Below are 72089 nucleotides of genomic sequence, written 5' to 3'. Positions count from 1 at the left end.
GTGAGGCCAAATTTGGAGTATTGTGTAGAATTCTGGTCACCGAATTATAGAAAAGATGTCAACAAAATAGAGAGAGTACAGAGGAGATTTACTAGAATGTTACCTGGGTTTCAGCACCTAAGTTACAGAGAAAGGTTGAACAAGTTAGATCTTTATACTTTGGAGCGTAGAAGGTAGAGGGGAGACTTGATAGAGGTATTTAAAATAATGAGGGGGATAGATAGAGTTGACGTGGATAGGCTTTTTCCATTGAGAGTAGGGGAGATTCAAACAAGAGGACGTAAGTTGAGAGTTAGGGAGCAAAAGTTTAAGGGTAACACGAGGGGGAATTTCTTTACTCAGAGAGTGGTAGCTGTGTGGAACGAGCTTCCAGTAGAAGTGGTAGAGGCAGGTTTGATTTTGTCATTTTTTTAAAAATTGGATAGGTATATGGACAGGAAAGGAATGGAGGGTTATGGGCTGAGTGCAGGTCGGTGGGACTAGGTGAGAGTAAGCGTTCAGCACGGACTAGAAGAGCCGAGATGATTTGTTTCCGTGCTGTAATTGTTATATGGTTATATCAGTCAGCATGGACGAGTTGGGCCAAAGGGCCGTTTCTCCACCATATTATCTCTGTGCCACAGCCCCCTCCCTCCACGACTGGTCGCAAGATCCAGGCTGTTACAGCTTTCATGGCCCCGCTTTCCTCCAGCTTTTTAGGTCAGGTAATGGTGTTGGGAAAATTACTGGGGAGAAAATGACTCAATTCATCTCCTTCAGGATGGGCCATTACACCGAGAAGTAAGGTTCCCTACAATGAAGGGCCTCTGTACCCTCAGCCAGCACTCCTTCGACCAATCAGCCACCATCTCCCTATGAGAGGAAACGCTGGGCGTTCATGCCTGCATTGTACGCACAACCTGTATCAAATTGAGTGCGTTCATGCCTGCATTGTACGCACAACCTGCATCAAATTGAGTGCGTTCATGCCTGCATTGTACGCACAACCTGCATCAAATTGAGTGCGTTCATGCCTGCATTGTACGCACAACCTGCATCAAATTGAGTGCGTTCATGCCTGCATTGTACGCACAACCTGCATCAAATTGAGTGCGTTCATGCCTGCATTGTACGCACAACCTGCATCAAATTGAGTGCGTTCATGCCTGCATTGTACGCACAACCTTCTGAATCAGATTGCGTATCAAAACAGGAAACAAAGCTCTCACCCTGAAGGCGCTCTTTGCACCCTTTTCTCTGAGACTAGAGCTATTAATGCGAATACGTCATGATTCAATGTTTCTTACCCTAAACAGTTCATCTCATCAACAATTCTTGTCCGACCCCCCCCCCCACACCCACACCCCTCCTCTATCTATGACTGTAACCCACATTGTAGTGCTGTTTACATTGTAAATGCATGCTTCTATTTATATATTTCTGCTTTATATCCATGCTTTAACCTGTAATTTAATGTTATATATTTCTTTATTCTTTGATGTTGTTCAATTGTGTTGAATTTTATCACATCCTGTCCAACACACCAAAAATTCCTAATACATACAAGTCTATATAGCAAATAAAGCTAGTCCCTCGTAACTGAGAGTTCATTACAGGGAAGTGAAGGTGAAGGGGCTGCCAGTCAAGCAGCTATCACCTCAACTACAATCCAACTCCCCCGTTGTCACCAGACAAGAAGATCTCAGATTCCTCTTTGAGTAAGAAAGGATTCTTTTTAACACTGAGAACAGTCGTCGGGTCAGTCATCATTTCTAGTCTCAGACAATACATGTCTGAAGTATTGATGTTGATCAGCTTCTGATGAGGTAATGGACTATTAAGATTCTTGGTTTAAGCCATAGTTGGCTTGTCCTTGCAATAAATTTGGTGTTCTCACTCAATCCCAGTTACTGAGGAACTTTGGTTCCCAATTCTTTATTTTCCTTCATGTTAAGCTTGACTCTATTTGATCGCGTCTGTATCATGGCCGATTGGACTAGCTGGTGGGCCATTGCTTTTCACAAAGCCCCTCCTTGAAGTACCCTGACAGTAGGACAATAAAGAATGTTTAATTGTAGTCTTTTCTTGGTGAGAGATTGATCAGCAATCTTTCTCCAGGTGCTTAAAAGAGCAGCTCATATTAACTGTATTTTCATTCCCAGTTTCAAAAACGCCTGATGTTTCGGCTCAGTGATTTTGTGCTAATTTTGCATTAAGGGACAGATTTGCTGTAATTTTGGGTGTAACTTCCATCCCTCTTCTTTCCGACTCCCTTTAATTAAAAAATAACAAAGAACTTGAAATAGGTTGCAATGAAGTCTGAGAGGGGATCTCTTGTGTGCGGACTGAGATCATGAATGCTGTTATCCTGCTGATCAGTTGCTAACGTCTCACTACCATACGCTGTCAGTATTCGTGCAGGGTTCCAAGACGGCAGTGCTTCGCAGGAAAGCAGGAAATTCATTACAGCTTTGCTTAGAAGTCCGAGGGAAAGCTGTTTATAGTTTTCATCATCCCATGTAGAAAATGTAATTTAGAACTTTAAATGAAGCAATGACACACAAGTGTGGGTGTTGAATTAATAATCTCTTTTCATCCTTTAATAATTAAAATACAGTAGAAAGGGTAAACATTTTTGTCTTTTTATTAATATTGTTGGATACAAAAATTTGGATTTATGTAAATTTTGGAAAGTAACATCAATTAGTAGAGAAGTGTTATTTTTATCTGGTATTTTAAACCATAGGCAATTCTCACCCTTTATGTTTTGAAAAGTCATAATCCAGTACCATTGTTATTTTTAACTTTAATAAAACACATTCATAACATGATAAAGTGATTACAGTGCAAAAGGGATGGTGTGGCCCAAAGGCTCTGCCGTGAATTGGTCAGTCCTAACTAGTCCTCCTCTTCCCTGCAACCCGAACATCCTCTCCAATCCCCTTTGATTCAGATTGAGAATTAGTTTGATTCATGTTTATTTATCACACCTACATCGAAATGTTCAGTGATATGCATTGAAACAGCCGAGGGATGTTTAACTTGTACAACACAGAACATAGCAAGTGATGAAGCAACAGCAGCAAAACAAACGCTTTTCCTCCCTCCCACCCACATCCCCTCTGGCCTCCAGCCTCCAGTGGACGAGGGTTTGCAGGCATTGACCAGTGCACTTGCAGAGATTCACAGATCTAGGGCTCCAGCCATCAGGCCTTCACCTGTGGACATCCAATCAATGTTTGGGCATCGATCTTCAGTATCAACCTATGAACAGCTCGTAATGAAGAATGAGGGCTCTGGATGGGGACGCACGCTCTAGGCCTTGAGCTCCAGACTCACTGATGAAAACAAGGCTTCCAACTCCAGTCTCACATACTCACCCTGATCAACTCTGCTCCAACACCCCACAGGGACTGAGGTTCCAATCTCAAACACGTCTGTGGAAGAGAGCCTGCCCTTGCATTTCTCATGTAATGTCTGCCCTTTGCAACGTATCTGTGGTTCTGGAACCATCTGGTAATTGGAACACTTCCTCTCTCGATCTGCACCACCTATCAAATCCTCTCTCATCGTCAGCCTCTCTAGACTAAACTCCTGCCTGGAGACACAAGGGACTACAGGAGCTAGAATTTGGAGTAACATACAATTCTCTGGAGGAACTCAGTGGGTCAGGTTGCATCTGTGGGAGGAAAGGAAAAGGTTGACATGTTGAGGTGTGAGAGGAGACAGCTGGTATAAAGGGAAGAGAGGGAGTGTCGAGGCAGGGGCCAGTCAGTGGTTAGAGGATCGAGGGCAGGGGAAGGATGATGGGCAGAGGAAGCTGGGTAGGGTTGGGAGACAGAGGTAGGTGGGTAATAGGTAGAGGTAGATGAATACAGGTGGTTGGAGCAAGGTTTTGAGAGGTTGGTGTCGGTGAAGACAGAAATGAGTGTTTATTTTAATTTATTCACTTACGGGATGTGCAAGTCACCAGCTAAGCCAGCATTTATTGCCCATCCCTAGTTGCCCTTGAGAAGCTGGTGATGAGCTGCCTTCTTGAACTGCGGCAGTCCCTGAGGTGTAGGTACACCCCCATGCTGTTAGGGAGAGAATTCCATGATTTTGACCCAGCGACAATGAAGGAATGGCGATATGTCTCCAAGTCAGGATGGTGAGTGATTTGGAGGGGGATTTCCAAATGGCGTGACTGGTGTACTGGGTTGGGAGCTGGCCCCTTCCATTAGTACTGTTCTCAATGGAAGACGAGCTGGATGGCGTTCGTCTGCGAGATGCGGTACTGCTACATGCTTACCGGTTCTTGTTGTTGGCTCCAAGGCAACGTCCCATGCACCATCAATCGACAAGTCAAGTCACTCAGGGACTGTGTACTTCTCTGCCATTGTACAGAGACACACACACGCACACACACGCACGCACGCGCGCGCACACACACGCACACACAATAACTTGGTCACACGCGACATTGTTTTTACAAAGCCATGTTGACTTTACCCCATTAATCTGACTTTTCCTCAGAGTCCTTCGATAACATCTGTAAAAACAGGTTCTAACATGGTCCCAGTGTTAAGCTAACAGACATGCAGGCTCCTGTTGTTAATCTCCCTCCCTTTTTAGATAACAGAGATTTGCATTTTCCATTTAGTATTCAAATGGTAGATCTTCCACACCTGGGGAATTTCAGAGAATTCTAAACAATGTGCCTGCTGTCTCACTAGCCATTTCTTTGGAGACCCAACACTTCTGGAATTGTTAATTGTATCTGAGAAAGGATTAACTTCTCTGCCGATTAATCCTGACTGACAGCACCTCAGCCACATGACCTCATATAAGCAGCAAGCACAAAAACATAAATTATATACAATTTTTACAAGAAAGAACAAAACTAGAGCCAGCATTGAAACAAAATCTTTTTTAGTGCAAAGTGATTGAAATGGTCATGGTGTTGCTAAACTGTGGTGATTAAGGTTTTCCAGTTTGTTCAAGAACTAAATGGTTAAAGGGAAGTGTTGTGTTCTTTGTATTAATATGTACCATGGGTTAACAATAAAGAATCATATTCTGGAAGAATTAGAACTTTTAGTTACAGCAACAAAACCAAACCATGTCTTTACCAAGCCAGGTTCCAGATCATTCTGTCATTTCTGCGCATGCTCAGAGCTCTTTCCAGTTACGTCATCACACGTGACATCACCACAGGAAGCAGCTGTTTTTGAACGTGGTAACGTGGTACTTCAGGCTTCTGTACCTCCCATAGGAAACAGGAGTAGAATTGGGCCATTCAGCCCATTGAATCTGCTTTGCCATTCCATCATGACTGATTTACTATCCCTCTTAACTCCATTCTCCTGCTTTCTCCCTATAACCTTTGACCTCCTTACTAATCAAGAACCTATCAACCTCTGCTTTAAATATACCTAAAGATTTGCCAGCCACAGCCAATTGCGGCAATGAATTCCACAGGTTCACTATCTTCTGTGAGAGGATGGCATAGCTTGGATGGTGGGGAACTTTGATGATGGCCATTGCCTTTTTGAGGCAGAGAGTTAATCATGTAGATAGTAGCGATGGTGGGTACAATAAACGGGTGAGATTAGCTGAGTAAGTATGGCATTTCCTGGTCCTCTGTTGCTGAGATTTGCTTCTCCTCGAAACTCGGGTGAAGTGCCTGGTCTAACCACCGACCTCTGAGGGGATGGTGCGGGCAGAGGAATGTAGGGCCTTTCTTTCAGGATTGTCTCTCCCTTTCCGGGTCCCTGACTTCACAAAGCTCCATGCACCAGTCACAATTCATGGCAGCCCTGTCTGTGGTGTGCTCCGTGGCCAGGACACAGTGAAGCTTGTTCAAAGTAAATTTATTACTAAAGTACATATATATATGCCACCATGTACTACCCTGAGATTTATTTTCTTGCTGCATTTACAGTAAAATAAAGAAATACACTTTATGAAAACAGTAATAAACAAAGACTGACAAACAACCAACATGCAAAAGACAAATCGTGCAAATAATTTTAAATATATAAATAAATAATACTGAGAACATGTGCTGTCGAGTTCTCGAAAGAGAGTCCTTTTGCTGTCCACAAAGTGTTGCCCAACGGCGTTCCTGGCCATTGGATCTCACTATCCCAGTCTGCCAGAGCTGTCTTCATGTGCCAGGTCAGGGAATCACTGTCTCATTGGGCTACGAGGCCCACCGGCTACCCTCAGCTGCCGTAGTCATCAGGACGTGGCCTCTGTCAGGTGCAAATGGCTACTTGGAGCCACAGTTGAGGGCTGAGTGTCCAATGGGGACCAAAGGTGAGTGAGCTGCCCCAGAATGGACAAGATGAGCCCTTTCACCAGAGGTGTTCCCTCTCCCTGGATACCATATCCACGCCTTAAGATGTTCTGTGCCGTCTTATAAGTGACACAGACCTTTGCTGTTGTGGTGACTTAGTTTAACTTTTGAGCATTTTGTACAGCGATGATTGTCGTCAAGAGCCTGGGTGTGATTATGGGCAAGCAAGGGCAGCATAATTATCTCTCTACCACCACCTTCAAAGGAAGGTGATGCTTCCCGGCTGTGAAGGAGCACATTTATAGGATCGTTGGTGTGTTGCCTGTAGCTCAGTACCTGGGCACTAGGCTCTGGGCTGCTTGCGCTGTCTAGTCGAATGCCCTGAGATACAGCACAGTTACCGACCGCAGTGTTGCAGCATGTTTGGCAAGTCTTACTTTCTGCAAAGGACGGTGGGGGTGGGAGAGGAGGGGAGGCTGTGAAAATGAGGAACTGCAAACTGCAGACACAGCACCCTGAGGCACTGGTGTTAATTACAGGGGACTTCAACCATGTGACTTTGGACAAGACACTACCTGCTTTCTCCCAGTATGTGGATTGCTACACCAGGGGTAATAGGACTATTGACCTACTGTATGCAAACATAGAGGAGGCATACAGTGCATCCCCGCTGCCTGCACTGGGGAAAGCTGATCACAACCTGGTTTTGTTACAGCCCAGATATAAATCAATTGTGATGAGGCATCCCACTACCACACGCTCTTTTAGGAAGTGGACTCCTGAAGCTGAACAGGCCCTGAGAGAATGCTTTGGTACTACTAACTGGGATGTACTGCAAGGGGGGCTCTGTGGGGGCGTTGGGGAGGTCACTGAATGCACAACGGACTATATTAACTTTTGTGTGGATGTCGTTGTCCCTGTTAGAACTGTTCGCTGCTATCCCAATAATAAGCCCTGGATCACTAGTCACATCAAAGGCCTCCTAAACCAGAAGAAGAGGGCCTTTAAAGATGGTGATCGGTTGGAGCTTAAAAGAGTTCAGAAGGAACTCAGAGTACAGATAAGGGGGACAAAGGAGCAGTATAGGAGGAAGCTAGAACAAAAGCTGCAGAACAAAAGCATGAAGGAGGTGTGGGATGGGATGAAGATCATCACCGGATGCGGTGCAAAGCGGGGGGCAAACATAAGAGGAGATGTGGAGAAAGCGAACCAGCTGAACAACTTCTTCAATAGGTTCGACAGCACAATCTCATCCTCACCGCAGAACTCCACACCAGGCTTGTCTTTCTACTCGTCCTCCCTCTTACTTCCCTCACAGGAAAATAGCCACTCACAGGAGACCTTGCCCACGCCCAGGATTACGGCTGCACAGGTGGAAGGTCAACTGAGGAAGATCTGTACCAGCAAGGCGGCTGGATCTGATGGAGTTTCCCCACGATTACTGAGGGCCTGTGCGACTGAGCTGGGAGAACCACTACAGCGCATCTTCAACATGAGCCTGGAGCAGAGAAGAGTACCCAGACAGTGGAAAACATCCTGTATTGTCCCGGTACCGAAGAAACCACAACCAAAGGAGTTGAATGACTTCAGACCTGTTGCCTTGACGTCGCACGTGATGAAGACCATGGAGCGGCTGATAATACAGAATCTGAGGCCACAAACCAGGCATGCCCGGGATCCTCTTCAGTTTGCGTATAAGGAGAAGGTGGGAGTGGAGGATGCTATCACGTATTTGCTGCACAAATCCCTCTCTCACCTGGATGGGGTCAGTGGTGCTGTGAGGATTACATTCCTGGACTTCTCTAGTGCCTTTAACACCATCCAGCTCAAGATCTTAAGGCACAACCTATCGGAGATGGGAGTAGACTCTCACATGGTGGATTGGATAGTGGACTACTTGACAGATAGACCTCAGTATGTGCGGTTGGGACACTGTAGGTCTGACACGGTGGTCAGCAGCACAGGAGCGCCGCAGGGGACCGTGCTCTCTCCGGTCCTGTTCACCCTGTACACATCAGACTTCCAATATAACTCGGAGTCCTGCCATGTGCAGAAGTTCGCTGACGACACGGCCATAGTGGGGTGTGTCAGGAATGGACAGGAGGAAGAGTATAGGAAACTGATACAGGACTTTGTGATATGGTGCAACTCAAACTACCTGCGTCTCAATATCACCAAGACCAAGGAGATGGTGGTGGACTTTAGGAGATCTAGGCCTCATATGGAGCCAGTGATCATTAATGGAGAATGTGTGGAGCAGGTTAAGACCTACAAGTATCTGGGAGTGCAGTTAGACGAGAAGCTAGACTGGACTGCCAACACAGATGCCTTGTGCAGGAAGGCACAGAGTCGACTGTACTTCCTTAGAAGGTTGGCGTCATTCAATGTCTGTAGTGAGATGCTGAAGATGTTCTATAGGTCAGTTGTGGAGAGCGCCCTCTTCTTTGTGGTGGCGTGTTGGGGAGGCAGCATTAAGAAGAGGGACGCCTCACGTCTTAATAAGCTGGTAAGGAAGGCGGGCTCTGTCGTGGGCAAAGTACTGGAGAGTTTAACATCGGTAGCTGAGCGAAGGGCGCTGAGTAGGCTACGGTCAATTATGGAAAACCCTGAACATCCTCTACATAGCATCATCCAGAGACAGAGAAGCAGTTTCAGCGACAGGTTACTATCAATGCAATGCTCCTCAGACAGGATGAAGAGGTCAATACTCCCCAATGCCATTCGGCTTTACAATTCAACCGCCAGGAGTAAGATATGTTAAAGTGCCGGGGTTAGGACTCAATGTATTTAAGTAAACTACTTAAGAACTTTTTAAAAGCTATTTATTAATGCTTTTTGAGAGGGTGATTTTAGATGCATATCATATTTTTACTGAGTTAAGTATTGTATGTAATTAGTTTTGCTACAATAAGTGTATGGGACATTGGAAAAAATGTTGAATTTCCCCATGGGGATGAATAAAGTATCTATCTATCTATCTATCTATCTATCTCTCTATCTATCTCTCTATCTATCTCTCTATCTATCTATCTATCTATCTATCTATCTATCTATCTATCTATCTGTTGTATTCTGCTAACCCCAGCCCCAGCCAGTGCAGAGGAAGCACTTTAGTAAAGTGTGAAAGCACATTAGGACAATTAAAACAAAAACGTCCCCCAGGCAGTCAGCCCCCCCTCCTCCCCACATACCTCTATCCATTACCCTCATCAGTAACACTTTAAACCACTGTTTATAACACTATTTACATTGTAAATACATGCTGCTGTTTATGCACGTTTTATTTCAATCTCTAACTTTCACTTTTTTATTTATATTTTTAGAACAGAATCAGGTTTATATATAATAATTTATAATATAAATATAATAAATTATAGTTGAAGTGTAATAAGAACAAGAAGTGTTACTAAAATATTGAGGGTAGCCTTCAGGCTCCTGACTTTCCTCTCTGATGGGAGGAATGAGAAGAGAGCGTGTCCTGGGTGACTGAGGCCCTTAATGATGAATTTGCCAATAACTGTCGTGTCTTCAGCAAATTCTTCCATATAAATCTTATTCTCCATGATTGTTGAATGTTGTTGCACATTACCACAGCAAGTCGGAATACATATTTGATGAATGCCATGGTCCTTGAGCCAGACTCTGCTCGACCGGGCTTCTGGATCAGTTCCAGAGTTGTGGCGCATGAAAACAAACCCGAAAGAAGCTACATTCAAATTCGTTCATTCCCCACCCACCAAGTCAACCAACTCTAAGTCTGAGACAGACAAGTCAAGAGAGGAATTAAAAATTTTATAGAAACATAGAGGGAAGGGGAAGAGCCAGATACTAGAGAGTACCCCAGTGGCTGTACCCCTTGACAATAAGTACTCCTGTTTGAGTACTGTTGGGGGGGGGAGGGGGGACAGCCTACCTGGGGGAAGTGACAGTGGCCGTGCCTCTGGCACAGAGTCTGGCCCTGTGGCTCAGAAGGGTAGGGAAAGGAAGAGAAAGGCAGTAGTGATAGGGGACTCTATAGTCAGGGGGTCAAACAGGTGATTCTGTGGACACAGGAAAGAAACTCGGATGGTAGTTTGCCTCCCAGGTGCCAGGGTCTGGGATGTTTCAGATTACGTCCAAGATATCCTGCAGTGGGAGGGAGAACAGCCAGAGGTCGTAGTACATATTGGTACCAATGACATAGGTAGGAAAAGGGAAGAGGTCCTGAAAACAGACTACAGGGAGTTAGGAAGGAAGTTGGGAAGCAGGATCACAAAGGTAGTAATCTCGGGATTACTGCCTGTGTCACGTGACAGTGAGAATAGGAATAGGATGAGGTGGAGGATAAATGCGTGGCTGAGGGATTGGAACAGGGGGCAGGGATTCAGATTTCTGGATCATTGGGACTTCTTTTGGGGCAGATGTGACCTCTACAAAAAGGACAGGTTGCACTTGAATCCCAGGGAGACCAATATCCTGGCGGGGAGGTTTGCTAAGGCTACTGGGGAGAGTTTAAACTAGAATTGTTGAGGGGTGGGAACCGAACTGAAGAGACTGGGGAAGGGGCGGTTGGCTCACAAATTGAGAAAGTTAAGAGACAGTGTGTGAGGGAGGATAGGTAGGTGATAGAGAAGGGACGCGCTCAGACCGAAGGCTTGAGATGTGTCTATTTTAACACAAGGTGTTATGAACAAAGAAGATGAGCTTTGAGTGTGGATCAGTACCTGGAGCTATGATGTGGTGGCCATTACAGAGACTTGGATGGCTCAGGGACAGGAATGGTTACGTCAAGTGCTGGGTTTTAGATTTTTCAGAAAGAACAGGGAGGGAGGCAAAAGAGGTGGGGGTGTGGCACTGTTAATCAGAGATAGTGTCACAGGTGCAGAAAAGGTGGACATCATGGAGGAATTGTCCATGAGGGAGGTCAGAAACAGGAAGGGGTCAATAACTTGGTGTTTTTTATAGGCCACCCAATAGAAACAGGGATATCAAGGAGCAGATAGGGAAACAGATCCTGGAAAGGTGTAATAGTAACAGAGTTGTGATGGGAGATTTTAATTTCCCAAATATCGATTGGCATCTCCCTAGAGCAAGGGGTTTAGATGGGGTGGAGTTGGTTAGGTGTGTTCAGGAAGGTTTCTTGACACAATATGTAGATAAGCCTACAAGAGGAGAGATAGTATTTGATTTGGTATTGGGAAATGAACCTGGTCAGGTGTCAGATCTCTCAGTGGGAGAGCATTTTGGAGATAGTGATCATAATTCTAGCTCCTTTACAATAGCATTGGAGAGAGATAGGAAGAGGAAACTGGAAGCTTAAATTGGGAACAGATGTTCTCAGGGAAAAGTACGGAAGAAATGTGGCAAATGTTCAGGGGATATTTGTGTGGATTTCTGCATAGTTATGTTCCAATGAGACAGGGAAGTTATGGTAGGGTACAGGAACCATGGTGTACAATGGCTCTAATAAATCTAGTCAAGAAGAAAAGAAAAGCTTACAAAAGGTTCAGAGAGCTAGATAATATTAAAGATATAGAAGATTATAAGGCTAACAGGAAGGAGCTTAAAAAGGAAATTAGGAGAGCCAGAAGGGGCCATGAGAAGGACTTGGTGAGCAGGATTAAGGAAAACCCCACGGCATTCTACAAGTATGTGAAGAGCAAGAGGATAAGATGTGAAAGAATAGGACCAATCAAGTGTGACAGTGGGAAATTGTGTATGGAACTGGAGGAAATAGCAGAGGTACTTAATGAATACTTTACTTCACTATTCACTATGGAAAAGGATCTTGGTGATTGTAGTGATTACTTGCAGCAGAATGAAAAGCTTGAGCATGTAGATATTAAGAAAGAGGATGTGCTGGAGCTTTTGGAAAGCATCAAGTGGGATAAGTCGCCGGGACTAGAAAAGATGTACCCCAGGCTACTGTGGGAGGCAAGGGAGGAGATTGCTGAGCCTCTGGCGATGATCTTTGCATCATCAATGTGGACGGGAGAGGTTCCAGAGGATTGGAGGGTTGCGGATGTTGTTCCTTTATTCAAGAAAGGGAGTAGAGAAAGCCCAGGAAATTATAGACCAGTGAGTCTTACTTCAGTGGTTGGTAAGTTGATGGAGAAAATCCCGAGAGGCAGGATTTATGAACATTTAGAGAGGTATAATATGATTAGGAATAGTCAGCATGGCTTTGTCAAGGGCAGGTTGTGCCTTATGAGCCTGTTTGAATTTTTTGAGGATGTGACTAAATACATTGATGAAGGAAGAGCAGTAGATGTAGTGTACATGGATTTCAGCAAGGCATTTGATAAGGTACCCCATGCAAGGCTTATTGAGAAAGTAAGGAGGCATAGGATCCAAGGGGGCATTGCTTTGTAGATCCAGAACTAGCTTGCCCACAGAAGGCAAAGAATGGTTGTAGACAGGTCATATTATGCATGGAGGTCAGTCACCAGTGGGGTGCCTCTGTGATCTGTTCTGGAACCCTTACTCTTCGTGATTTTTATAAATGACCTGGATGAGGAAGTGGAGGGATGGGTTTGTAAATTTGCTGATGACACAAAGGTTGAGGGTGTTGTGGATAGCATGGAGGGCTGTCAGAAGTTACAGCGAGATATCAATAGGATGCAAAACTAGGCTGAGAAGTGGCAGATGGAGTTCAACCCAGATAAGTGTGAAGTGGTTCATTTTGGTAGGTCAAATATGATGGCAGAATATAGTATTAATGGTAAGGCTCTTGGCAGTGTGGAGGATCAGGGGGATCTTGGGGTCTGAGTCCATAGGACGCTCAAAGCAGCTGTGCAGATTGACTCTGTGTTTAAGAAGGCATACGGTGCATTGGCCTTCATTAATCGTGGAACTGAGTTTAGGAGCCAAAAGGTAATGTTGCAGCTATATAGGACCCTGGTCAGACCCCACTTGGAGTACTGTGCTCAGTTCTGGTTGCCTCACTACAGGAAGGATGTGGAAACCATAGAAAGGGTACAGAGGAGATTTACAAGGATTTTGCTTGGATTGGGGAGCATGTCTTATGAAAACAGGTTGAGTGAACTCGGCCTTTTCTCCTTGGAGCAACGAAGGATGCGAGGTGACCTGATAGAGGTGTATAAGAAGATGAGAGGCATTAATCGTGTGGATAGTCAGAGGCTTTTTCCCAGGGCTGGAATGGCTAGCATGAGAGGGCACAGTTTTAAGGTGCTGGGGAGTAGGTACAGAGGAGACGTCAGGGGTAAGTTTTTTACGCAGAGAGTGGTGAGTGCGTGGAATGGGCTGCCGGCAACGGTGGTGGAGGCGGATACGATAGGGTCTTTTAAGAGACACCTGGACAGGTACATGGAGCTTAGTAAAATAGAGGGCTATGGGTAACCCTAGTAATTTCTAAGGTAGGGATATGTATGGCATAACTTTGTGGGCCGAAGGGCCTGTATTGTGCTGTAGGTTTTTTAAAATATATTTTATTGTTTTATGTGAACAGAAAAAACTAACAAAAAAATTATAGCATATCCACAAAAATCACAACCATAGCAAGATCAAATTAAATGCTGAGCAGCGAAAGAGAAAAAAAAATAAAGGCAAAAGTAAACATACACAGCAGAGGTGCACCGCACCAACAAAACCTCAGTCCTCACCCCGTAAGAAAGTCCAATACAGGGCCCCATATCCTTTCAAAGATGTCCCCTCTGTCCTCATTACATAGTCTCAGTCTCTCCAAATGTAAAGTATTTGCCAGTTCTCTCAGCCACAGATCATACATAGGCACAGAGTCCATTTTCTACATTTGCAGGATTAACTTCTTAGCAATCACCATTCCAAACAATACAGCCATTTTTTCATACTTATTGGCTGAAGATAGGGAGCTTGTTGCTCTAAGGACGGCTATGAGCAGGTCTGGTTCCCACCGCTTCCCATAAGCCTCAGAGAAACAGTGAAAAATACTTTTCCAGTATGCATAAAGCTTACAACGTGACCAGAATGAATGTGACAAGTTACTGTTCTCAGATTTACATCTATTACAAACTGGTGAAACATCAGGGTAGAAGCTGTGCAACTTTTCTTTGGAATAATGGAGTCTATGTATTGTTTTAAACTGTACGTGACTGACATTGACCGAACAATCATGTATACTCTTTAAACACTCATCCCAGACCTCCTCTGTCAGTTCTATACCCAATTCATCCACCCATGCCTGTTTAAGACCTGCAGTATTCACCTGAGCTCCATTATGTAGGATCTGATAAGAACAGGATACCGCACTACGAGTAACTGGATCAAATTTATTTATTGCCTCCAAGGACTCATGTTTGTCTAAAACCTCCAAGTTAGGTATATATTTCCTAACATAATTTCAAATTTGTAGATATCTAAAAAAACTAGTTGCAGGGATATTGTAAACTGCTTGTAACTGTGCAAATGAGGCAAAGTTTCCATTTACATGTAGGTCACCTACTCTACAGATACCACTCTGTTTCCAGGATGAAAAAACAGTATCATTCAGGCCAGGCAAAAAGGAGTGGTTGTCACAAATCGGAGTGTCAATATAAGTTTTTGGGGCTTTAATGTGTAGTTGAATCTGCTTCCAAATTCTTATAGTGTTGCCAACCACAAAGCTGTTACTAAAATGTGACAATAAATTAACTGCAGTGGGGCTATTAAGGAGAGCTGGTAAGGAAGTCTTCTTACAGAGCACTCACTCTCTGAGTAACCATGCTGGGCACGAGTCTGAGGTAGAGGTGCCTTTCTTCCACCATGCAAGAATGGATAGGTGGGCAGCCCAGTAATACTTTTTAATGTCTGGTAGGGCAAAACCACCTGCTTCCTTGGGCTTTGACAAGTGTTTTTTAGTAATTCTAATGGCTCTATAATTCCAAATGAAGGGTATAATAATTGAATCCAATTGCTTAAAATATGACAGAGGAATAAAACATGGAATTGACTGGAAAAGATGAAGAAATCGTGACAGTACAATCATCTTGATTGCGTTAATCCTCCCCACCAATGAAATTGGAAGGGTTTTCCAAAGTCAATATTGCATTTAACCTGTTCAACTTTGTTTCACCAATTCACTTGCAAAAGATCATCTGGGTTTTTTTGTAATAGTCACACCAAGATGGGAAAAATTATCATGTTATTTTAAAGGGAATGGACTGTACATACGCTGTATTAACCACTGCAGTGACTGGCATTAGTTCACTCTTATTCCAGAAACATGAAAACTACCAACATTATTAATTAGAGTCAGACGGGCGGGTATTGACGTTTGTGGGCTGGAGATCGTCAGCGTATAACGAAAGGTGATGTTTATGTCCATGCATATCAATGGGAAATACCAAAGGGTCCTGTCTGATGCTAACAGCCAGTGGCTCAATGATAACTGCAAACAAAAACGGAGAAAGGGGGCAGCCTTGACGAGTCCCACGATGAATTGCAAAAGGGGAAGAAATATTCTGATTAATGATAATTGAAGCAGATGGGTGTGAATAAATTATCTCAATCCATTTAATGAAGGATGATCCAAATCCAAATCTCTTAAGTGCAAACATCATATATGACCATTCCACTTGGTCAAATGCACGTTGCGCATCTAATGAGATGACTACAGCCCCTTCTGCATGCTTTGTATATAAAATATTGAAGAGATGGTGCAGATTAAAATACATACGTCTACCTGGCATAAAGCCAGTTTGGTCTGGATGAATCATAGAACAAATGCGTTCTTTTAACCTATTGGCCAGGACTTTCCGGAGAATTTTGGTTTCAATGGGCAGCAGCAAAATGGGGTAATATGATGAAACCACCTCGGGATCACGGCCTAGTTTTGGAATCAGAGAAACATTGGCTTTACATAAAGTAAGTGGCAATCTGGAAGCTGTCCTGGAGTGATTCAACATTCGTAAGAGCAGAGCTGACAACTTTGGACCAAATACTTTGAAGAATTCCATGCTAAAGCCATCCGGACCCGCTCCCTTATTATTGGGGAGGGAGGAGATGACCTTCTTAATCTCATCTAGGCTAATATCAGCATCAAGTGCATTTACTGAATCTGTTGACAGCATGGGCAGATTCAGATTATCAAAAAATGCTTTCATAGCTTCAGTGTCCGGACCACCTTGTGATTGGTAAACACTAGCACAGAACTTCGCAAACACTTATTAATTTTTCCAGGTCCGTCAATAAAAAGCCATCTTTCGCCTTTATATGATGTATGGTGCTAGAGGCCTGCATCTGACGGGCAAATAGCTTATGGGGCTTTTCACCAAGCTCAAAATACCTCTGTCTGACTTGTGTCAGTAGGTTTGAAACACTCTTGGACATTATAGAATTATACTCATACCGTAAGGCAGTAATCTTATTAAGTAATTCTGCTTCCTGGTTTATTTTATAAGAGGCTTCCAGATTTGCCAACTCATCATCTACTTCAGTTAACCTTTTCTTGAATCTTCTTTTTTCCTGCTGTCTCATATATTATTATGCAACCTCTAATTCACATTCAGATTCAGATTCAGATTATTGTCATTTAGAAACCACAAATGCAATGCAGTTAAAAAATGAGACAACATTCCTCCAGAATGATATCACAAAAGCATATGACAAAACAGACTACACCAGAAAATCCACATAACGTTTGGCAATCCCCAATCCAGAGTCCGGAGAGGCTGCTGCGTATTAATATCGCGCTACCGTCTTAGCGCGTTCCCCGGAAAGGAGCTCCAAATCCACCAGACAAAAACAAGACCAAAAACTAAAGCTACAAGACCTGCACAAAACCACATAATTACAACATATAGTTACAACAGTGCAAACAATAGCATAATTGATAAAAAAAAACAGACTATGGGCACAGTAAAAATAGTCCAAGATGTTAAAGGACTATATGTTCAAAAGAAATCACCACAGTTTCCACAAGTCCCGACAGACTTGCCATCCCACGCCGGCGGCAGAAGGGAGTACCCCCGCTATGGACTTCCACGGCACCGCCCGACTCAGCCTCACAGACGCAGCACACAATGGAAGCTCCGTTGAAACCAGCCTCGCAGACGCAGCACACGCCGAAAGCGACCTGAGTCCGTTGAACCTCCGAGCCTCCGACCATCCCCTCCGGCACAGCTTCTCCGAGCACCATCCACTGCCGAGCGTATTAAGACGGCCCCGTCAACGGCCATCAGCAACACGACCCCAAGGACTGGGGGCCTGTTCTTCCCAGCAGAGACCCGGACCTCACAGCAGCAGCAGCAACGAAGAAGGTCTTCCTGGAGATTTCCAGATGTTCCGCCGTGCTCCCACATCTGTTTTCAATCGATTATGATTGCGCACAGCACCCCACTTCACAAATAACAGATAATCAGTTCCGGAGTGGCCGCTTCAAGCTGCGTCGCGCCGCCATCTTGGATCACCTTCATGGCCTCCCAAAGAGTGGAATCATCAACATCACCCACATCATTGGTGCTTAAGTATAGATCTATCTTATCTGAAAGATAAGAACAAAAATCCTTATCCTTTAGCAAAGCATTATTTAACCGCCAACTATATTCACCTCTTTTGTGGTTCAGTTTGAGTATAAGGGAGAGAGGAGCATGATCCGAGGTAAGTATATTACGGTAAGTGCAACCGCCTACCAACAAGACCAATGTTGAATCTAACAGAAAATAATCAATCCTAGAGTAGGATTTGTGTACTGCAGAAAAATATGAAAAATCTTTCTTTGTGGGATTAAGAAGCCTGCAAATATCAGTCAGTCAGACATACTTTATTGATCCCCAGGGAAATTGGGTTTCATTACAGTTGCACCAATAATAGAGTAGAAATATAGCAAAATAAAACCAGAAATAATTAAATAATAATAAATTAATCATGCCAAGTGGAAATAAGTCCAGGACCAGCCTATTGGCTCAGGGTGTCTGACACTCCGAGGGAGGAGTTGTAAAGTTTGATGGCCATAGGCAGGAATGACTTCCTATGACGCTCCGTGTTGCATCTCGGTGGAATGAGTCTCTGGCTGAATGTACTCCTGTGCCTAACCAGTACATTATGGAGTGGATGGGAGTCATTGTCCAAGATGGCATGCAACTTGGACAGCATCCTCTTTTCAGACACCACCGTCAGAGAGTCCAGTTCCACCCCCACAACATCACTGGCCTTACAAATGAGTTTGTTGATTCTGTTGGTGTCTGCTACCCTCAGCCTGCTGCCCCAGCACCCAACAGCAAACATGACAGCACTAGCCACCACAGACTCGTAGAACATCCTCAGCATCGTCCGGCAGATGTTAAAGGACCTCAGTCTCCTCAGGAAATAGAGACGGCTCGGACCCTTCTTGTAGACAGCCTCAGTGTTCTTTGACCAGTCCAGTTTATTGTCCATTCGTATCCCCAGGTACTTGTAATCCTCCACCATGTCCACACTGACCCCTTGGATGGAAACAGGGGTCACCAGTACCTTAGCCCTCCTCAGGTCCACCACCAGCTCCTTAGTCTTTTTCACATTAAGCTGCAGATGATTCTGCTCGCACCATGTGACAAAGTTTCCCACCGTAGCCCTGTACTCAGCCTCATCATCCAACTATGGCAGAGTCAACAGAAAACATCTGAAGATGGCAAGACTCTGTGCAGTAGTTGAAGTCCGAGGTGTAGATGGTGAAGAGAAAGGGAGAGGAGACAGGACAGTCCCCTGTGTACTATAACATATCCACTATGTTATACGATTGCATGAGATTATTAAGTGTTATACTGTTCTTAAATGAACAAACTTGGGGACATTGTCTATCTAGGAGGGAGTCTAAGATGCAATTAAAGTCTCCACCCACAATTATGTTGGAGTCAGACAGATTAGGCATGGCCTTAAAGAGGTTCTGAAAAAAATTGGATCATCAAAGTTGGGCCCGTACACATTTACTAGTGTCAATGGTATGGAGTTTAATATTCCACTCACTATTACATATCTCCCCTCAATAGTTTGTGTGTGAATAAACGGTATGTTTTTTTTATTAGGATTGCAACACCTCTAGTTTTTGTATTAAAATTCGACTGGTAGACCTGAGATGCCCAGGCGGGACAAAGCACTTTCGCCGCTGTTTTCTTAATGTGCGTTTCTTGAAGAAAGCAAATATCAGTCTTAAGTGTACGAAGATGTGCATACACCTTCCCTCTCTTCCAGCTAACAAGTTTAATCTCACCACTGCTGTGCATATGCAAATTAGATGTCATGTCTGCTGCTTAACAAAAAAATATGCTGTATGGTCGCGGCGTAACACAAACTGTAACTCGAACAAATAGATGTGCTGTAACAACCCTTGAGAAACACAAAAAACCCTTCCAAAAATAAAAGCACACCAGGAGTAGTACTTCCATACCCCTAACCAAGAGTCAAAGCGACATCCACGAGCCAACACACAGCCCGGAATAGTGAGATAACTATCCATTACTCACTAAACGCGGGAGAAACGCCTCCACAAATACACCATGAAATATAAAAATAAACAATAGCGATCAGTGTGAGCTTACTTTTCCGTTCCTCATGCGCTGAACATAACGAACAGTCTCCAAATGAAGCCACTAGCGATCAACAACGAAACCAGTAACCCAGCGATAATCTGCTTTGAGGTTGATACGGTGTCAGAATGCCAGTCTTTAACTTCTCGGCTCAGGAACTCCTCAGCTATGGCTGCAGTGCTGAATGTACGGGTGACCATAAACCTCGTCGGGTACCAGAATCCACACCTAATTTTCCTGGCTTTGAATTTCTCCTTAATGATCTGGAAATCCTGGTGTTTCCTCATGGTAGCCGAGGTTAAATCCGGATACATGAACAGCAGGCGCCCGACATATAAGAGCGGAGCTCTCTCCCTAGACAGCCATAGCACGAGCTCTTTAAGCTGGTAGTGGTGTAGCCTAGCAATAATAACTCTTGGCCTGCCATTTTTAGCCGGTGCTAGGCTCCAGTGGGCACAGTCCACTTCAATCGGCTGGTGGAAATGTTCTTCCCCCAGCAACCTCGGAGGCAACGTGGTGACAAATTACACCAGCTTATTGTTTTCGTCTTTCTCCTGAACCCCGATAATGCGAACGTTTTGACGGCGAGACCGAGCTTCAAGGTCATCCACCTTAGCCTGTAGCTCACACAAAATGCTGGTGGAACGCAGCAGGCCAGCCAGCATCTACAGGGAGAAGTACAGTCGACGTTTCGGGCTGAAACCCTTCGTCAGGACTAACTGAAAGAAGAGATAGTAAGAGATTTGAAAGTAGGAAGGGGAGAGGGAGATCCGAAATGATAGGAGAAGACAGGAGGGGAAGGGATGAAGCTAAGAGCTAGAAAGGTTATTGGCAAAAGGGATACAGAGCTGGAAAAGGGAAAGGATCATGGGACAGGAGGCCTAGAGAGAAAGAAAGGGGAGGGGAGGACCAGAGGGATATGGAGAACAGGCAAAGAGTGATTGTGAGAGGGGCAGAGAGAGAGAGAAAAAAAGGAAGGGCAAATAAATAAATAAATAAATATGTCAGGGATGGGGTAAGAAGGGGAGGAGGGGCATTAACGGAAGTTAGCGGTCATTGTTCATGCCATCAGTTTGGAGGCTACCCAGACGGAATATCAGGTGTTGTTCCTCCAACCTGAGTGTGGCTTCATCTTGACAATAGAGGAGACCATGGATAGACATATCAGAATGGGAATGGGACGTGGAATTAAAATGTGTGGCCACTGGGAGATCCTGCTTTCTCTGGGAGACCGTTTCGCTCAACACCAAATCATTTAAATTGCCTATTCCCATCAACCTGCACGACAAACAGAGCCCTCCAGCCCCCTCCCATCCATGTACCTATCCAAAGTCCTCCAGCCCCCTCCCATCCATGTACCTATCCAAAGCCCTCCACCCCCTCCCATCCATGTACCTATCCAAAGCCCTCCAAACCCCTCCCATCCATGTACATATCCAAAGCCCTCCAACCCCCTCCCATCCATGTACCTATCCAAAGCCCTCCAACCCACACCCATCCATGTACATATCCAAAGCCCTCCAACCCCCTCCCATCCATGTACCTATCCAAAGCCCTCCAACCCCCTCCCATCCATGTACCTATCCAAAGCCCTCCAACCCCCTCCCATCCATGTACCTATCCAAAGCCCTCCAACCCCTCCCATCCATGTACCTATCCAAAGCCCTCCAACCCCCTCCCATCCATGTACCTATCCAAAGCCCTCCAACCCCCTCCCATCCATGTACCTATCCAAAGCCCTCCAACACCCTCCAATCCATGTACCTATACAAAGCCCTCCAGCCCCCTCCCATCCATGTACTTATCCAAAGCCCTCCAACCCCCTCCCATCCATGTACCTATCCAAATTCCTCCAGCCCCCTCCCATCCATGTACTTATCCAAAGCCCTCCAACCCCCTCCCATCCATGTACCTATCCAAAGCCCTCCAACCCCCTCCCATCCATGTACCTATCCAAAGCCCTCCATACCCCTCCCATCCATGTACCTATCCAAAGCCCTCCAGCCCCCTCCCATCCATGTACCTATCCAAAGCCCTCCAGCCCCCTCCCATCCATGTACCTATCCAAAGCCCTCCACCCCCTCCCATCCATGTACTTATCCAAAGCCCTCCAACCCCCTCCCATCCATGTACCTATCCAAAGCCCTCCAGCCCCCTCCCATCCATGTACCTATCCAAAGCCCTCCATACCCCTCCCATCCATGTACGTATCCAAAGCCCTCCAACCCCCTCCCATCCATGTACCTATCCAAAGCCCTCCAGCCCCCTCCCATCCATGTACTTATCCAAAGCCCTCCAACCCCCTCCCATCCATGTACCTATCCAAAGCCCTCCAGCCCCCTCCCATCCATGTACCTATCCAAAGCCCTCCATACCCCTCCCATCCATGTACCTATCCAAAGCCCTCCAGCCCCCTCCCATCCATGTACCTATCCAAAGCCCTCCAACCCCCTCCCATCCATGTACCTATCCAAAGCCCTCCAGCCCCCTCCCATCGATGTACCTATCCAAAGCCCTCCATACCCCTCCCATCCATGAACCTATACAAAGCCCTCCAACCCCCTCCCATCCATGTACTTATCCAAAGCTCTCCATACCCCTCCCATCCATGTACCTATCCAAAGCCCTCCAGCCCCCTCCCATCCATGTACCTATCCAAAGCCCTCCAACCCCCTCCCATCCATGTACCTATCCAAAGCCCTCCAGCCCCCTCCCATCCATGTACCTATACATAGCCCTCCAGCCCCCTCCCATCCATGTACCTATCCAAAGCCCTCCACCCCTCCCATCCATGTACCTATCCAAAGCCCTCCACCCCCTCCCATCCATGTACCTATCCAAAGCCCTCCACCCCTCCCATCCATGTACCTATCCAAAGCCCTCCAGCCCCCTCCCATCCATGTACCTATCCAAAGCCCTCCAACCCCCTCCCATCCATGTACCTAGCCAAAGCCCTCCACCCCCCTCCCATCTATGTACCTATCCAAAGCCCTCCAACCCCCTACCATCCATGTAACTATCCAAAGCCCTCCAACCCCCTCCCATCCATGTACCTATCCAAAGCCCTCCAACCCCCTCCCATCCATGTACCTATACAAAGCCCTCCAACCCCCTCCCATCCATGTACCTATCCAAAGCCCTCCAGCCCCCTCCCATCCATGTACCTATCCAAAGCCCTCCAGCCCCCTCCCATCCATGTACCTATCCAAAGCCCTCCAGCCCCCTCCCATCCATGTACCTAGCCAAAGCCCTCCAGCCCCCTCCCATCCATGTACCTATCCAAAGCCCTCCAACACCCTCCAATCCATGTACCTATCCAAAGCCCTCCAACCCCCTCCCATCCATGTACCTATCCAAAGCCCTCCAACCCCCTCCCATCCATGTACCTATCCAAAGCCCTCCAGCCCCCTCCCATCCATGTACCTATCCAAAGCCCTCCAGCCCCCTCCCATCCATGTACCTATCCAAAGCCCTCCAGCCCCCTCCCATCCATGTACCTAGCCAAAGCCCTCCAGCCCCCTCCCATCCATGTACCTATCCAAAGCCCTCCAACACCCTCCAATCCATGTACCTATCCAAAGCCCTCCAACCCCCTCCCATCCATGTACCTATCCAAAGCCCTCCAACCCCCTCCCATCCATGTACCTATCCAAAACCCTCCAGCCCCCTCCCATCCATGTACCTATCCAAAGCCCTCCAACCCCCTCCCATCCATGTACCTATCCAAAGCCCTCCAACCCCTCCCATCCATGTTCCTATCCAAAGCCCTCCAACCCCCTCCCATCCATGTACCTATCCAAAGCCCTTCATCCCCCTCCCATCCATGTACCTATCCAAAGCCCTCCAACCCCCTCCCATCCATGTACCTATCCAAAGACCTCCAACCCCCTCCCATCCATGTACCTATCCAAAGCCCTCCAACCCCCTCCCATCCATGTACCTATCCAAAGCCCTCCACCCCCTCCCATCCAACCTATTCAAAGCCCTCCAACCACTCCCATCCATGTACCTATCCAAAGCCCTCCATACCCCTCCCATCCATGTACCTATCCAAAGCCCTCCAACCCCCTACCATCCATGTACCTATCCAAAGCCCTCCAACCCCCTCCCATCCACCTATCCAAAGCCCTCCACCCCCTCCCATCCATGTACCTATCCAAAGCCCTCCAACCCCTCCCATCCATGTACCTATCCAAAGCCCACCACCCCCTCCCATCCATGTACCTATCCAAAGCCCTCCAACCCCCTCCCATCCATGTACCTATCCAAAGCCCTCCAACTCCCTCCCATCCATGTACCTATCCAAAGCCCTCCAACCCCCTCCCATCCATGTACCTATCCAAAGCCCTCCAACCCCTCCCATCCATGTACCTATCCAAAGCCCTCCAACCCCCTCCCATCCATATACCTATCCAAAGCCCTCCAACCCCCTCCCATCCATGTACCTATCCAAAGCCCTCCAACCCCCTCCCATCCACCTATCCAAAGCCCTCCACCCCCTCCCATCCATGTACCTATCCAAAGCCCTCCAACCCCCTACCATCCATGTACCTATCCAAAGACCTCCAACCCCCTCCCATCCATGTACCTAACCAAAGCCCTCCAACCCCCTCCCATCCATGTACCTATCCAAAGCCCTCCACCCCCTCCCATCCATGAACCTATTCAAAGCCCTCCAACCCCTCCCATCCATGTACCTATCCAAAGCCCTCCATACCCCTCCCATCCATGTACCTATACAAAGCCCTCCAACCCCCTCCCATCCATGAACCTATCCAAAGCCCTCCAACCCCCTCCCATCCATGTACCTATACAAAGCCCTCCAACCCCCTCCCATCCATGTACCTATCCAAAGCCCTCCAGCCCCCTCCCATCCATGTACCTATCCAAAGCCCTCCAGCCCCCTCCCATCCATGTACCTATCCAAAGCCCTCCAGCCCCCTCCCATCCATGTACCTATCCAAAGCCCTCCAGCCCCCTCCCATCCATGTACCTAGCCAAAGCCCTCCAGCCCCCTCCCATCCATGTACCTATCCAAAGCCCTCCAACACCCTCCAATCCATGTACCTATCCAAAGCCCTCCAACCCCCTCCCATCCATGTACCTATCCAAAGCCCTCCAACCCCCTCCCATCCATGTACCTATCCAAAGCCCTCCAGCCCCCTCCCATCCATGTACCTATCCAAAGCCCTCCAGCCCCCTCCCATCCATGTACCTATCCAAAGCCCTCCAGCCCCCTCCCATCCATGTACCTAGCCAAAGCCCTCCAGCCCCCTCCCATCCATGTACCTATCCAAAGCCCTCCAACACCCTCCAATCCATGTACCTATCCAAAGCCCTCCAACCCCCTCCCATCCATGTACCTATCCAAAGCCCTCCAACCCCCTCCCATCCATGTACCTATCCAAAACCCTCCAGCCCCCTCCCATCCATGTACCTATCCAAAGCCCTCCAACCCCCTCCCATCCATGTACCTATCCAAAGCCCTCCAACCCCTCCCATCCATGTTCCTATCCAAAGCCCTCCAACCCCCTCCCATCCATGTACCTATCCAAAGCCCTTCATCCCCCTCCCATCCATGTACCTATCCAAAGCCCTCCAACCCCCTCCCATCCATGTACCTATCCAAAGACCTCCAACCCCCTCCCATCCATGTACCTATCCAAAGCCCTCCAACCCCCTCCCATCCATGTACCTATCCAAAGCCCTCCACCCCCTCCCATCCAACCTATTCAAAGCCCTCCAACCACTCCCATCCATGTACCTATCCAAAGCCCTCCATACCCCTCCCATCCATGTACCTATCCAAAGCCCTCCAACCCCCTACCATCCATGTACCTATCCAAAGCCCTCCAACCCCCTCCCATCCACCTATCCAAAGCCCTCCACCCCCTCCCATCCATGTACCTATCCAAAGCCCTCCAACCCCTCCCATCCATGTACCTATCCAAAGCCCACCACCCCCTCCCATCCATGTACCTATCCAAAGCCCTCCAACCCCCTCCCATCCATGTACCTATCCAAAGCCCTCCAACTCCCTCCCATCCATGTACCTATCCAAAGCCCTCCAACCCCCTCCCATCCATGTACCTATCCAAAGCCCTCCAACCCCTCCCATCCATGTACCTATCCAAAGCCCTCCAACCCCCTCCCATCCATATACCTATCCAAAGCCCTCCAACCCCCTCCCATCCATGTACCTATCCAAAGCCCTCCAACCCCCTCCCATCCACCTATCCAAAGCCCTCCACCCCCTCCCATCCATGTACCTATCCAAAGCCCTCCAACCCCCTACCATCCATGTACCTATCCAAAGACCTCCAACCCCCTCCCATCCATGTACCTAACCAAAGCCCTCCAACCCCCTCCCATCCATGTACCTATCCAAAGCCCTCCACCCCCTCCCATCCATGAACCTATTCAAAGCCCTCCAACCCCTCCCATCCATGTACCTATCCAAAGCCCTCCATACCCCTCCCATCCATGTACCTATACAAAGCCCTCCAACCCCCTCCCATCCATGAACCTATCCAAAGCCCTCCAACCCCCTCCCATCCATGTACCTATACAAAGCCCTCCAACCCCCTCCCATCCATGTACCTATCCAAAGCCCTCCAGCCCCCTCCCATCCATGTACCTATCCAAAGCCCTCCAGCCCCCTCCCATCCATGTACCTATCCAAAGCCCTCCAGCCCCCTCCCATCCATGTACCTATCCAAATCCCTCCAGCCCCCTCCCATCCATGTACCTATCCAAAGCCCTCCAACACCCTCCAATCCATGTACCTATCCAAAGCCCTCCAACCCCCTCCCATCCATGTACCTATCCAAAGCCCTCCACCCCCTCCCATCCATGTACCTATCCAAAACCCTCCAGCCCCCTCCCATCCATGTACCTATCCAAAGCCCTCCAACCCCCTCCCATCCATGTACCTATCCAAAGCCCTCCAACCCCTCCCATCCATGTTCCTATCCAAAGCCCTCCAACCCCCTCCCATCCATGTACCTATCCAAAGCCCTTCATCCCCCTCCCATCCATGTACCTATCCAAAGCCCTCCAACCCCCTCCCATCCATGTACCTATCCAAAGCCCTCCAACCCCCTCCCATCCATGTACCTATCCAAAGCCCTCCAACCCCCTCCCATCCACCTATCCAAATCCCTCCACCCCCTCCCATCCATGTACCTATCCAAAGCCCTCCAACCCCCTACCATCCATGTACCTATCCAAAGACCTCCAACCCCCTCCCATCCATGTACCTATCCAAAGCCCTCCAACCCCCTCCCATCCATGTACCTATCCAAAGCCCTCCACCCCCTCCCATCCATGAACCTATTCAAAGCCCTCCAACCCCTCCCATCCATGTACCTATCCAAAGCCCTCCATACCCCTCCCATCCATGTACCTATCCAAAGCCCTCCAACCCCCTACCATCCATGTACCTATCCAAAGCCCTCCAACCCCCTCCCATCCACCTATCCAAAGCCCACCACCCCCTCCCATCCATGTACCTATCCAAAGCCCTCCAACCCCCTCCCATCCATGTACCTATCCAAAGCCCTCCAACTCCCTCCCATCCATGTACCTATCCAAAGCTCTCCAACCCCCTCCCATCCATGTACCTATCCAAAGCCCTCCAACCCCTCCCATCCATGTACCTATCCAAAGCCCTCCAACCCCCTCCCATCCATATACCTATCCAAAGCCCTCCAACCCCCTCCCATCCATGTACCTATCCAAAGATCTCCAACCCCCTCCCATCCATGTACCTATCCAAAGCCCTCCACCCCCTCCCATCCATGTACCTATCTAAACTTCCCTTCAGCATTGAAATGCATGTACCACTTGTGCTGGCAGCCAATTCAACACTCTCATGACATCTGAGTGAAGATGTTTCTCCTCATGTCCCCCTTAATCTTTTCACATTTCACCTTTCACTCTTAACCCATGACTTCTAGTTGCAGTCCCATCCAGCCTCAATGCAAAAAGCCTGCTTGCATTTACCCTCTCTATACCCCTCATAATTTTGTATACCTCTATCAAATCTCCTTCGATCTTCTACATCCTAAGATATAAAGTCCTAACCTGTTCAGTCTTTCCTAATAACTCGGGTCCTCCAGACCAGACAACATCCGTCTAAATGTTTTCTGCACTCTTTCAACTTACTTACATCTTTCTGTAGGTAGGCCACCAAAACTGCACAGAATACCCCAAATTAGACCTCACTGATGTCTTATGCAACTCCAACATAACGTCCCATCTTCTGTACTCAATACACGAATTTATGAAGGCCAACTTGCCAAAAGTTTCTTTACGACCCTGTCATTCTGTGCCATCACTTTTAGTGAAGACAGTGAACCTGTATTCCCAGATCCCTTTGTTCTACCACACTCTTCAGTGCCCTGTTGTAATGTGTAAGACCCACCCTGCCTGGTCCTGCCAAAGTGCAACACTTCACACTCAATTCCATCTGCTATTTTTCAGTCCATTTTTCCAGCTGATCCAGATCCCACGATAAGCTCTGATAGTCTTCTTCAGTGTCCACTACCCCCCCAATCCTGGTGTCATCTGCAAATTTGCTGATCCGGTTAACATTATCATTGATATAGATAACAAACAAGAATGCAACGAGCGCTGATCCCTGCAGCATCTTCTCTCCAATCTTCCCTAAAATATGAGCTTTTATCTTGTTTAGCAGCCTCATGTCAAAGGTCTTCTGAAAATCTAAGTAAACAACATCCACTGACCCTCCTTTGTCTATGAGTCCTGACGAAGGGTCTCGGCCTGAAACATTGACTGCTCATTTCCACGGATACTGCCCGACCTGCTGAGTCCCTCCAGCCTGTTGTACGTGTCTCCTTTGTCTATCCTGCCTGTCATCTCCTCAAAGAATTCCAACAAATTAGTCAGGTAAAATTCCCCCTTCATGAAGCCATGCTGACTTTAACCTATTTTATGTGCCTTTAGGAACCCCAAAGTTACATACTGAATAATGGACGAATATTTTCCCAACCACTGAAGTCAGGGTGCTTTTTGCCTCCCTCCTTTCTCAAAGAGTGGATTTTCCAGTCTTACCAGAATCTAGTGAAAATCACCACTAATGCCTCCGCAATCTCTTCAGAACCTGGGGTTTTCTCACTCTGGTCCAGGTGACTCACCTACCTTCAGACTTTCAGCTTCCCAAGCACCTTCTCCTTGGCAACAGCAACTACACTCACTTCTGCCCCCTGACACTCTCCAATTTCTGTCATACTGTTGGTGTCTTCCACAGTGAAAGCTGAAACAAAACACTTCCTGAGTCCATTCACCAATTCCATTGTACAACACCCAATCCGGAACTGCCTCTTCCCTCGTGAGCTCAACCACAAGCTGTTCTAAAAAGCCATTTGGTAGGTATTCTACAAATTCCTTCTCTTTGGATTCAGCACTGATCTGATTTTACCAAACTATCTGCATTTTGAAATCCCCAAAACCGATCCTCAATTCCTCCTGGGCCGCAGCCTTTTGTCCCAACATCTCCACTGGCCCTGGATACTTGGTGTGTCTGAGCTTCCGTGGCAGGTTGTAAGGGCTGCTCTCACTGGGCCACTCACCACGCTGCTGCGAATCAGATAGACTTGTATCTGACACAGCTTGTGCGTGTGGACTCACTTCTGTATGACTCGCCGGCTCATGTTACATGTGTTTTTGGGCTCCAGTTACTCTTTTGCAGAGTTTGATCAGGGTATTCTGGTGCTGAGTGGCTTTGCGGCCTGCAGTTAACGAACGACACAGCACTGGACTGAACTGATTCTGGTTTGATGATTAATTTTCTGTGTGTCATTTGCTTCCTAGTTGCCTTTTGTGCGATTTCTTTTTTTTCACATGTAGGGTGTTTAAACAGGTTCCATGATTTTTTTTTTTGTTTCGTTGCTGTCTGTGGGAAGACGAATCTCAGGGTTGTATACTGCATACATACTTTGATAATAAATGTGCTTTGAATCTTTGACAAGTCTCTTATCCAGCGGGTACAGGTCTCTGGCCCCTAGGGTGGGGGCCCTGTTACACTCTCAGACTCTGCCGGGGAATCTGAGTGCCCCCAGACGCGGCCCCTGAGCACCATGGGCAACAATCATACTATTGAGCGTGCACATTCCAGCCAATGACTGTTTTGTTGTGGTTGTATTTAGCTGCCATGTTTCAGTCATGTCGAATCTCATCCAAAGCACAGCAGTGACATTAACGCTGCTCCAGTCCTCACTCCGGGAAAGGAGTGGCTCTTTACCCTAGCTAACGTTGGCTGTTGTAACACTCCATTTAATATAACGCTGCTTCTTTACTCTCACAGGAATGAAAAGTCGATGTAGCAATTCTACAAACACAGGATAATGCTCTAGAGCAGCCTTTCTCAACCTTTTTGCCCTGGGGGAACCCTTGAAATAATTTTCAGGTCTCAGGGAACCCTGCATTTTAAAAAAAACATTATTAGATCTACAGCTCCCAGTACGTTAGTGTGATCAGTAAGCTGTAGATATAATAATCCAAAAATAATTGTCAATACTTTTTTGAGTAGAGAATGAATTTTTAGCTAACTTTTCTTGAAAAAAAGGGAGTTAAGCTTAGCTTACCTTTCTTGAAATTAATCCTTTTTCTTTCACAAATTTTAAAAACTCATAAGGTAAGCATAATAAATTTCTGTTCAATTGATTTTAGTTCATGTTATTTCCAACATGAAAATTTATTGACATCGTTGAATAGTAAAGTTACTAAAAACCATAAGCCAAAACAATATGAAAAAAATATAGCCTAGACACAATTTTATACAAGGTTTTAAAAACACATTTTCTTACTAAGTGACAAGATCAAGCCCAAACATAGGCCTAGCATGTGAAACCTGTACATGTTCTTTGCTGCACAAATACTCAATTCTGGGTCAATCTTGAGATAAGCAGATACAGATTTCACCTTCAACTGAAACGAGATGATTTCTATCCTCACTCTTGATGCTTGTTAAACAAGAAAAAGCTTGCTCACACATGTAAGAAGTTGAAAACTGCAGCAAAATGTCCTTGCTTTCCAATGAATGATGGGATACTCTACTTTCACAGAAATCCAGAACTTGTCCAGGGGCAGGTCAGGAAATCTCATCTTGAGAGAATGAACAGACTGCAGCTCGCAAAGTTCTTCTCCTCTCAAAGTCAAGTTCTCAGGCTGAGCCGAAGATTCAGAGACGGGGTGCCTCGACAAGTCACACACTTGTGTTGAATTTTGTTCTGCAGTTCCTCCAGGTGGTTTTAAAAAGAATCGAGAATTACTGATATCCTTCTCACTCTCGGGTCCAAGCAGCAGAGGAAACATCTGAAGATTTCCTTTTTCAGCATGATTTTTTCAAAGATTCAGTTTCTTTTTAAATCCAAGAAGTTTGTTGCTTGAAATCAAACAATTTTCTTCAAGGCCTTGCAGAGACTTGTTCACCTGGTTCAAATGATGAAAAATGTCTGCTAAGTAGGCTGGTTTCTGCAGCCATTCTTCATCTTCAACGTACTCAGAAAAATCTGGCCCACTATTTTCTTGAAAGTACTCCTGCAATTCACCGTTCAGCACAAACACCCTGCTGGGAACTCTGTCAGGAACGGGGCCGGATGGACCCAAACGCAGGACGCAGACACTGCAATTACTCCTGCAATTCACCGTTCAGCACAAACACCCTGTTGGGAACTGTGTCAGGAACGGGGCCGGATGGACCCAAACGCAGGACGCAGACACTGCAATTCCTCCTGCAATTCACCGTTCAGCACAAACACCCTGTTGGGAACTGTGTCAGGAATGGGGCCAGATGGACCTAAACGCAGGACGCAGACACTACAATTACTCCTGCTATTCACCGTTCAGCTCAAACACCCTGTTGAGAACTGTGTCAGGAACGGGGCCGGATGGACCCAAACGCAGGACGCAGACACTGCAAGTACTCCTGCAATTCACCGTTCAGCGCAAACACCCTGTTGAGAACTGTGTCAGGAACGGGGCCGGATGGACCCAAAGGCAGGACGCAGACACTGTAATTACTCCTGCAATTCACCGTTCAGCACAAACACCCTGTTGGGAACTGTGTCAGGAACGGGGCAAGATGGACCCAAACGCAGGATGCAGACACTGCAATTACTCCTGCAATTCACCGTTCAGCACAAACACCCTTTTGAGAACTGTGTCAGGAACGGGGCCGGATGGACCCAAACGCAGGACGCAGACACTGCAATTACTCCTGCAATTCACCGTTCAGCACAAACACCCTGCTGGGAACTGTGTCAGGAACGGGGCCGGATGGACCCAAACGCAGGACGCAGACACTGCAATTACTCCTGCAATTCACCGTTCAGCACAAACACCCTGTTGGGAACTGTGTCAGGAACGGGGCCGGATGGACCCAAACGCAGGACGCAGACACTGCAATTACTCCTGCAATTCACCGTTCAGCACAAACACCCTTTTGGGAACTGTGTCAGGAACGGGGCCGGATGGACCCAAACGCAGGACGCAGACACTGCAAGTACTCCTGCAATTCACCGTTCAGCACAAACACCCTGTTGGGAACTGTGTCAGGAACGGGGCCGGATGGACCCAAACGCAGGACGCAGACACTGCAATTACTCCTGCAATTCACCGTTCAGCACAAACACCCTTTTGGGAACTGTGTCAGGAACGGGGCCGGATGGACCCAAACGCAGGACGCAGACACTGCAATTACTCCTGCAATTCACCGTTCAGCACAAACACCCTGCTGGGAACTGTGTCAGGAACGGGGCCGGATGGACCCAAACGCAGGACGCAGACACTGCAATTACTCCTGCAATTCACCGTTCAGCACAAACACCCTGCTGGGAACTGTGTCAGGAACGGGGCCGGATGGACCCAAACGCAGGACGCAGACACTGCAATTACTCCTGCAATTCACCGTTCAGCACAAACACCCTGCTGGGAACTGTGTCAGGAACGGGGCCGGATGGACCCAAACGCAGGACGCAGACACTGCAATTACTCCTGCAATTCACCGTTCAGCACAAACACCCTGTTGGGAACTGTGTCAGGAACGGGGCCGGATGGACCCAAACGCAGGACGCAGACACTGCAATTACTCCTGCAATTCACCGTTCAGCGCAAACACCCTGTTGAGAACTGTGTCAGGAACGGGGCCGGATGGACCCAAATGCAGGACGCAGACACTGCAATTACTCCTGCAATTCACCGTTCAGCACAAACACCCTGTTGGGAACTGTGTCAGGAACGGGGTCGGATGTACCCAAACGCAGGACGCAGACACTGCAATTCCTCCTGCAATTCACCGTTCAGCACAAACACCCTGTTGGGAACTGTGTCAGGAACGGGGTCGGATGTACCCAAACGCAGGATGCAGACACTGCAATTACTCCTGCAATTCACCGTTCAGCTTAAACACCCTGTTGGGAACTGTGTCAGGAACGGGGCCGGATGGACCCAAACGCAGGACGCAGACACTGCAATTACTCCTGCAATTCACCGTTCAGCACAAACACCCTTTTGGGAACTGTGTCAGGAACGGGGCCGGATGGACCCAAACGCAGGACGCAGACACTGCAATTACTCCTGCAATTCACCGATCAGCACAAACACCCTGTTGGGAACTGTGTCAGGAACGGGGCCGGATGGACCCAAACGCAGGACGCAGACACTGCAATTCCTCCTGCAATTCACCGTTCAGCACAAACACCCTGTTAGGAACTGTGTCAGGAATGGGGCCGGACGGACCCAAACGCAGGACGCAGACACTGCAATTACTCCTGCAATTCACCGTTCAGCACAAACACCCTGTTGGGAACTGTGTCAGGAATGGGGCCGGATGGACCCAAACGCAGGACGCAGACACTGCAATTACTCCTGCAATTCACCGTTCAGCACAAACACCCTGTTGGGAACTGTGTCAGGAACGGGGCCGGATGTACCCAAACGCAGGACGCAGACACTGCAATTACTCCTGCAATTCACCGTTCAGCACAAACACCCTGTTGGGAACTGTGTCAGGAACGGGGCCGGATGTACCCAAACGCAGGACGCAGACACTGCAATTACTCCTGCAATTCACCGTTCAGCACAAACACCCTGTTGGGAACTGTGTCAGGAACGGGGCCGGATGGACCCAAACGCAGGACGCAGACACTGCAATTACTCCTGCTATTCACCGTTCAGCACAAACACCCTGTTGGGAACTGTGTCAGGAACGGGGCCGGATGGACCCAAACGCAGGACGCAGACACTGCAATTACTCCTGCAATTCACCGTTCAGCACAAACACCCTGTTGGGAACTGTGTCAGGAACGGGGCCGGATGGACCCAAACACAGGACGCAGACACTGCAATTCCTCCTGCAATTCACCGTTCAGCACAAACACCCTGTTGGGAACTGTGTCAGGAATGGGGCCAGATGGACCTAAACGCAGGACGCAGACACTACAATTACTCCTGCTATTCACCGTTCAGCTCAAACACCCTGTTGAGAACTGTGTCAGGAACGGGGCCGGATGGACCCAAACGCAGGACGCAGACACTGCAAGTACTCCTGCAATTCACCGTTCAGCGCAAACACCCTGTTGAGAACTGTGTCAGGAACGGGGCCGGATGGACCCAAACGCAGGACGCAGACACTGCAATTACTCCTGCAATTCACTGTTCAGCACAAACACCCTGTTGGGATCTGTGTCAGGAACGGGGTCGGATGGACCCAAATGCAGGACGCAGACACTGCAATTCCTCCTGCAATTCACCGTTCAGCACAAACACCCTGTTGGGAACTGTGTCAGGAACGGGGTCGGATGTACCCAAACGCAGGATGCAGACACTGCAATTACTCCTGCAATTCACCGTTCAGCTTAAACACCCTGTTGGGAACTGTGTCAGGAACGGGGCCGGATGGACCCAAACGCAGGACGCAGACACTGCAATTACTCCTGCAATTCACCGTTCAGCACAAACACCCTGCTGGGAACTGTGTCAGGAACGGGGCCGGATGGACCCAAACGCAGGACGCAGACACTGCAATTACTCCTGCAATTCACCGATCAGCACAAACACCCTGTTGGGAACTGTGTCAGGAACGGGGCCGGATGGACCCAAACGCAGGACGCAGACACTGCAATTCCTCCTGCAATTCATCGTTCAGCACAAACACCCTGTTAGGAACTGTGTCAGGAATGGGGCCGGATGGACCCAAACGCAGGACGCAGACACTGCAATTACTCCTGCAATTCACCGTTCAGCACAAACACCCTGTTGGGAACTGTGTCAGGAAAAGGGCCGGATGGACCCAAACGCAGGACGCAGACACTGCAATTACTCCTGCAATTCACCGTTCAGCACAAACACCCTGTTGGGAACTGTGTCAGGAACAGGGCCGGATGGACCCAAACGCAGGACGCAGACACTGCAATTACTCCTGCAATTCACCGTTCAGCACAAACACCCTGTTGGGAACTGTGTCAGGAACGGGGACGGATGGACCCAAACGCAGGACGCAGACACTGCAATTACTCCTGCAATTCACCGTTCAGCACAAACACCCTGTTGGGAACTGTGTCAGGAACGGGGACGGATGGACCCAAACGCAGGACGCAGACACTGCAATTACTCCTGCAATTCACCATTCAGCACAAACACCCTGTTGGGAACTGTGTCAGGAATGGGGCCGGATGGACCCAAACGTAGGACGCAGACACTGCAATTACTCCTGCAATTCACCGTTCAGCACAAACACTCTGTTGGGAACTGTGTCAGGAACGGGGCCGTATGGACCCAAACGCAGGACGCAGACACTGCAATTACTCCTGCAATTCACCGTTCAGCACAAACACCCTGTTGGGATCTGTGTCAGGAACGGGGCCGGATGGACCCAAACGCAGGACGCAGACACTGCAATTACTCCTGCAATTCACCGTTCAGCACAAACACCCTGTTGAGAACTGTGTCAGGAACGGGGCCGGATGGACCCAAACGCAGGACGCAGACACTGCAATTACTCCTGCTATTCACCGTTCAGCACAAACACCCTGTTGGGAACTGTGTCAGGAACAGGGCCGGATGGACCCAAACGCAGGACGCAGACACTGCAAGTACTCCTGCAATTCACCGTTCAGCTTAAACACCCTGCTGGGAACTGTGTCAGGAACGGGGTCGGATGTACCCAAACGCAGGACGCAGACACTGCAATTACTCCTGCAATTCACCGTTCAGCACAAACACCCTGCTGGGAACTGTGTCAGGAACGGGGCCGAATGGACCCAAACGCAGGACGCAGACACTGCAATTACTCCTGCAATTCACCGATCAGCACAAACACCCTGTTGGGAACTGTGTCAGGAACGGGGACGGATGGACCCAAACGCAGGACGCAGACACTGCAATTACTCCTGCAATTCACCGTTCAGCACAAACACCCTTTTGGGAACTGTGTCAGGAACGGGGCCGGATGGACCCAAACGCAGGACGCAGACACTGCAATTACTCCTGCAATTCACCGTTCAGCACAAACACCCTGTTGGGAACTGTGTCAGGAACGGGGACGGATGGACCCAAACGCAGGACGCAGACACTGCAATTACTCCTGCAATTCACCGTTCAGCACAAACACCCTGTTGGGAACTGTGTCAGGAACGGGGACGGATGGACCCAAACGCAGGACGCAGACACTGCAAGTACTCCTGCAATTCACCGTTCAGCTTAAACACCCTGCTGGGAACTGTGTCAGGAATGGGGCATGATGGACCCATACGCAGGACGCAGACACTGCAATTACTCCTGCAATTCACCGTTCAGCACAAACACCCTGTTGGGAACTGTGTCAGGAACGGGGCCGGATGGACCCAAACGCAGGACGCAGACACTGCAATTACTCCTGCAATTCACCGTTCAGCGCAAACACCCTGTTGAGAACTGTGTCAGGAACGGGGCCGGATGGACCCAAACGCAGGACACAGACACTGCAATTACTCCTGCAATTCACCGTTCAGCACAAACACCCTGTTGGGATCTGTGTCAGGAACGGGGCCGGATGGACCCAAACGCAGGACACAGACACTGCAGTTACTCCTGCAATTGACCGTTCAGCACATACACCCTTTTGGGAACTGTGTCTGGAACGAGGCCGTATGGACCCAAACGCAGGACGCAGACACTGCAATTACTCCTGCAATTCACCGTTCAGCACAAACACCCTGCTGGGAACTGTGTCAGGAACGGGGCCGGATGGACCCAAACGCAGGACGCAGACACTGCAATTACTCCTGCAATTCACCGTTCAGCACAAACACCCTGTTGGGATCTGTGTCAGGAACGGGGCCGGATGGACCCAAACGCAGGACGCAGACACTGCAATTACTCCTGCAATTCACCGTTCAGCACAAACACCCTGCTGGGAACTGTGTCAGGAACGGGGCCGGATGGACCCAAACGCAGGACGCAGACACTGCAATTACTCCTGCAATTCACCGTTCAGCACAAACACCCTGTTGGGATCTGTGTCAGGAACGGGGCCGGATGGACCCAAACGCAGGACGCAGACACTGCAATTACTCCTGCAATTCACCGTTCAGCACAAACACCCTGTTGGGAACTGTGTCAGGAACGGGGCCGGATGGACCCAAACGCAGGACGCAGACACTGCAATTACTCCTGCAATTCACCGTTCAGCACAAACACCCTTTTGGGAACTGTGTCAGGAACGGGGCCGGATGGACCCAAACGCAGGACGCAGACACTGCAATTACTCCTGCAATTCACCGTTCAGCACAAACACTCTGTTGGGAACTGTGTCAGGAACGGGGCCGGATGGACCCAAACGCAGGACGCAGACACTGCAATTACTCCTGCAATTCACCGTTCAGCACAAACACCCTGTTGGGATCTGTGTCAGGAACGGGGCCGGATGGACCCAAACGCAGGACGCAGACACTGCAATTACTCCTGCAATTCACCGTTCAGCACAAACACCCTGTTGGGATCTGTGTCAGGAACGGGGCCGGATGGACCCAAACGCAGGACGCAGACACTGCAATTACTCCTGCAATTCACCGTTCAGCACAAACACCCTGCTGGGAACTGTGTCAGGAACGGGGCCGGATGGACCCAAACGCAGGACGCAGACACTGCAATTACTCCTGCAATTCACCGTTCAGCACAAACACCCTGTTGGGAACTGTGTCAGGAACGGGGCCGGATGGACCCAAACGCAGGACGCAGACACTGCAATTACTCCTGCAATTCACCGTTCAGCACAAACACCCTGTTGGGAACTGTGTCAGGAACGGGGCCGGATGGACCCAAACGCAGGACGCAGACACTGCAATTACTCCTGCAATTCACCGTTCAGCACAAACACCCTTTTGGGAACTGTGTCAGGAACGGGGCCAGATGGACCCAAACGCAGGACGCAGACACTGCAATTACTCCTGCAATTCACCGTTCAGCACAAACACTCTGTTGGGAACTGTGTCAGGAACGGGGCCGGATGGACCCAAACGCAGGACGCAGACACTGCAATTACTCCTGCAATTCACCGTTCAGCACAAACACCCTGTTGGGATCTGTGTCAGGAACGGGGCCGGATGGACCCAAACGCAGGACGCAGACACTGCAATTACTCCTGCAATTCACCGTTCAGCACAAACACCCTGTTGGGATCTGTGTCAGGAACGGGGCCGGATGGACCCAAACGCAGGACGCAGACACTGCAATTACTCCTGCAATTCACCGTTCAGCACAAACACCCTGCTGGGAACTGTGTCAGGAACGGGGCCGGATGGACCCAAACGCAGGACGCAGACACTGCAATTACTCCTGCAATTCACCATTCAGCACAAACACCCTGTTGGGAACTGTGTCAGGAACGAGGCCGGATGTACCCAAACGCAGGACACAGACACTGTAAGTACTCCTGCAATTCACAGTTCAGCACAAACACCCTGTTGGGAACTGTGTCAGGAACGGGGCCGGATGGACCCAAACGCAGGACGCAGACACTGCAATTACTCCTGCAATTCACCGTTCATCACAAACACCCTGTTGGGAACTGTGTCAGGAACGGGGCATGATGGACCCATACGCAGGACGCAGACACTGCAATTACTCCTGCAATTCACCGTTCAGCACAAACACCCTGTTGGGAACTGTGTCAGGAACGGGGCCGGATGGACCCAAACGCAGGACGCAGACACTGCAATTACTCCTGCAATTCACCGTTCAGCACAAACACCCTGTTGGGAACTGTGTCAGGAACGGGGCCGGATGGACCCAAACGCAGGACGCAGACACTGCAATTACTCCTGCAATTCACCGTTCAGCGCAAACACCCTGTTGAGAACTGTGTCAGGAACGGGGCCGGATGGACCCAAACGCAGGACGCAGACACTGCAATTACTCCTGCAATTCACCGTTCAGCACAAACACCCTGTTGGGAACTGTGTCAGGAACGGGGCCGGATGGACCCAAACGCAGGACGCAGACACTGCAATTACTCCTGCAATTCACCGTTCAGCACAAACACCCTTTTGGGAACTGTGTCAGGAACGGGGCCGGATGGACCCAAACGCAGGACGCAGACACTGCAATTCCTCCTGCAATTCACCGTTCAGCACAAACACCCTGTTGGGAACTGTGTCAGGAACGGGGCCGGATGGACCCAAACGCAGGATGCAGACACTGCAATTACTCCTGCAATTCACCGTTCAGCACAAACACCCTGTTGGGAACTGTGTCAGGAACGGGGCCGGATGGACCCAAACACAGGACGCAGACACTGCAAGTACTCCTGCTATTCACCGTTCAGCACAAACACCCTGTTGGGAACTGTGTCAGGAACGGGGCCAGATGGACCCAAACGCAGGACGCAGACACTGCAATTACTCCTGCAATTCACCTTTCAGAACAAACACCCTGTTGGGAACTGTGTCAGGAACGGGGCCGGATGGACCCAAACGCAGGACGCAGACACTGCAATTACTCCTGCAATTCACCGTTCAGCACAAACACCCTTTTGGGAACTGTGTCAGGAACGGGGCCGGATGGACCCAAACGCAGGATGCAGACACTGCAATTACTCCTGCAATTCACCTTTCAGAACAAACACCCTGTTGGGAACTGTGTCAGGAACGGGGCCAGATGGACCCAAACGCAGGACGCAGACACTGCAAGTACTCCTGCAATTCACCGTTCAGCACAAACACCCTGCTGGGAACTGTGTCAGGAACGGGGCCGGATGGACCCAAACGCAGGACGCAGACACTGCAATTACTCCTGCAATTCACCGTTCAGCACAAACACCCTGTTGGGAACTGTGTCAGGAACGGGGCCGGATGGACCCAAACGCAGGACGCAGACACTGCAATTACTCCTGCAATTCACCGTTCAGCACAAACACCCTGTTGGGAACTGTGTCAGGAACGGGGCCGGATGGACCCAAACGCAGGACGCAGACACTGTAATTACTCCTGCAATTCACTGTTCAGCACAAACACCCTGTTGGGAACTGTGTCAGGAACGAGGCCGGATGGACCCAAACGCAGGACGCAGACACTGCAATTACTCCTGCAATTCACCGTTCAGCACAAACACCCTGTTGAGAACTGTGTCAGGAACGGGGCCGGATGGACCCAAACGCAGGACGCAGACACTGCAATTACTCCTGCAATTCACCGTTCAGCTTAAACACCCTGTTGGGAACTGTGTCAGGAACGGGGCCGGATGGACCCAAACGCAGGACGCAGACACTGCAAGTACTCCTGCAATTCACCGTTCAGCACAAACACCCTTTTGGGAACTGTGTCAGGAATGGGGCCTGATGGACCTAAACGCAGGACGCAGACACTGCAATTACTCCTGCTATTCACCGTTCAGCTCAAACACCCTGTTGAGGACTGTGTCAGGAACGGGGCCGGATGGACCCAAACGCAGGACGCAGACACTGCAAGTACTCCTGCAATTCACCGTTCAGCGCAAACACCCTGTTGAGAACTGTGTCAGGAACGGGGCCGGATGGACCCAAACGCAGGACGCAGACACTGCAATTACTCCTGCAATTCACCGTTCAGCTCAAACACCCTGTTGGGAACTGTGTCAGGAACGGGGTCGGATGGACCCAAACGCAGGACGCAGACACTGCAATTACTCCTGCAATTCACCGTTCAGCACAAACACCCTGTTGGGAACTGTGTCAGGAACGGGGTCGGATGTACCCAAACGCAGGACGCAGACACTGCAATTCCTCCTGCAATTCACCGTTCAGCACAAACACCCTGTTGGGAACTGTGTCAGGAACGGGGTCGGATGTACCCAAACGCAGGATGCAGACACTGCAATTACTCCTGCAATTCACCGTTCAGCTTAAACACCCTGTTGGGAACTGTGTCAGGAACGGGGCCGGATGGACCCAAACGCAGGACGCAGACACTGCAATTACTCCTGCAATTCACCGATCAGCACAAACACCCTGTTGGGAACTGTGTCAGGAACGGGGCCGGATGGACCCAAACGCAGGACGCAGACACTGCAATTCCTCCTGCAATTCACCGTTCAGCACAAACACCCTGTTGGGAACTGTGTCAGGAACGGGGCCGGATGGACCCAAACGCAGGACGCAGACTCTGCAATTACTCCTGCAATTCACCGTTCAGCACAAACACCCTGTTGGGAACTGTGTCAGGAATGGGGCTGGATGGACCCAAACGCAGGACGCAGACACTGCAATTACTCCTGCAATTCACCGTTCAGCACAAACACCCTGTTGAGAACTGTGTCAGGAACGGGGCCGGATGGACCCAAACGCAGGACGCAGACACTGCAATTACTCCTGCAATTCACCGTTCAGCACAAACACCCTGTTGGGAACTGTGTCAGGAACAGGGCCGGATGGACCCAAACGCAGGACGCAGACACTGCAAGTACTCCTGCAATTCACCGTTCAGCACAAACACCCTGTTGGGAACTGTGTCAGGAACAGGGCCGGATGGACCCAAACGCAGGACGCAGACACTGCAAGTACTCCTGCAATTCACCGTTCAGCACAAACACCCTGTTGGGAACTGTGTCAGGAACAGGGCCGGATGGACCCAAACGCAGGACGCAGACACTGCAAGTACTCCTGCAATTCACCGTTCAGCACAAACACCCTGTTGGGAACTGTGTCAGGAACAGGGCCGGATGGACCCAAACGCAGGACGCAGACACTGCAAGTACTCCTGCAATTCACCGTTCAGCACAAACACCCTGTTGGGAACTGTGTCAGGAACAGGGCCGGATGGACCCAAACGCAGGACGCAGACACTGCAAGTACTCCTGCAATTCACCGTTCAGCTTAAACACCCTGCTGGGAACTGTGTCAGGAACGGGGCCGGATGGACCCAAACGCAGGACGCAGACACTGCAATTACTCCTGCAATTCACCGTTCAGCACAAACACCCTGTTGGGAACTGTGTCAGGAACGGGGCCGGATGGACCCAAACGCAGGACGCAGACACTGCAAGTACTCCTGCAATTCACCGTTCAGCTTAAACACCCTGCTGGGAACTGTGTCAGGAATGGGGCATGATGGACCCATACGCAGGACGCAGACACTGCAATTACTCCTGCAATTCACCGTTCAGCACAAACACCCTGTTGGGATCTGTGTCAGGAACGGGGCCGGATGGACCCATACGCAGGACGCAGACACTGCAATTACTCCTGCAATTGACCGTTCAGCACATACACCCTTTTGGGAACTGTGTCTGGAACGAGGCCGTATTGACCCAAACGCAGGACGCAGACACTGCAATTACTCCTGCAATTCACCGTTCAGCACAAACACCCTGCTGGGAACTGTGTCAGGAACGGGGCCGGATGGACCCAAACGCAGGACGCAGACACTGCAATTACTCCTGCAATTCACCGTTCAGCACAAACACCCTGTTGGGATCTGTGTCAGGAACGGGGCCGGATGGACCCAAACGCAGGACGCAGACACTGCAATTACTCCTGCAATTCACCGTTCAGCACAAACACCCTGTTGGGAACTGTGTCAGGAACGGGGCCGGATGGACCCAAACGCAGGACGCAGACACTGCAATTACTCCTGCAATTCACCGTTCAGCACAAACACCCTGTTGGGAACTGTGTCAGGAACGGGGTCGGATGGACCCAAACGCAGGACGCAGACACTGCAATTACTCCTGCAATTCACCGTTCAGCACAAACACCCTGTTGGGAACTGTGTCAGGAACGGGGCCGGATGGACCCAAACGCAGGACGCAGACACTGCAATTACTCATGCAATTCACCGTTCAGCACAAACACCCTGTTGGGAACTGTGTCAGGAATGGGGCCGGATGAACCCAAACGCAGGACGCAGACACTGCAATTCCTCCTGCAATTCACCGTTCAGCACAAACACCCTGTTGGGAACTGTGTCAGGAACGAGGCCGGATGGACCCAAACGCAGGACGCAGACACTGCAATTACTCCTGCAATTCACCATTCAGCACTAACACCCTGTTGGGAACTGTGTCAGGAACGGGGCCGGATGGACCCAAACGCAGGACGCAGACACTGCAATTACTCCTGCAATTCACCGTTCAGCTTAAACACCCTGTTGGGAACTGTGTCAGGAACGGGGCCAGATGGACCCAAACGCAGGACGCAGACACTGCAATTACTCCTGCAATTCACCGTTCAGCACAAACACCCTTTTGGGAACTGTGTCAGGAACGGGGCCAGATGGACCCAAACGCAGGACGCAGACACTGCAATTACTCCTGCAATTCACCGTTCAGCACAAACACTCTGTTGGGAACTGTGTCAGGAACGGGGCCGGATGGACCCAAATGCAGGACGCAGACACTGCAATTACTCCTGCAATTCACCGTTCAGCACAAACACCCTTTTGGGAACTGTGTCACGAACGGGGCCGGATGGACCCAAACGCAGGACGCAGACACTGCAATTACTCATGCAATTCACCGTTCAGCACAAACACCCTGTTGGGAACTGTGTCAGGAACGGGGCCGGATGGACCCAAACGCAGGACGCAGACACTGCAATTACTCCTGCAATTCACCGTTCAGCACAAACACCCTGTTGGGAACTGTGTCAGGAACAGGGCCGGATGGACCCAAACGCAGGACGCAGACACTGTAAGTACTCCTGCAATTCACAGTTCAGCTTAAACACCCTGCTGGGAACTGTGTCAGGAACGGGGCCGGATGGACCCAAACGCAGGACACAGACACTGTAAGTACTCCTGCAATTCACAGTTCAGCTTAAACACCCTGTTGAGAACTGTGTCAGGAACGGGGCCGGATGGACCCAAACGCAGGACGCAGACACTGCAATTACTCCTGCAATTCACCGTTCAGCACAAACACCCTGTTGAGAACTGTGTCAGGAACGGGGCCGGATGGACCCAAACGCAGGACGCAGACACTGCAATTACTCCTGCAATTCACCGTTCAGCACAAACACCCTGTTGGGAACTGTGTCAGGAACGGGGCCGGATGTACCCAAACGCAGGATGCAGACACTGCAATTACTCCTGCAATTCACCTTTCAGAACAAACACCCTGTTGGGAACTGTGTCAGGAACGGGGCCGGATGGACCCAAACGCAGGACGCAGACACTGCAATTACTCCTGCAATTCACCGTTCAGCACAAACACCCTGTTGGGAACTGTGTCAGGAACGGGGCCGGATGGACCCAAACGCAGGACGCAGACACTGCAATTACTCATGCAATTCACCGTTCAGCACAAACACCCTGTTGGGAACTGTGTCAGGAATGGGGCCGGATGAACCCAAACGCAGGACGCAGACACTGCAATTACTCCTGCAATTCACCGTTCAGCACAAACACCCTGTTGGGAACTGTGTCAGGAACGGGGCCGGATGGACCCAAACGCAGGACACAGACACTGCAATTACTCCTGCAATTCACTGTTCAGCACAAACACCCTGTTGAGAACTGTGTCAGGAACGGGGCCGGATGGACCCAAACGCAGGACGCAGACACTGCAGTTACTCCTGCAATTCACCGTTCATCACAAACACCCTGTTGGGAACTGTGTCAGGAACGAGGCCGGATGGACCCAAACGCAGGACGCAGACACTGCAATTACTCCTGCAATTCACCGTTCAGCTTAAACACCCTGTTGGGAACTGTGTCAGGAACGGGGCCAGATGGACCCAAACGCAGGACGCAGACACTGCAATTACTCCTGCAATTCACCGTTCAGCACAAACACCCTTTTGGGAACTGTGTCAGGAACGGGGCCAGATGGACCCAAACGCAGGACGCAGACACTGCAATTACTCCTGCAATTCACCGTTCAGCACAAACACTCTGTTGGGAACTGTGTCAGGAACGGGGCCGGATGGACCCAAATGCAGGACGCAGACACTGCAATTACTCCTGCAATTCACCGTTCAGCACAAACACCCTTTTGGGAACTGTGTCAGGAACGGGGCCGGATGGACCCAAACGCAGGACGCAGACACTGCAATTACTCATGCAATTCACCGTTCAGCACAAACACCCTGTTGGGAACTGTGTCAGGAACGGGGCCGGATGGACCCAAACGCAGGACGCAGACACTGCAATTACTCCTGCAATTCACCGTTCAGCACAAACACCCTGTTGGGAACTGTGTCAGGAACAGGGCCGGATGGACCCAAACGCAGGACGCAGACACTGTAAGTACTCCTGCAATTCACAGTTCAGCTTAAACACCCTGCTGGGAACTGTGTCAGGAACGGGGCCGGATGGACCCAAACGCAGGACACAGACACTGTAAGTACTCCTGCAATTCACAGTTCAGCTTAAACACCCTGTTGAGAACTGTGTCAGGAACGGGGCCGGATGGACCCAAACGCAGGACGCAGACACTGCAATTACTCCTGCAATTCACCGTTCAGCACAAACACCCTGTTGGGAACTGTGTCAGGAACGGGGCCGGATGGACCCAAACGCAGGACGCAGACACTGCAGTTACTCCTGCAATTCACCGTTCAGCACAAACACCCTGTTGAGAACTGTGTCAGGAACGGGGCCGGATGGACCCAAACGCAGGACGCAGACACTGCAATTACTCCTGCAATTCACCGTTCAGCACAAACACCCTGTTGGGAACTGTGTCAGGAACGGGGCCGGATGTACCCAAACGCAGGATGCAGACACTGCAATTACTCCTGCAATTCACCTTTCAGAACAAACACCCTGTTGGGAACTGTGTCAGGAACGGTGCTGGATGGACCCAAACGCAGGACGCAGACACTGCAGTTACTCCTGCAATTCACCGTTCATCACAAACACCCTGTTGGGAACTCTGTCAGGAACGAGGCCGGATGGACCTAAACGCAGGACGCAGACACTGCAATTACTCCTGCAATTCACCGTTCAGCACAAACACCCTGTTGGGAACTGTGTCAGGAACAGGGCCGGATGGTCCCAAACGCAGGACGCAGACACTGCAATTACACCTGCAATTCACCGTTCAGCACAAACACCCTGCTGGGAACTGTGTCAGGAACGGGGCCGGATGGACCCAAACGCAGGACGCAGACACTGCAATTACTCCTGCAATTCACCGTTCAGCACAAACACCCTGTTGGGAACTGTGTCAGGAACGGGGCCGGATGGACCCAAACGCAGGACGCAGACACTGCAACTACTCCTGCAATTCACCGTTCAGCACAAACACCCTGCTGGGAACTCTGTCAGGAATGGGGCCGGATGGACCCAAACGCAGGACGCAGACACTGCAACTACTCCTGCAATTCACCGTTCAGCACAAACACCCTGTTGGGAACTGTGTCAGGAACGGGGCCGGATGGACCCAAACGCAGGACGCAGACACTGTAATTACTCCTGCAATTCACCGTTCAGCACAAACACCCTGTTGAGAACTCTTCCTCTAAGCCACTGGATTTCTGTTTGTAGCACGAGATAGGTGTGCTATTTGTCCAGGTTTTCACACTGTTTTTTCAACATTCTCGAGTGAACAGGTCTTTGTTTAAAAAGTTACCGTTTTGAGGCATCATTCAGAACTCTTTTTCATTTCACCATAATAGTTTTTGACATCAGCACCTCTCTGTGAGGAAAGCAGTGTTATGTGAGTAACGTCGGGTTTTTTACAAGAGAAGTGAAACCTCTCACGGAGCTGACCATTGATGGGGCACCATCAGTACTGGTGCCAACCGTTCCTCCAAGACAGACCTTTTGTTTCCAGATGTGAAGACAAAACATTAAATAAATCTTGGCATTTGCTTGTTTTGGACAGCTCTTTGCAACAGAAAAAGTTTTTTTGAATTTCAGCATCATTTACAAATCTTACAAATGCAACAACGTGACATTTATTGGTGAAATCTGTTGACTCATCAACCTGGATAGAGAAGCTGTTGTTTTTCAGTTTATCAAACAAAACCTCTTCAGCATCAGGTGACGTCATCAATACATCGACCTATCGTACTGCTTGAGAGTGGCCGTCTTTTCACCCGAACAGAAATCATGCAATCATGTGGACGACTGTGCTCTTCTCGCGCACACAGAGGACGCGCTACAGGCTGCAGCCACAGTTTGCCAAGGCTGCAAGGGCTTTTGGGTTAACAGTCAATCTGTAGAAAGCAATGATTCTCCATCAGAAGCCCCTTCGTGGCGTTTACAATCCACCCCTTCGACTCACCATTGACAACCACCCTCTCACCACGGTTTCTCAGTTCACCTACCTGGGCAACATATCTCCAACGACACTACCGTAGTACGGGACGTGGACAATCGACTCGGCAGAGACAGCATTGCCTTTGGGCGCCTCCAGAAACGTGTGTGAAGAACAACAAAATCCACAAAATCCAGGTGTACAGGGCTGCGGTCGTCACAACTCCGCATACGGCTCCAAAGCCTGGGTGCTTGTACCACAAGCAAATCCGGCCACTGGAGCGTTTCCATCAGTGCTGCCTCCACTCCAAGGGGATCAGCTGGTAGGATCCTGTCTCCAACAACGAGAACCTGGAGAAGGTTCAACTTGCAAGCATTAAAGCCACTTTGCCGCTCAAGCAACTCCGCTGGCCTGGCCACATGTCTCGCATGGACATCTCCAGGTTATCGAAAGCAATACTGATTGGAGAACTCTCTCAGAGCAAGAGAGATCATTGTGCCCCCCCCCCCCCCCCACATACAAAGTATAAAAACCGTAAGCAGCAGCTCCCTCGGGGAAATATCGACGTCAACGAGTGTCTGCAGCCGAGCCGGCTTGTGACAGAGACCGCAGGAGAACGCTGATCCACGGTGCAGCCAAGGATGGAGGAAACCAGAAGAGTGACTGCTGAAGAGAAGAGGAGACGTAGGAAGTGCCCACATCCCAGCTGCTCCCGAGTCCCTACTGAGCCGGTCTGCAGATCCAGAATCGTCACCGACGATCGTGCATTCACTCCTGAGGACTCTTCTTCCTTCCTGATCATCACAAGTGAAGACCCAGTCGTCGTCATCATTGAGCGTGAAACCTTCTCAATTTCTCGTACTGCATCTTGTCCGAGCATTTTACCCACTATAATTTTACATGCCGACATTATTAGCTTCTCACCAACTGTGTGACGTTTTCTTTTCTGGGCAATAAGTTCTGCTGCTAAGTAACTTGCTTTCCATTTCCTTTTGCTGACTGACTGTATTAACAAAAGCTTTACTCTTTGGGATTCCAAAAGCTGTTTAAAATTATCAGCCCTTCTATGAGTCACATGGCTGTGATTTGGAGTTAAGTGGCTTTTCTGTTTTGCTGGGGCCATTGCTGCATTTGTAGGTTGTTAACCACAGACCAGGCACAATGGGATAGGGAAACTTGGATCGCCAGTCCGTGTAAAACCCATTGATAGGCGGTTTTCGTTGTAAAGATGGACTTTTTATGTCCATTCTTGAACTAGTGCAGCGAAATGACTCAAAAGGTTTTAATTTAAAATTCAGCACATTAGACCATCAGACATGTCTGTAGAACACAGGGTTATTAAAATATTAAAATGGATGAATCCCAACACACTTCACACTTCTTCATCACCCTACCGTCCTCCCCTCCGTGTAATACAACACTCACTATCAGCCTACCGTCCTCCCCTCCGTGTAATACAACACTCACTATCACCCTACCGTCCTCCCCTCCGTGTAATACAGCACTCACTATCAGCCTACCGTCCACCCCTCCGTGTAATACAACACTCACTATCAGCCTACCGTCCTCCCCTCCGTGTAATACAACATTCACTATCAGCCTACCGTCCTCCCCTCCGTGTAATACAACACTCACTATCAGCCTACCGTCCTCCCCTCCGTGTAATACAACACTCACTATCACCCTACCGTCCTCCCCTCCGTGTAATACAGCACTCACTATCAGCCTACCGTCCACCCCTCCGTGTAATACAACACTCACTATCAGCCTACCGTCCTCCCCTCCGTGTAATACAACATTCACTATCAGCCTACCGTCCTCCCCTCCGTGTAATACAACACTCACTATCAGCCTACCATCCTCCCCTCCGTGTAATACAACACTCACCGATTATCACCCTACCATCCTCCCCTCCATGTAATACAACACTCACTATCAGCCTACCGTCCTCCCCTCCATGTAATACAACACTCACTATCAGCCTACCGTCCTCCCCTCCGTGTAATACAACACTCACCGATTATCAGCCTACCGTCCTCCCCTCCGTTTAATACAACACTCACTATCAGTCTACCATCCTCCCCTCTGTGTAATACAACACTCACTATCAGACTACCGTCCTCCCCTCCGTGTAATACAACATTCACTATCAGCCTACCGTCCTCCCCTCCGTTTAATACAACACTCACTATCAGTCTACCATCCTCCCCTCCATGTAATACAACACTCACTATCAGCCTACCGTCCTCCCCTCCGTGTAATGCAACACTCACTATCAGCCTACCGTCCTCCCCTCCGTGTAATACAACACTCACTATCAGCCTACCGTCCTCCCCGCCGTGTAATACAGCACTCACTATCAGACTACCGTCCTCCCCTCCATGTAATACAACACTCACCGATTATCAGCCTACCATCCTCCCCTCCATGTAATACAACACTCACTATCAGCCTATCATCCTCCCCTCCATGTAATACAACACTCACTATCACCCTACCATCCTCCCCTCTGTGTAATACAACACTCACTATCAGTCTACCATCCTCCCCTCTGTGTAATACAACACTCACTATCAGCCTACCGTCCTCCCCTCCGTGTAATACAACACTCACTATCAGCCTATCATCCTCCCCTCCATGTAATACAACACTCACTATCAGCCTACCGTCCTCCCCTCTGTGTAATACAACACTCACTATCAGCCTACCGTCCTCCCCTCCATGTAATACAACACTCACTATCAGCCTATCATCCTCCCCTCCATGTAATACAACACTCACTATCAGCCTACCGTCCTCCCCTCCGTGTAATACAACACTCACCGATTATCAGCCTACCATCCTCCCCTCCGTGTAATACAGCACTCACTATCAGCCTACCGTCCTCCCCTCCGTGTAATACAGCACTCACTATCAGCCTACCGTCCTCCCCTCCATGTAATACAACACTCACTATCAGCCTACCGTCCTCCCCTCCGTGTAATACAACACTCACTATCAGCCTACCGTCCTCCACTCTGTGTAATACAACACTCACTATCAGCCTACCGTCCTCCCCTCTGTGTAATACAACACTCACTATCAGCCTACCGTCCTCCACTCTGTGTAATACAACACTCACTATCACCCTACCATCCTCCCCTCCGTGTAATACAACACTCACTATCAGCCTACCGTCCTCCACTCTGTGTAATACTACACTCACTATCAGCCTACCGTCCTCCCCTCCGTGTAATACAACACTCACTATCAGCCTACCGTCCTCCCCTCTGTGTAATACAACACTCACTATCAGCCTACCGTCCTCCCCTCCGTGTAATACAGCACTCACTATCAGCCTACCGTCCTCCCCTCCATGTAATACAACACTCACTATCAGCCTACCGTCCTCCCCTCCGTGTAATACAGCACTCACTATCAGCCTACCGTCCTCCCCTCCATGTAATACAACACTCACTATCAGCCTATCATCCTCCCCTCCATGTAATACAACACTCACTATCAGCCTACCGTCCTCCCCTCTGTGTAATACAACACTCACTATCAGCCTACCGTCCTCCCCTCCATGTAATACAACACTCACTATCAGCCTATCATCCTCCCCTCCATGTAATACAACACTCACTATCAGCCTACCGTCCTCCCCTCCGTGTAATACAACACTCACCGATTATCAGCCTACCATCCTCCCCTCCGTGTAATACAGCACTCACTATCAGCCTACCGTCCTCCCCTCCGTGTAATACAACACTCACTATCAGCCGACCGTCCTCCCCTCCATGTAATACAACACTCACTATCAGCCTACCGTCCTCCCCTCCGTGTAATACAACACTCACTATCAGCCTACCGTCCTCCCCTCCGTGTAATACAGTGCTCACTATCAGCCTACCATCCTCCCCTCCGTGTAATACAGTGCTCACTATCAGCCTACCATCCTCCCCTCCGTGTAATACAGCACTCACTATCAGCCTACCGTCCTCCCCTCCGTGTAATACAGCACTCACTATCAGCCTACCGTCCTCCCCTCCATGTAATACAACACTCACTATCAGCCTACCGTCCTCCCCTCCGTGTAATACAACACTCACTATCAGCCTACCGTCCTCCCCTCCGTGTAATACAGTGCTCACTATCAGCCTACCATCCTCCCCTCCGTGTAATACAGTGCTCACTATCAGCCTACCATCCTCCCCTCCGTGTAATACAACACTCACTATCAGCCTACCATCCTCCCCTCCATGTAATACAACACTCACTATCAGCCTACCGTCCTCCCCTCTGTGTAATACAACACTCACTATCAGCCTACCGTCCTCCCCTCTGTGTAATACAACACTCACTATCAGCCTACCGTCCTCCCCTCCGTGTAATACAACACTCACTATCAGCCTACCGTCCTCCCCTCCGTGTAATACAGCACTCACTATCAGCCTACCGTCCTCCCCTCCGTGTAATACAGCACTCACTTTCAGCCTACCGTCCTCCCCTCTGTGTAATACAACACTCACTATCAGCCTACCGTCCTCCCCTCTGTGTAATACAACACTCACTATCAGCCTACCGTCCTCCCCTCTGTGTAATACAACACTCACTATCAGCCTACCGTCCTCCCCTCTGTGTAATACAACACTCACTATCAGCCTACCATCCTCCCCTCCATGTAATACAACACTCACTATCAGCCTACCGTCCTCCCCTCTGTGTAATACAACACTCACTATCAGCCTACCGTCCTCCCCTCTGTGTAATACAACACTCACTATCACCCTACCGTCCTCCCCTCTGTGTAATACAACACTCACTATCAGCCTACCGTCCTCCCCTCTGTGTAATACAACACTCACTATCAGCCTACCGTCCTCCCCTCTGTGTAATACAACACTCACTATCAGCCTACCATCCTCCCCTCCATGTAATACAACACTCACTATCAGCCTACCGTCCTCCCCTCCGTGTAATACAGTGCTCACTATCAGCCTACCATCCTCCCCTCCGTGTAATACAACACTCACTATCAGCCTACCATCCTCCCCTCCATGTAATACAACACTCACTATCAGCCTACCGTCCTCCCCTCTGTGTAATACAACACTCACTATCAGCCTACCGTCCTCCCCTCTGTGTAATACAACACTCACTATCAGCCTACCGTCCTCCCCTCCGTGTAATACAACACTCACTATCAGCCTACCATCCTCCCCTCCATGTAATACAACACTCACTATCAGCCTACCGTCCTCCCCTCTGTGTAATACAACACTCACTATCAGCCTACCGTCCTCCCCTCCATGTAATACAACACTCACTATCAGCCTACCGTCCTCCCCTCCATGTAATACAGCGCTCACTATCAGTCTACCATCCTCCCCTCTGTGTAATACAGTGCTCACTATCAGCCTACCGTCCTCCCCGCCGTGTAATACAGCACTCACTATCAGCCTTCCGTCCTCCCCTCCGTGTAATACAGCATTCACTATCAGCCTACCGTCCTCCCCTCCGTGTAATACTACACTCACTATCACCCTACCGTCCTCCCCTCCGTGTAATACAACACTCACTATCAGCCTACCATCCTCCCCTCTGTGTAATACAACACTCACTATCAGCCTACCGTCCTCCCCTCCGTGTAATACAGCATTCACTATCAGCCTACCGTCCTCCCCTCCGTGTAATACTACACTCACTATCACCCTACCGTCCTCCCCTCCGTGTAATACAACACTCACTATCACCCTACCATCCTCCCCTCCGTGTAATGCAACACTCACTATCAGCCTACCATCCTCCCCTCTGTGTTATACAACACTCACTATCACCCTACCATCCTCCCCTCCGTGTAATACAACACTCACTATCACCCTACCGTCCTCCCCTCCGTGTAATACAACACTCACTATCACCCTACCATCCTCCCCTCCGTGTAATACAGCACTCACTATCAGCCTACCGTCCTCCCCTCCGTGTAATGCAACACTCACCGATTATCAGCCTACCGTCCTCCCCTCTGTGTTATACAACACTCACTATCAGCCTACCGTCCTCCCCTCCGTGTAATACAACACTCACTATCACCCTACCGTCCTCCCCTCCGTGTAATACAACACTCACTATCACCCTACCATCCTCCCCTCCGTGTAATACAGCACTCACTATCAGCCTACCGTCCTCCCCTCCGTGTAATGCAACACTCACCGATTATCAGCCTACCGTCCTCCCCTCTGTGTTATACAACACTCACTATCAGCCTACCGTCCTCCCCTCTGTGTAATACAGCATTCACTATCAGCCTACCGTCCTCCCCTCCGTGTAATACTACACTCACTATCAGCCTACCGTCCTCCCTTCCGAGTAACACAACACTCACTATCAGCCTGCCGTCCTCCCTTCCGAGTAACACAACACTCACTATCAGCCTACCGTCCTCCCCTCTGTGTAATACAGCACTCAGCAATTATCAACGGCTTCCCCTATCTTGCATCAAAAACTGAGAATGGACTCAACCAAATAAACGGGATCCGACTGCACACGGTCATACTGGGCTGAGCGACGTCTAACGAGATTGCTAATGGGTCTGCTCGGTCACTAGCAAGCGCTAGCTTTGTGCTTTCAAAAAATGATGGTTATGTTTTTAATCACAATCTCTCATGGATCCCTGTGTGAGTAAACCTTGCTCTAGAGTAATAATGGAATGTTTTCATACCAAGGCATAAAGAACATAGAACAATACAGCACAGTACAGGCCATTCAGCCCACAATGTGGTACCGACCCTCAAACCCTGCCTCCCATAAACCCCCACCTTAAATTCCTCCATATACCTGTCTAGTAGTCTCTTAAACTTCACTAGTGTATCTGCCTCCACCACTGACTCAGGCAGTGCATTCCACGCACCAACCACTCTCTGAGTGAAAAACCTTCCTCTAATATCCCCCTTGAACTTCCCTCCCCTTTCCTTAAAGCCATGTCCTCTTGTACTGAGCAGTGGTGCCCTGGGGAAGAGGCACTGGCTGTCCACTCTGTCTATTCCTCGTAATATCTTGTACACCTCTATCATGTTTCCTCTCATCCTCCTTCTCTCCAGAGAGTAAAGCCTTCGCTCCCTTAATTGTCAAAATTGTCAACATTGTCAAAATAGCTGTTGAACTACACAGGGTAAAGTAGAAATCTCTTTATTCATTTTGGTGTATTTTGGGGGTAAAATTAATTTCAAAAAATTAACTAAAACACTAAAAACAGCCAGAGTGTCAGGCAGCGTTTCTGGAGAAGGAACTCTGCTGGTTCGGTTCTGAGGGCGGCACAGAAAGTGTTGGAGGAACTGAACAGCTCAGGCAGCGCCTGTGAGGGAAATGGACAACTGACATTCTGGGTCAAGACCCTTCATCCGAATTGAAAGAGAGGGGAGATGGGAGGTGGATGGAACAGGCGATCTCTACACATTGGTTGTGTGAGCACAAGGTGCCAGCGGCAGTCGTCCATTGGACAATACACCCTATCTGGGGGAGTGGTGGCAGCAGAGACAACACAGGGATTCAGGAGCTATTCAGACAGGCAGAGAATGAAGTGATAGGGATCAGGTGCAGGCAGGTGGGTTTAGTCTAACTTGGCATTGTTGGGCCAAAGGTCTGTTCCTGCGCTGTACTTTTCCGAGTTCTATAATTTATGTTCTATGTGTTTGAGGGACTGGGTTACACAGGTCCTGAGTGTTTGCTGGAGGTAGAACTATGATCCTTTCCCTCAGAGTCGTCACTGTGTCCATCAGCACGTAGTGCTGCCGTCTAGAAGCACCTTGTTGTACTGAAAGACCAACAAACAAATCTCAGGCAGACTGAAGTGTCGCGGAGCTTCCCGCAGCACTCGATGTGGAAAGGCCCGTTGCTGCTCTTGCTGGGGATGTCAGTCAGCCTGGGTGAGTCCGCACAGTTCAATCTCCCAAATGTGATCAGTGACGGCACAGAGAAAAGTTTGCACAAGTCATCAGGTTTTCCCGCTGTGAAACGTGACCCTTGCTCATTTGAGCTATTATCTTTCTACAGAACTGTCGAATGTCAAGAGCTGTTAAACATTAACGAGTTAATTACTGTGGAATTTAGAAGAATGTGGGGGATTCTCATTGAAAACTAACCAGATGTTGAAAGGACTAGATGTGGAGAATATGTTTCCTATGGTGGGGGTATCCAGAACTAGAGGGCACAGCCTCAAATGTGAGGGGCGACCTTTTAGAACAGAGATGAAGAGGAATTTTTTTAGCCAGAGAGTGGTGAATCTGTGGAACGCTCTGACACAGACTGCGGTGGAGGCCAAGTCCGTGGGTAAATTTAACGTGGAAATTGATCGGTTCCTGATCGGTCAGGGCATCAAAGAATATGCCGAGAAGGGAGGTGTATGGAGTTGAGTGGATTCCGGGATCAGCCATGATGGAATGGCGGAGCAGATTTGATGGGCTGACTGGCCTAATTCTGCTCCTATTTCTTATAAGTAATGTTTGCTTGCAGTGTTGAATGGGCCTGTTCCATATTATCTCAAAACAAAGAAATAAAATTTAAAATTCTGCCACAGGCTGCCTGGCCTGGACAACCCATATTGTGGATCCCATGATCCAAATTCATGTTTATGAAGCAAATTAATTTTTCATGCTTTTATGTCCTTTGAAAAGATACTTGACTACCATGTTCTGGCAAAGTCTTTCAGGTATATGGGATTCTCTCTTGCAAAACTACATAGAACCACACAATACAGAAGGGAAGTATTTTCCAAAGTATTGGTTCCAGTGCCCAGCTCTTTCCCCAAGACCTCACATAATTTCCCTATAAATGGAAGATCAGGCTTGAAAGAGAATGCCTTTTCCAAGTTAGAAGGAATTAATGAGACTCATCGTGGAGACTTCACCCCTTCAAAAGCTCGGCTTGTCTGTCAAATTCGTACCGGGGAAGAGCTCGTAATTAGGCTGCATCTTTGACTTCAAAGACTCTGCAAAAAAGGTTCGAATTTCCTGAAGGCCCAGTGGTTCATTTAGGGTTTGTGATAGATTTGCGGTGGTGTTTGAAGACTAGGTGTCTTGGTCAACAACCTGTCCCAGCCAACTCTGGAGAAAGTGGGAAGCTGGTCTCCAACTTGTTAGAGTCATGTGGTACAGACTTCCACAGTATTTCTCTCCGACACCGCGGCAGACAGACATCCAACTTAGCAGCACATGTTGGGATGTGGAAGGGACGGGCAAGCTCAGAGGAAAGCATCACAGCCAGAGAGGGAGACAGCTCCTGTGGTCAGTCAGGATCAAACGTGGCTCTCTGGAGCTGTAAGGTAACGCTGTGCCACCCCTTTCTGGCCGGGTGAATCTGCAGCGATGGAAACAGGTAATGAAACAGATCTGCATTGCCAAACTGTCCTCTACTGATAAAAAGAGGTTTTGTAGATGCTGGAAATCCAGAGTTACCAACACAGAAACTCAGCAGGTCAGGCAGACTCCATGGAGAGGACCAGTCAATGTTTCGGGCGGGACCTAATGAAGTCCTAAAGAAGGGTCTGTCTGAAAAAACATGAACTGCTTGTTCCTTACAACAGATGCTGCCTGATCTGCTGTGTCCCTCCAGCAGGTTTGTGCTTGTTGCACTGTCTTCCACTGGACGCTAATTGTCAGAAGACAGCAGTCTCTGCGGGGGACAGGTTGGAGGGTGCAGGATAGAAATGAAAGCAGATCAAAAGCATCAGTGACAGCAATCAATCAATAAGAATGCAACAAAATGAATGCAAGCTCTCCCTGTGCCCTCCATACAGACAGCACACCACAGGGAGAGCATGGAAACTCCACACAGACAGCACACCACAGGGAGAGCATGCAAACTCCATACAGACAGCACACCACAGGGAGAGCATGGAAACTCCACACAGACAGCACACCACAGGGAGAGCATGCAAACTCGACAGACAGACAGCACACCACAGGGAGAGCATGCAAACTCCACACAGACAGCACACCACAGGGAGAGCATGCAAACTCCACACAGACAACACACCACAGGGAGAGCATGCAAACTCCACACAGACAGCACACCACAGGGAGAGCATGCAAACTCCACACAGACAGCACACCACAGGGAGAGCATGCAAACTCGACAGACAGACAGCACACCACAGGGAGAGCATGCAAACTCCACACAGACAACACACCAAAGGGAGAGCATGCAAACTCCACACAGACAGCACACCACAGGGAGAGCATGCAAACTCCACACAGACAGCACACCACAGGGAGAGCATGGAAACTCCACACAGACAGCACACCACAGGGAGAGCATGCAAACTCCACACAGACAGCACACCACAGGGAGAGCATGCAAACTCCACACAGACAGCACACCACAGGGAGAGTATGCAAACTCCACACAGACAGCACACCACAGGGAGAGCATGCAAACTCCACACAGACAGCACACCACAGGGAGAGCATGCAAACTCCATACAGACAGCACACCACAGGGAGAGCATGCAAACTCCACACAGACAGCACACCACAGGGAGAGTATGCAAACTCCACACAGACAGCACACCACAGGGAGAGCATGGAAACTCCACACAGACAGCACACCACAGGGAGAGCATGCAAACTCCACACAGACAGCACACCACAGGGAGAGCATGCAAACTCCACACAGACAGCACACCACAGGGAGCGCATGCAAACTCCACACAGACAGCACACCACAGGGAGAGCATGCAAACTCCACACAGACAGCACACCACAGGGAGAGTATGCAAACTCCACACAGACAGCACACCACAGGGAGAGCATGCAAACTCCACACAGACAGCACACCACAGGGAGAGCATGCAAACTCCACACAGACAGCACACCACAGGGAGAGCATGCAAACTCCACACAGCCAGCACACCACCGGGAGAGCATGCAAACTCCACACAGACAGCACACCACAGGGAGAGCATGCAAACTCCACACAGACAGCACACCACAGGGAGAGCATGCAAACTCCACACAGACAGCACACCACAGGGAGAGTATGCAAACTCCACACAGACAGCACACCACAGGGAGAGCATGCAAACTCCACACAGCCAGCACACCACCGGGAGAGCATGCAAACTCCACACAGACAGCACACCACAGGGAGAGCATGCAAACTCCACACAGACAGCACACCACAGGGAGAGCATGCAAACTCCACACAGACAGCACACCACAGGGAGAGCATGCAAACTCCACACAGACAGCACACCACGGGGAGAGCATGGAAACTCCACACAGACAGCACACCACAGGGAGAGCATGCAAACTCCACACAGACAGCACACCACAGGGAGAGCATGCAAACTCCACACAGACAGCACACCACAGGGAGAGCATGCAAACTCCACACAGACAGCACACCACGGGGAGAGCATGCAAACTCCACACAGACAGCACACCACAGGGAGAGCATGCAAACTCCACACAGACAGCACACCACGGGGAGAGCATGGAAACTCCACACAGACAGCACACCACAGGGAGAGCATGCAAACTCCACACAGACAGCACACCACAGGGAGAGCATGCAAACTCCACACAGACAGCACACCACAGGGAGAGCATGCAAACTCCACACAGCCAGCACACCACAGGGAGAGTATGCAAACTCCACACAGACAGCACACCACAGGGAGAGTATGCAAACTCCACACAGACAGCACACCACAGGGAGCGCATGCAAACTCCACACAGCCAGCACACCACAGGGAGAGTATGCAAACTCCACACAGACAGCACACCACAGGGAGAGTATGCAAACTCCACACAGACAGCACACCACAGGGAGAGCATGCAAACTCCACACAGACAACACACCACAGGGAGAGCATGCAAACTCCACACAGACAACACACCACGGGGAGAGCATGCAAACTCCACACAGACAGCACACCACAGGGAGAGCATGCAAACTCCATACAGACAGCACACCACCGGGAGAGCATGCAAACTCCACACAGACAGCACACCGCGGGGAGAGCATGCAAACTCCACACAGACAGCACACCACAGGGAGAGTATGCAAACTCCATACAGACAGCACACCACAGGGAGAGCATGCAAACTCCACACAGACAGCACACCGCGGGGAGAGCATGCAAACTCCACACAGACAGCACACCACAGGGAGAGCATGCAAACTCCACACAGAGAGCACACCACAGGGAGAGCATGCAAACTCCACACAGACAGCACACCGCGGGGAGAGCATGCAAACTCCACACAGACAGCACACCACAGGGAGAGCATGCAAACTCCACACAGACAGCACACCACAGGGAGAGCATGGAAACTCCACACTGACAGCACACCACAGGGAGAGCATGCAAACTCCACACAGACAGCACACCACAGGGAGAGCATGCAAACTCCACACAGACAGCACACCACAGGGAGAGCATGGAAACTCCACACAGACAGCACACCACAGGGAGAGTATGCAAACTCCACACAGACAGCACACCACGGGGAGAGTATGCAAACTCCACACAGACAGCACACCACAGGGAGAGTATGCAAACTCCACACAGACAGCACACCACGGGGAGAGCATGCAAACTCCACACAGACAGCACACCACAGGGAGAGCATGCAAACTCCACACAGACAGCACACCACAGGGAGAGCATGCAAACTCCACACAGACAGCACACCACGAGGAAAGCATGCAAACTCCACACAGACAGCACACCACAGGGAGAGCATGCAAACTCCACACAGACAACACACCACAGGGAGAGTATGCAAACTCCACACAGACAGCACTGGGGGTCAAGATTGAATCTGCATGAATGGCAGCGATAAGGCAGTAATCTACCTGTTGCAGCAGTATTGCTATCTGTGATGGGAGACAGAAGAGATGTAGGTACCTGTAGCCTTGGGGTTCATTCTGCTAAAAGTCATTGGGTTCTTTGAGCTGGTTGTGAGATCAGAGAACCTTTCTATTCCATATGCTTCCTAGGCTTGTTCTGCTCCCAACTGAACCCCCAGCTGAAGGAAAATGAGGGACATCCCAGCCATGAAGTTGTACTGGGGTCAAGTTCAGAGAATGCGATTGAGTCCTGAGACAGGGATTTGCTAACAAACTAATTTGCGGTGCAGGAGAGAGTCTGTCGTCCCAATGTGCTCTTTGCTGGTTGGACTGCCCCCTCACTGACCTCCCCTTGCAGAGGGCAATGGGAGTTGGTGCCATGAATTTAGATTTAATTAACAATCTGTTCACATCTCTGGTTTTGAGAGATTCCAGGAACTAGAGGCGAGATCCCTCCTTCCAGTGTCTGATCCTGAGACCCTGATCCATCCGACCGGTTGAGGCAATGAGTGTTCTCGTCCACCTGGGGCAGACTCCCCTGAGGCAGTGAACCATCTCATCACCCTGGGGCAGTTTATTGAGGTAATGAGTGTTCTCGTCCACCTGGGGCAGACTCCCCTGAGGCAGTGAACCATCTCATCACCCTGGGGCAGTTTATTGAGGTAACAAGCTTTTGCATTATCTAGGGACAGACTCATCTGGGACAGTGAACCATTTAGCTACCTTGGGCGGACTGCCTGGTTCCGGTACCTGCCCCTGTGGGGCAACATGCTTGATCTAGGTACTCTGGGGAGTCAGTGTCTCAGGGACAGTTTATCTGCTTCTCAGACAGTGCAAGGGCAGTGACAGGAAAGTGTGGGGAGGGGAGTTTGACTGGCAAATTGGTAAATTGGTTTATTGTCACATGCACTGAAGTACAGTACTTGTATACCATGCACACAATGGTGCGTTATGGGTCAAACAACGAGAGAGAGCAGAATGAAGTGTTACAGAGGAAGTGCATTGCAGGTGGCGCATCAGCTTCCAGGTTATAGAGAGGTAGATTGTGATCAAGAGACTGGGTGGAATCGTTGGCGCAGCACCGTGGGTCCTACCTTTAGCGGGGTAACGGTCGCACCTCTAGTGCCTGGCAACTCTTCCAGTGGGAGTTTGGTGTGGTCCTGGTCTCCAGAACCTGCAGGTTGATCTGTAGGACATTGCCAAGAGCATCAGTCACAGGGTTGTCTGAACTTTATCACCTGGCTGTCAGCGGTGGGAGACTGGCGGCTGTGTACGTTCTTCCAGTGACGAGGCGGGGCAGAGGAGGAATGGGTGCATCAGATGGGGAGAGAGGAGATGCAGGCAGGACATCGGTGTATGGTCTAAGCAGAGCTGGACCCAAGGAGAGAGTGCTTCTAGACAGGAGATCTAGGAGAGAGAGTGGGAAATCACTGAGGATAATGATTTATCATTGTCACATGTACTGAGATACAGTGAACTAATTGCCATCCAGACCAATCATTCCAAAGACAAGTACATTCCCATAGTAAGGAGGGCAGAATAGTGTTGCTTTTACTGAGGAAGTGCAGAGCGAGTAGACAAGGGTGATGACAAGGTAGACTGAAAGATCAAATTGTGCACGAGGTCCGTTCTAGAGTCTTACAACAGCAGGATACAAGCTGTTCTGGAGCCTGGTAGCACATGCTTTCAAGCTTTTGGATATTCTACCCAAATGGAGGGGGGAGAAAGAGGAAAGTGAGGGGGGTCTTTGATTATGTGCTGGGAGTGCAGACCGAGTCCATGGAAAGGAAGCTGGTTTTCACAACGTGTTCACCTCAGTCCACAACTCTCCACAGTTCCTTGTGCTCTTTGACAGAGCAGTTGCCATGACTATACAACAAAACTCTCCAGTCACTACTGGCCCTGACGATGGCAGATTAGGAGCTTTTCCAGACTACTGGATGTCATGTATGATTTGGGGTTCAACCAAACAGGAAAGTTGGGATGTTCCGATTAAGGGACATTGATTGTAGTCAATGTTGTGTAAACGCTGCTCACACACAATTATCAGTAGCCCAGAAATGACTGATCGTACACTAACATAAAATCAGAAAGAAAGTATATTTACCTATTTTCAACTTTATCAAACAGTTAACAGAGGAAGAAAAAGAAAGATGAAAGGACCCATTATAGTTCAACCAGCCTAAATGTGCACCTACGCTGGAGCTGATTTCTGTAGTAGTTGGGTCTATCGCTTTACTCACAGCGCTGAATTCCCATCACCAACACAGGTAGAACTTTTCTTCTTGGAATCCCTCATCTCGCAAAACACTCCTTGCATGAGGGTCTCCCTTTCAGGTGGGAGTCTCCAGGTGTCTTCGTGGTGCTCGACTCTCCGCACCTCCTGCCAAAGCATCCCAAACCAGACTACGATCCTTCAGAAAGCTCTTCCTGCCCAGCTCATTAGAATCTTCTCTCATATTCCTCTGGACAGCAAGTTACAATCTGTACCCAGACAGCCCTGGCTGGCTGACACAACATTCCTGATTGGCTGAAAACACCACGGATTTGGCAGTGCAGTAGTTGCGTTTGTGAATTTGCACGTGTCAGCTAATTACTATTTAATCGTGATAGTATTTAACTCCACGCTTGTCGTCGTAGTGCTTGTCGGGACTTGGACAGGGCACAGCTTTTGTTTTGAATTGGACTGGCAAGTCAGCTGACTCTGAAGACTGGCAGTAGTCGTTTAATAATTAGATATTCTTTTCAGCCGCAGTGTAGGCTTCGTTTCCCGTTTGAGAGTTTTAGTTAAAGGCTCTGTTCGGCCTAGTGGTTATTGCTTTATTTTCCCTTGAACACTGTTTGCGTTTTGTGAACTATCAGTGTCTCCAGCATCTCTCACTCGGCACTTGGGCCTTATCTGAACCACGGTGACAATAGCAGAAATTCTACCGAGGGCATTACACAGGGAGCATGGGAACTGGGGTGGGAAGCAATATATGAAATGGGTCTCAGGTGAGTGATTGCAGACACTAGGGTTTGCAGCAACAATCTGCTGGAGGAACTCTGTTTTGAACAGCCGCTCTTGGGTGGTGGGGGAGGGGTGGAGAAGAAATTAATGATGCAGGGTTTTGACCCAAAAATTCAACAATTTCTCCCCACCCTCACAGATACTACTCACTGCACTGATCTCCTCAGGCAGATCATGCGCTGTGGCAAACATTACTTTGGTGAGCCACACGAGGTTCTGCTGATGCTGGAAATCTGGAGCAACACGCACAAAATGCTGGAGGAACTCAGCAGGTCCGGAAGCACTTACGGGTGAAAATGAGCAGTCGATGTTTCAGGCTGAGATCCCTCACAGGATCTGACTGACTGAGTTCCTCCAGTATTTTGTGTGTATTATCCTGGTGATTTGGATACTAACCATCAGGATTTCAGAAAGGTTGTGTAGCAGATTATCATTTCACTGCGTATGGGTCTGAAGTACAAATCCCACGCTGGTAGAAAGGTGCCTGGTGAGACTGGAAGGAGAGTTTGGTAACCTCAGCAGGACCAGGCGGAACATTCAATGCCAACAGCTGAAGCAAAACTGAAAATCATTACACTCTCCATCACTGACATCTCTCAGCCGGCTCAAAGGAAAAGAAGATGAAACTCATTATATCTCAGATAAAGAAATGCAATCAATTCACTTCTGATGTAGCAACAGTTCTTAGAATTCCAAGCTTGAAAAAAAGGCGGTGAAATGGGACTGAAATGTCTCAGTAAATGAAATGGAATAAGAAGCAGTTATTTGTCTAAATCAGGGGCTCCTAAACTTTTTTATGTCATGGAGACTTCTCACTATCAGAGGGGTCTGTGGACCCCAGGATGGGAATGTCTGGTCTAAGTAAATGCACACTGACATTTTAACTTTGCGAATTGACTCACTGAAGACAAAAGAAGCTGTCATCTTCGCTCTTGCGATTCAGCCTGTAAGATATTGTACTAGGCTGTGTGCAGTGATCTCACAATTACTGTGCTCTGCCCTGCAGGTAGAAGTGAACATGGATCTTCAGGCATCTGAGGGCAGCTTACTTTCAGAATAACAAGGTGAACTGCACGCTGCGACTGTGCGGGAGAGGGAAACGGCCACTGGCAGAGGGAGTAGATGAGGCAAGTGCGGAGATAACATCGGAAAGGTGATGGACAGATTAATTGCTTGTCTATCATTTCTGAAGAACCCTGTGCGGGAGAGTTCTTAAAGTGGAAAAGCCATCGCACTGGGACAGTTCCACTCTCTCGACCTCGGGAGTCCAGGTCCTGCGGTACGAGCAGTCGTCACAACTGGGGTGCTCCTTGCCTGCAGTGGATGACCATGACTTCTCTTGTGCCTTGTCGTGCTCTCCACAAAGTGTAGCAGAACTGTCCTCCTGGCCGTCAGGTCTCACCCACTGTTATGACCCCAGCCCCCTCCTTTGTGAGAATCGCGAGAGAGAGAGAGAGAAGCCTTACGGTTTGGAATGTGGTCTGGCCTCTCAGCCAGACAAAAGCCACGGACATATCCATTGTCTTGGGAGACACCTTTGTGGAATAAGGGACTGGACTACGTGCAAACCCTCAGGGCAACGTGGGCTGGCTGATGGGGGAAAGATTGCCTCACCCCCACCCTGATTGACATCTACAACCCTGCCAGTCCAGATAAAAGGTGGGCTGCCGAGGCGGGGCCTCAGACGCACCAAGGAGACACACGAAGAAGACACGATAGCGCTTCCCGTCGGACCGGGAAGCCATTTTGAAGGAAGCCACGTGCGTTAGATTCCGGATCGGGAGTCTGTGGCTGAAACCAAAGGAAAAACGTTTTAACTAACAACAGGGATTTGCTTCGTAAAGACGACGGGCAAGTGTTCCTTCTTTTTCACCACTCACTCTCTCTCCAACACGTGAAATGCCAGCGGTTCCCAAAACGGGAAAGCCTGCAGATTTTGAGTGACTTTTATATTCCATTGGACTCAGTATTCCCCGAGACAACGATAGAGCTTATTTCTGATTGATTATTACTATACCTGTGCTTTAGATTGAGTTTTGACGGCGTATATGATCTGAATGTTTTGTATTAACCATACGTTTGTGCCCCTTTATAAATAAAAAATGTTTGAAAATAGTACCATCAGACTTCAGCGGACCACTCTATCTTTGCTGGTAAGTCACCCGGTTACGGGGAACGTAACACCCACCCTGTGTGCTGAAGCTGATTTTGCATGCTGGGACAGGCAAGCCCTTATCTCACGACCCTCACTTGGCACCAGGAATACCAGCTCATTTCCCCTTCACTGCTCTACTTTCGTCATTTATAGTAATTTTATGTCTTTGCATTGTACAACTGCAACAAATCTCACAGAGTTCACTTCGTGTCAATCAGATTCTCTGTGTTTCGGTACTCGCCTATCAATCCTGAGCTGAGGACAAGGCGTCACCACACAGAGGCTCATAAAGTTCTGATAGGATGGACAGTCAGTCTTTCCTCAGGCTGGAGAGACCAAAACAAAGGGACACACACACAGGATACGAGATTTAAAACAGATGCAAGAGGGAACTTAAGTACTGTACACAGACGGCACCTAGAATGGCCCAGGGATATGAGGATGATTCACTGCACCAGGAGCTGGTTTGTGCAGCTTTGAAAGTAAGTGTCTCCTGGCACAACCCAGAGAGTGAATATTTCATCACTGGGACTTTCTGACAATATCCTTCCTCCACCCCCCTCCCCCTACCCCAATGTTCACCGGGGCACAGTGGAAGTTTGAGACAGCACTTTCAAGTTTGAACCTTCCTTGAGGAATTTGACATTAAAACCTGTTTGCATGCTCTCCCTGTGGTGTGCTGTCTGTGTGGAGTTTGCATGCTCTCCCTGTGGTGTGCTGTCTGTGTGGAGTTTCCATGCTCTCCCTGTGGTGTGCTGTCTGTGTGGAGTTTGCATGCTCTCCCTGTGGTGTGCTGTCTGTGTGGAGTTTGCATGCTCTCCCTGTGGTGTGCTGTCTGTGTGGAGTTTGCATGCTCTCCCTGTGGTGTGCTGTCTGTGTGGAGTTTGCATGCTCTCCCTGTGGTGTGCTGTCTGTGTGGAGTTTCCATGCTCTCCCTGTGGTGTGTTGTCTGTGTGGAGTTTGCATGCTCTCCCTGTGGTGTGCTGTCTGTGTGGAGTTTCCATGCTCTCCCTGTGGTGTGCTGTCTGTGTGGAGTTTGCATGCTCTCCCTGTGGTGTGCTGTCTGTGTGGAGTTTGCATGCTCTCCCTGTGGTGTGCTGTCTGTGTGGAGTTTCCATGCTCTCCCTGTGGTGTGCTGTCTGTGTGGAGTTTGCATGCTCTCCCTGTGGTGTGCTGTCTGTGTGGAGTTTGCATGCTCTCCCTGTGGTGTGCTGTCTGTGTGGAGTTTGCATGCTCTCCTCGTGGTGTGCTGTCTGTGTGGAGTTTGCATGCTCTCCCTGTGGTGTGCTGTCTGTGTGGAGTTTGCATGCTCTCCCTGTGGTGTGCTGTCTGTGTGGAGTTTCCATGCTCTCCCCGTGGTGTGCTGTCTGTGTGGAGTTTGCATGCTCTCCTCGTGGTGTGCTGTCTGTGTGGAGTTTCCATGCTCTCCCTGTGGTGTGCTGTCTGTGTGGAGTTTGCATGCTCTCCCTGTGGTGTGCTGTCTGTGTGGAGTTTCCATGCTCTCCCTGTGGTGTGCTGTCTGTGTGGAGTTTGCATGCTCTCCCTGTGGTGTGCTGTCTGTGTGGAGTTTCCATGCTCTCCCTGTGGTGTGCTGTCTGTGTGGAGTTTGCATGCTCTCCCGGTGGTGTGCTGTCTGTGTGGAGTTTGCATGCTCTCCCGGTGGTGTGCTGTCTGTGTGGAGTTTGCATGCTCTCCCTGTGGTGTGCTGTCTGTGTGGAGTTTGCATGCTCTCCCTGTGGTGTGCTGTCAGTGTGGAGTTTGCATACTCTCCCTGTGGTGTGCTGTCTGTGTGGAGTTTCCATGCTCTCCCTGTGGTGTGCTGTCTGTGTGGAGTTTGCATGCTCTCCCTGTGGTGTGCTCTCTGTGTGGAGTTTGCATGCTCTCCCTGTGGTGTGCTGTCTGTGTGGAGTTTGCATGCTCTCCCTGTGGTGTGCTGTCTGTGTGGAGTTTGCATGCTCTCCCTGTGGTGTGCTGTCTGTGTGGAGTTTGCATGCTCTCCCTGTGGTGTGCTGTCTGTGTGGAGTTTGCATGCTCTCCCTGTGGTGTGCTGTCTGTGTGGAGTTTGCATGCTCTCCCTGTGGTGTGCTGTCTGTGTGGAGTTTCCATGCTCTCCCTGTGGTGTGCTGTCTGTGTGGAGTTTGCATGCTCTCCCTGTGGTGTGCTGTCTGTGTGGAGTTTGCATGCTCTCCCTGTGGTGTGCTGTCTGTGTGGAGTTTGCATGCTCTCCCCGTGGTGTGCTGTCTGTGTGGAGTTTGCATGCTCTCCCTGTGGTGTGCTGCCTGTGTGGAGTTTGCATGCTCTCTCTGTGGTGTGCTGTCTGTGTGGAGTTTGCATGCTCTCCCTGTGGTGTGCTGTCTGTGTGGAGTTTGCTTGCTCTCCCTGTGGTGTGCTATTTCAACATTGGCATCAGTCCAACAATGGGGAAGTTTACTCAGGCAGAAAGTTGTTCACAAGTGGGCCAATTCCTGTCTGATCAATCAGTCCTCTGTCAGGCATCAACAGGATGGAGTTAAGCTGTTCTTTTTCACCAGTAACTCACCCCAAAATGAGGCTTTGCTTTTCTCCTGGTACAATGACCCTCCAGTAACACATTGTTGATGCAGATGCCAGTGTCTGCAGTATCTTGTGTTACCAGCCCAGGCAATCAATCATCCTTCATCCAATCAATAAAAGTCTCCAACGTAATTACAATTCCTGAGAGCCTCTCTAGAACCTATAAATTAAATCTCGGAATGTTTCCATCTCATAGTCAGCTCCTTAAAAAATTCACACACTTTTGACTTGTTCCTCTCAATTCCCACTGTGTCTGCGTTACACGGTTTCAAGGTGTTCTATTTTTATATGCAAGCTCTGGTAATTTCCCAACAACAGATGGTGAACTGATTCCCTCTCTCACCTTTCTCAAATATTAATCTGAAAGAACATTTCTCATAAGGAGATAATTTATTATTCTCCAGTCTTATACCTTGGCTCCTTTCAACCCCCTTGAGCGTGGCTGAACTGGATTAAACTCATGGATATTTTCCCTCCGTTCGGACAGGAGGTACAAAAGCCTGAAAGCATATACCACTGGGTTGAAGGACAGTTTCTAGCCCACTGTTGTAATACTACTAAACAGTTCCTTAGACCTCACAATCCACTTTGAACAGTTCACTGTCTATCTGCACTGCACTTTCCCTGGGGCTGTCCCGTTGTATTCTGCATTGTTTACCTGTCCTGTGTGATGTATGAACAGCACACTTTTCACGACATCAGAATCAGAACCACTGGCATACAGTGTGTCGTGAAATTTGTTGTTTTACAGCCGCAATACATTGCAATATATAATAATAATTTACAAATACAGTAAGAAATATATATATAATCAAATTATTTTCGTGCAAAAAGAGAACAAAAGGCGAGTGAGATAGAGTTCGTGGGCTCATTGTCCAATCGGAATTCTGATAGCAAAGGGTAAAACAGAAGCTTTTCCTGTAACATTGAGCGTGTGTTCTGTAACATGCGGGACCTGGTCCAATGTTATATGGATAACACCCTGCTTTCATCAGCCTCCATGGGCTGAATGGTCTAACCCTGCTCCTATGTCTTCTGGTCTTCAGGCTCCTGTACCTCCTCCCTGTTGGTAGCAATAAGAACAGGGTGAGTGACCAGGATCCTTAATGACAGATGCTGCCTTTTTGAGGCATCACCTTTAAAGGTATCCTCTCTGCTGGGAGGTTAGTGCCCATGATGGAGCTGGTTGATTTACAGTTTTCTGATCCTGTGCAGTGGTCCCCCCGCACCAGACGGAGATGCAACCGGTCAGAATGCTCCCCACAGAACATCTGTAGAAATTTGCAGGAGTCCTTGGTGACATACTCAGTCTCCTCAAACTCTTACTGGAGTGCAGTTGCTATTGTGCTTTCTTTATAAATGCATCAGTGTTGTGGTGAACTACATATACCTGTCTGGACACGCCCCCCCGCTGACTGCTCCTGTGGCCCCTCCCACGGACCCCGGTATAAAGGCGATTGGAGACACAGCCCCAGCCTCAGTCTCCAGGATGTTGTGTGGTGGTCATTCGCTGCTTGTTCTTTCTTCCAGCCAATAAAAGCCAATATCTTGCCTCACGTCTCCGAGAGTTATTGATGGTGCATCAGTATGTCGGGCCCAGGATAGACCTTTAGAGATGAAACGACTCACCCTTTCCATTTCTTATACCTCCTTGAGGACAGATGTGTTTTCACTTCGCACAGTCAGCTCATTGGTCTTACTGACACTGAGTGCAAGGTTGCTTTTGCAACACCACTCAGCCAGCTGGTCTCTCTCACTCCTCTTCACCCTCTGAAATTCTGCCAATTATAGTTGTATCATCAGCAAATTTGTAGATGCTTTTTGAGCTGCACCTAGCCACACTTGCAGGTGTAGAGCGAGTAGGACAGTGGGCTAAGCACACATCCTTGAGGTGCGACTGTGTTGACTGTCAGCAAGGTAGAAATGTCACGTCCATTCTGCTTAGACTGTGGTCTCCCCGTGAGGAAGTCAAGGATCCAGTTGCTGAAGGAGGTACAGAGGCCCAGGTTTTGGAAACTATTGATTAGTACTGAGGGTTTGATCGCTGAGCTGTAATCAATAAACAGCAGCTTAACATCGGTATTGCTATTGTCCGGATGATCCGAGGCCGAGTGGAGAGCCAGTGACATTGCATCTGCTGTAACCTAGTGTGACAATAAACAGATTGCAGTGGGTCCAGGTTCCTGCTTAGGCAGGAGTTGATTCCTGCTCTTCTCGGGCACTGGTATGACTGTTGCTCTTTTCGAGTAGGTGGAACCTCCGACTGTAGCAGTGAGAGATTGAAAGGCTGCGAGTTGGTTGGCACAGGTCTTCAGACCCCTGAACATTGACTTCTCTAACTTCCATTACTGCCCCTCCTCCCCTTCTTACCCCATCCCTGACATATTTAGTTGTTTGCCTGTTTTCCATCTCCCTCTGGTGCTCCCCCACCCTTCTCTCTCCTGAGGCCTCCCGTCCCATGATCCTTTCCCTTCTCCAGCTCTGTATCACTTTCACCAATCACCTTTCCAGCTCTTAGCTTCATCCCACCCCCTCCAATCTTCTCCTATCATTTCACATTTCCCCCTCCCCCCACTACTTTCAAATCTCTTACTATCTTTCCTTTCGGTTAGTCCTGACGAAGGGTCTCGGCCCGAAACGTCGACAGCGCTTCTCCCTACAGATGCTGCCTGGCCTGCTGTGTTCCACCAGCATTTTGTGTGTGTTGTTGTTTGAATTTCCAGCATTTGCAGATTTCCTCTTGTTTGCTCTTCAGACCCCTACCAGTTTCATCATCAGGGCCTGAAACCTTGCACCCTCTCGAAAGATGGTCTGATATTGGCCTTGCGGACAGAGATCACAGTGTCCCCAGATGCTGCAGGGATTCACACAGGAGACATTTTATTCTCCCTTTCAGAGTGTGCATAAAATGTGCTGAGCTCATCTGGGAGTGAAGCGTCACAGCCATTCATGATGTTAGCTGTCGCCTTGTCGGAGTAATGGTCTGTAAACCCTGCCAGAGCTGATGTGCATCCAATTCCATCTCTAACTTCAATCAGAATTGGGTTTTTTTGCTCTTAAAATAGCCTTCTGTAAGTCATAGCTGGACTTTTTGTACAGTTCTGGATCACCAGTCTTCAATGTCATAGATCGGCCCTCACCAGACTACGAATCTCCTAGTTCATCCATGGCTTTTGGTCAGGGCATGCATGGCATGTTCTCGAAGGCAGATGCTTATCCACAGTGGTCTTGATGAAGCTCGTGACTGTTGTTAAATATTCATACAGATTCGGAGATGAATCCCTGAATATTGTCCAGTCCAACGAGAAAGCAGCCCTGTAAGTGCTTCTCCACCTCCCCGACCTCTGCTTGGTCAGACGCTCCGTCCGGAGTGTGGGTGTGCGATTCCTGATGGTTGTGCAACAGCGGTCAAGTGTGTTTCCACAGCTGAGATGGTGGTGATAGTCATTCAGACACTTCTTCAGAATAAACTTATAAAATAAGAGTTGAGACTGAATGTTGCAAGACTGGTTAGACCGCACTTGGAGTATTGCGAGCAGTTTGGTCACCATACTATAGGAAAGATGCGATTGCATTTAAGAGAACGCAGAGGAGATTTGCCAGAATGTTGCCTGGATTGGAGGATTTTGGTTATGAGGAGAGTTCAGTCAGGCTGGGCGTGTTCTCCCCAAAATGAAGGAAACTGAGGGGTGACCTGGCAGAGTTGTAGATTATGAGGGGCGTAGACAGAGTAGATAGTCGGGTCTTTTTCCCATCAAAAACATGGGAGTATATATTTAAGGTGAGAGGTAGGAGCTGAGAGAAAAGTATGTAGCACAGATTTTGGAGCTCACCGGGGTGGAGGTGAAGGTCGTGGAATCAGATAGAATCACCTTGTTTAAGATGCATTTGGACAGACACCGTGTAAGGCATACAGTGCTGGTATGGGCAAATGGGATGAAGGTAGGTGAGGGGACATGGGCACTTTTGGAGGTGTGGTACTGACAGAATCTCACTGTTGGAACTACTAAAGCTGAAAGTCTGCAGCAAAATTGCAGAAGGGTTTTGGGGACTGCCAGAAGGCTTTGGGAATGTGGTATTTCACCTCGGCAGATTTCTTTCCTGGAACGATCCTCTTTGGTGAAGTTTTCGGTCTGTGTCTCTTCG

At 49.3% G+C, this 72089-nt stretch overlaps 1 long non-coding RNA gene across 1 annotated transcript; it reads right to left on the bottom strand.

The window, feature by feature from the left end:
- Positions 1–15638: 15638 nt before the first annotated feature.
- On the bottom strand, positions 15639–62677 carry LOC140740918 (uncharacterized). The gene is made up of 3 exons (XR_012101962.1): positions 62469–62677; positions 61320–61632; positions 15639–17696 (listed from the first exon to the last, which is right to left on the bottom strand). It is a non-coding gene; the product is annotated as an uncharacterized lncRNA (long non-coding RNA).
- Positions 62678–72089: the final 9412 nt, after the last annotated feature.

Source organism: Hemitrygon akajei, chromosome 17, assembly GCF_048418815.1.
Source record: "Hemitrygon akajei chromosome 17, sHemAka1.3, whole genome shotgun sequence".
Classification (NCBI taxonomy): Eukaryota; Metazoa; Chordata; class Chondrichthyes; order Myliobatiformes; family Dasyatidae; genus Hemitrygon; species Hemitrygon akajei.
The sequence above is the reverse complement of the archived record's forward strand: the minus strand, read 5'-3'. Positions and strand labels throughout refer to the sequence as shown.